The sequence below is a fragment of the Carassius auratus genome, chromosome 8 (genome assembly GCF_003368295.1).
Source record: "Carassius auratus strain Wakin chromosome 8, ASM336829v1, whole genome shotgun sequence".
Taxonomy (NCBI): domain Eukaryota; kingdom Metazoa; phylum Chordata; class Actinopteri; order Cypriniformes; family Cyprinidae; genus Carassius; species Carassius auratus.
This window is the reverse complement of record NC_039250.1, coordinates 14104073-14176161: the sequence shown is the minus strand read 5'-3', so window position 1 is coordinate 14176161 and position 72089 is coordinate 14104073. Positions and strand designations below refer to the sequence as shown.

Sequence of the window (72089 nt, the reverse complement as noted above, 5' to 3'; positions counted from 1 at the left end):
CTGCTCAAAGAAATCAAATCCAATGTAATGCACCATATGAACTGATCAAAGAGACAGCAGCCTTCAGCTCTTGTTGACCAAATAAAGATCATTTAAGAACGTGAGGGTCATCCACACATAAAAAATCATGGTGGCATTATATGTCACGCTACACTTCTTTTGTCACAAATCGGTCAGGCTCATCACCCAGCCAATCACAGCACACCCCTTCCCCTGATCAGTTCTAATCACCAGCACCTGTTGGTAATCCACTCACCCATTAACGACTACATATAAGCATTCACCTCAGTTCACAAGTTGTCTGATTTTGTAACTTCACAGTGGAATCCACTCAGATCTAGTTACTAGCTTTGATTCATTGACTTACCAGTCTACTTGCCTCCTCTCCAGCAAATCTCTCCTCTCCTCCTACAAATATCTCTGTGTCTCTCGCGAATATCTCCTCGGGTCTTCGTCCAAGTAGTCCTCCAGTGTCTACATTGAGGTGTGTGCCCCATTACTTATTTTGTCAGCCTGTTGAGTTGGATCTGCTCACCTTTCATCTCCCCTTCATTCACTCTCGACCTGTAGCTGGTGTGTAGGCAGCACACTGGCACCTTTGTCCTGTGGCTGCCATCACATCATCCAGGTGGATGCTACACAATGGTGGTTGAGGACACCCCCCCCCAAGCCCCCCCTCCCCCCACATGATTGTAAAGCACTTTGGGTGTACAACAATACACAAAGCACTATATAAATGCATCATTCATTCTCCTTAGCACAGGTAAGATGCCTCTATTGTCTGTGGTTCAGGAGTGGCTTAACAAGAGGAATATGACAACTGTAGCCAAATTCCTTGACACGTCTGTGTGTTGACCCCAGCCTCAGTCCATTCCTTGAAGTTCACTCAAATTCTTGAATCAATTTTGCTTGACAATCCTCATAAGGCTGCGGTTCTCTCGGTTGGTTTGTTCATCTTTTTCTTCCACACTTTACCATTTCACTCAACTTTCTGTTAACATGCTTGGATACAGCACTCTGAGAACAGCAAGCTTCTTTGGCAATGCATATTTGTGGCTTATCCTTCTTGTGAAGGATGTCAATGTTAGTCTTCTGCACAAATGTCAGTTCAGCAGTGTTCCTCATGATTGCTCAGGAAACCATATTCTAATTTGTTGAGATAGTGAATTGGTACAGTTTTGTTAAATGTGAGCCAAAATCCTCAATTAAAACAACCAAAGACTTAATTGAATATTAAATACCTGAGTTTCACAATTTGAGTTTAATTACTGAAATGAACTTTTCCACAACATTCTAATTTATTGAGATGCACCTGTATGTGTAATTAAATTTTACATGTAAAAAAATATTTCTCAATTTGTCAAATTATTACTGTCCCACAGTCATTTCCACTATTTTTTTTTTTATTGTTTGCAATTATTGTTTTAATTTAAGGGAATGGTTTACCAAGAAGACCATAGAGCCTGATTATATAAAAAAAACAAGGTTAATATAAATTTTAATGTTAATGCTTTTTCCAATCATACTGTAATAATGTCAGATTTTGCTAAATATAAATAAATAATATTCCGTTTTTTTTTTCCTTGTGTTTGTTCTATATAAATCAGTATACATTTTTGTTTTATTATTTTACTCCTCTCAGAGGAAATTGCATGTTTGAAACAATGGATATCTAAATTCACTCATATAATTTCAACTGCATTTGAAATCAAGCTGTACAATGTCAAAAAAAGTTTTAAAATATGTGTGAAAAAATTACATTCTGCAATGATGCATGTATGTCCTCCATTAGTGGACAAAATAGAGTATGAAAAGAATATTTTAAGAGCTTATTTCCTAAAGTTCATAGGACCATAACTGCATAAACACCAAGATAGTTCACAAAGAAAGAATATTGTCAATAATTACTTTGAACATGGTAGTTGCTGTCTATGCAGGGTAAGAAAGCTCTCAGATTTAAAAAAAAAAAATCTAAATTTATGTTCCAAAGGTGAACAAAGGTTTGGAAAGACCCGAGAGCGAGTAATTAGTAAACTTTCTTTTTTGGAGGGGGGGGGGGGGGTGGTGAACTAGCCATTTAAACTTAGTTTTTGCTTTAATACAGCTCTAATATATGGTACAGCTTGTGTGTATGTGTCACTGGAGTGTATCTTCACGTGAATTTCGTATGCACTTCAGTTCACTGAGTGCACAGCTTTTCAGCTCTTCATTCAACCTCTTACCCAACAGTCAGTGGCACAGTGATGTGTTGTAATGAAGGGCCTTTCCTATAAACTATGAATAAGAGGAATTAAGTACATAAACTACAGTGTTCCCTTTAAGTTGGTCACTCTTGACATCAAGCCAGATGACCGAATTGGGATATTGATTCGATAAAACAATGTACTTTGAGCGTAAACGAAACGAGCCAATGTACATTGGCATGCAATTATTGCATCCAGCTGCAGCTGATCACAGCGTGAGTATAAGGCAGCACCTGCAATGTATTCCAGGTTTTTGCCTCGGAGTCAAGCAACAACATCGTTCTGCTCAATCCAGTGTCTTCAAGTGGACTACGAGTTTAACACGCTCTTGGAAACCTCTGGTGTTGGCGGTATGGCGCTTCAGTGGTGGTCGTTCTGTGTCGAGCAGGTTGTGCACTTCAGGCTGCACTACACCCTGTTGTGCTACAAATGGCTAATTCCACTGTGGGCCCCAGCACTGAAAGAGCATTTCCCTGAAAGCAATTTTCTCTAAAAGAGTTTTTTTTTTTTTTCTCCTTTCAGTGGAGCGGTGGGTAGCGATGCATTTGTGTCCTAAGTCTGCCGCCTCCTGGCGGGGAGACCCACACTATGATGTTACTGTAGGTGCACCAGGGCACTGAAGGATCTACACAATGGTGGTTACAATCCGGAAGTTCTAAAAGGGCTTCAAACCAGCACTGACCTAGCCCTGCGAATCAAGATCATCACGAGTTCACTGGGTCTTACTATGTCCACGCTTGTGGCCGATGCTCCTGTCTTGCGGGCAGAGATCACAGTCCTACTGGCAAAGAACGTGATCGAGCCAGTCCCTCCAGTTTAAATTAGGACTGGGTTTTTTTTTACAGCCATTACTTCATTGTACCAAAGAATGGTGATTGGTTACGGTCAATCTTTTCCTGAACAGAGTCCTGAACCGGGCCCTTCATCGGTTACCGTTTAAGATGTTGACACAGAAATGCATCTTTAGGTGCATCCCCGAGATTGGTTTGCAGCTATTGACCTGAAGCATGCATTCATTCATGTCAATCCTTCCACACCACAGACCATTTCTGTGGTTTGCCTTCAAAGGATGGGCATATCAGTACAACGTCCTGCCCTTTGGGCTGTCCCTGTCTCCCTGTGTCTTCACAAACATCACAGAGGTGGCTCTTGTTCCCCTCCGAGAACAGGGTGTTTACATCCTCAACTATCTTGATGATTGGCCTATACTAGCCACTGTCTCGGGATCACTTGTGCGAGCACAGGGACTTGGTGCTCCGGCACCTCAGCCTGTTCGCTCTTTGGGTCAACTGAGAAAAGAGCAAACTCTCCCTGATGCAGAAACCCCCTTTAGGAAGGCTGGAGCTTCCGCAGTGTCCCTGTTCCAAGTGGAAATGGGTATGTTTTCCCAGTGTTAAAGTTAACATTTGTTTACCCGGTTTTATGAAAGGCAGAAACAAAGGAGCTTAACGTTATATTTTAAAAAATGCAGACGCGGTTTTCGCCTCAGACACTGGTCTTAACGGCCTAATTTACTGAACGGAAGAGGTACTTTTAATGTAACGTCCATGAATGTCTTATGTCATTTACATAAAATTTTACATTATCTGCACTTTTTGAAGTGTTAATAGACCGTTATGGTTACACTCATGTTAATTTATCTTATTTTTCGCGATTAAACTGAATGTACTGTATGTTAGTCTCCTAAAGGAAACGGCATTGTGTAATAAAGACTAGCATAATTATTTTGAGGCTGTTGAAGTGGTAATTGTTAAAAGTATGTTTTTGCATGTTATATTTCAGACTTGTCGAGCTTGTGTCTTCATTGTCCTCGCACCGAGAGTTAAAGACACAGAAGCTGTTTGTGTGAGGTGTCACAGATTGAGTGAGGAGGCGGCGATGTTCTTCAGAAGAGAGGGACAGAGGGGTTTTAAGGCGAGTAAACTTCAGAATTCCATTAATTTCTTTTTATTTTTACTAAGAGTAAAATGTTTTTTTTTTTTTTTTTTTGCAGATGTTGAAATCCAGAGACAAGATAAGTTAATTCTTTTGAGACTGAGTAATTATTATTAGTATTATTATTATTATTATTATTATTTATTTTTTTTGAATATATGTTTCTCTTGTCCTGCCTGTTTACTTCACATTTTCATGCAACAACAGTGTGATTATATGTTCATATTTTATTGAAACCATTGATGTCCCTCTTTGCAGAACTCAAACTAACTTTGGAGTTAAGGGCACAGAAGTCTGCTTGTGTTAGGAGGTGGTTTTCTCCACTTCTTCTGAAGAGAGGGAAAGATAGTTTAAGGCAAGTAAACTTCATAACTTCATGTTATCATTTATCGGTTGTAGTGTTTTTTTTTTTTCTTTTTTTTTTTCTTTTTTTTTTTTTTTTTACTGAGAGTAAAATGTTTTTGTAGATGTTAAAAGCCAGAGACATGGGAGAGCATCATTCTTTTGAGATTTTATGCAAGTTATTTTTCGAAAATAAATGTTTCTGCTGTCTCCTGCCTGTTTACTTCACATTTTGATGCAACAACCGTGTGATAACACTCTTAAAATCTGAAAATGGATAGAGTTTAATTGTTTTATTTTTTCAAATGTGTTTGTCTTTTTAGGCCACTGAAGAACGGGCGGTGACTAGATGAATGCTGGTCAAAGAAGAAAGTGTCCTTTCCCCTAAACTGATGCAGCAGTGGTTTTAAAGGAGGACGCTGCCCTGGATGATGTAGAAGATGCCACAGGCTGTGCTGATGGGGTTTCTCCATGACTACATCAAATATGCTAAAGAGATCATGAAAGTTGACATTGATGCATGATCTGTATTCATGGACTATGAAACAAACTGTAAGTGCATAATTTGTAAAAACAGTGTTAAATGCTGGTTCTGTGTTTAGTGGAAGAATTTACACGCTGTCATTCATACACGTGTTCACATTCTTTCACACACAAGTCTGTTAAATGTTATAATATCAATGTTAATGTTGTGGTTTATTTGTGTACTGTCATGCCAGAATAGTTCGTAAAGAACCTAACTAATTTTACATTTATTGTATAATAGTGTTTTCGTATATTTTGATACAATATATGAAACTGAACAAAGTCCAATTTGATCGTAAGTTATAATTAACAAATGTTCAATGCTTTATGAACTCTAGCTATTAATGCCATACTTTTCTGCATTTCTTCTTACATGTTACTTTTTGACTTTTCTCTGGTTTTTTATATTTATCTTTTGATAGTTATTATTTGTGTATAAAAGTGATTTTTAAAATGAACAAAACTTGTAGGTTTAATGCCTAGCTCAGTTTGGGTTCATTTTAGCCTAGCAATGCAGTGTTTCCCCACAGCCTTACACTCAATTTGTGGCGGCACTACGCAAGTTAATTTTCTGCCAGAAGTGTGGCCATTTTATTCACAGTCCTAAATCCTGTTTAGATTTGCACACATTTAAAACCCATTTGAAACTACTCATGAGCTGAAAGCAAACACAAAGCACACATAACCTATCAGCACTTATGGAGTGAACATATGCAAAGGGCCTCTATAGGCGTTTCCTCTTGGCAAGACTCAGGTGTGGAGGAACTTACAGTATCAGTACTCAAGGGCTTTTAACATGCAGAGAGGAACCATATGAAGCCACTCGAGAATTTATCAACGCACTTGAAATTTAGTCTCTCACGTTCTCACATTAGGTTTACAAAACAACACAAGCTCATCAGTGTGATTCTGGAAAAAATGGAAAAAGCAAAGTGCAAAAACTAGCATGTGTTTCCACTCTTTGCGTAATGACAGCGATTTCCCCTGCATACTGATAGTCACACTGCTCCAACCTGCGGAGTGTGTGCTAAACATTTGCTTTATGCTCTCATCCTTTCTTCAACAGACAAGAAGAAATGCTGGTGGGATTTCACAGGATGATTCCACCCTTTTTGTCTACATATCTTAAGGTTATTATTATTATTATTTTATTGGGTTACTGATTTTCTAAATGGTAACTCAGAGTTAAGAAATGGAGCCTAGCCTTTAAAACAATATAATCCTACATGCCATGAAAAAAAATGATGAAGAAAACATCTTTTAGCTCAGGAGACCCAACTGCTTAAGGCCGAAATGATCTAAAGTACACAGCAAGAACATGATCATAAAATTATGAAAGGCTCAACTGCAAAAAAGTATTTTCTTAAGCACACTGTATAAATGTAGTTCTTATTTTTTTACTATTTTCTTAAAACAACAACATGCACCCCATTAGAAAGTAGTATTTGATCATTTGTTTTAAGCATAAGCCTCTTTGGAAGATTTATGCTTGCAAAAACTGTTAAAAGGATAGTTCACCGAAATATTAAAATTCTGTCATTTACCATTCTTAAAGTAAAAACAAATAGCTAATGAATTTAGAAAAATACTAAAACTAATTCAACATATATTCTGAACATGTGTCTTGTTATACGGACATTGATGAAGTGATTTAAAGGTGGCTGATATTGTCATACCCTACGCAACCTTCAGTGTTTTTACAATTTTTATTGAGAAGACAGTGAAATGTGAGTGGAGAGAATGGGAATGGGATCAGGAAATGACATGAGCCAAGTTTGAATTCAGATTGTTTGCAAAAGTGTCGTCCAAGCACTCATGATCTGGCTAGTAGATGTCATAACTACACCATCTGGATGCAAAAAAAAAAAAAAAAAACTCTGTTCAGCTGCATTCTACTGGCTATATGTAATAATATTATAGCAGATGTTTTACCAGTTTCAGATTTTTTTGAGGCTCTTGAAAGATTGAAATGATGTCTTTGATGTCAAAGCAATGAAATTAGTGAAGTCTAGTCATTTCACTACAGCTCCAAAGTAATAATTCACATGGCATTTAGAGCTTAGGTGATTGGCTCAAAATAAGTGGTAAGTTGAACTCAACACCATGGCAGGTTTCAAATCACGTACCTTCAGGGTCCTGCACCAGCCAAACAACTGGCACTGACATGAATAGCAATCCAAACCAAGAGCTTTCTCCGGGTATCTTCAGGTATTTTTCTTGGTGCAGCTACATGTAGACCACATTTCCGTTAAAAACAAACAAACAAGCAAAAGCAATTCAAATATTTTGGATATGAACCCAAATGCACTTTCAGTGCACTCTTCTGTGAATTATTATTACATAATAGAAAGGACAACATCTCTGAACAATGGTTGGTTTTGCACTTTTCTCAATGTGTTTCCTTGTTTTTAGAAGAGAATGTTACTCTAGGTAAAATGACATAATGGTTTATACAGTTTAACTGTGGTCTTTTCTGAGGAGTGAACCACAAACTCATTTGACTCTGGTGTTGAAACAGCATTTTTCCTTGCTGTGTTGAAATGCACAGACAGATTGACCAACTGAGCTCCACAAATCATGTGGATTTTGACTTTAGCACGTCTCTGTGCAATTACTGGATAGATATGCTTGAGTGCTTATAGATAGTTTGGCCATCATTCCCAAAGCTCCATTATGCAATGAGGGGAGAGTTGCGCTCCTGAACTTTGATACATTGATTTGTTTCTTGCCAAGCTACAGTGGTTGGAACAGTCATTACAAAAACAAGAGTGAAACAAACTGTCTCATGATATCCTGTGGCGCACGTACATGTCCTTACTCTTATTTCAGTATGTCAACTGGACTTTGACTTCATGACTAAAGCATTTGTCCCTACATTTCAAACCATGGGTGTGCTTCTTCACATAGATGTTTTCTTTATGTGTTTTTTAATCGATTAAGAAATAATAAATATATTTTTCAACTTACTTTTAAATAAACACACTTTTAATTGATGTTTTAAATGATGGTTAATGTTACAAAAGATTTGTACATAAAATTTCCCTAAGATTTTCACATTCTGTTCTATTCATCAAAAAAACCTGAAGAATATGTTGAAAATTGTGTTTCATGGTTTCCACAAAGATTTTTATAAGAAATGTTATTTGAGCAGCATATCAGTATATTAGAATGATTTCTGAAGTATCATATGTAACTGAAGACTGAAGAAATTATGCTGAAAATTCAGCTTTGATCACAGGAATAAATTGTATTGTATTTTATTTTTTTAAGACAGCATTGCTGAGAATAAGAGTTATTTGCAAAAGCATAAAAAATCTTTATTATTATTATTATTGTTATTCACAAATTAGAATAGTAAAAAAAAACATTAAACAATTAAACAATTATTATTATTATTATTATTATTATTATTATTATTATTATTATTAAATATATTACAATAGAAAATAGTTATTTAAAATTGTAATAGAATTTCACAATATTACTGTCACGGTTCATGGGTTAGTGCGCTCATCTTGCGTCTCTGTCTGATTGTGTGCATCTGTTAACTAGCAGCAGCTGCGTTAATGAGCACCAGCTGCAGCTCATTTGCGCTGCCTTTAAGTTTGGCTGGTTTCCTGTTCGTGTTGTTGGTTCGTTGATTCTCGTCTGTCTTTCTTGTGTAGTTGTGCTCATGTCCATCCAGTTGGGATTCTCTGGACCTTATTCCTTGCCCACCTAGGATTCCTGTGCTTGGTTTGAGTTACTGCAGCTTGAGCGATTTGGACCTTATTCCTCGCCCGCCTAGGATCCCTGCGCTGGGTTTGAGCTACTGCTGCTTGAGTGGTCTGGACGTGATTCATCTGGAGTTATGCCATTGTCTTCCTACGTTCTCATTGCTAACTGTCAGAGTTACAAATAAAACATTTTTACCTCGCACTTGGATCTCATGACTCGATCACTGTGACAGAATGAACCAATCAAGATGAATCCAGCGAGCTCATCAGAATTACGAGACTTTTTAACCAGTCATAACTCTTGCATGGAACGCCAGGAGGATTAAATGATGGCCACGGGTTGTGTTGTCCAAGCCCTGGTCGTTCAGGTTTCGGAACTTACCAATCGGTTTCAGCGCTTCAAGTTAGAGACCATTTCTTCTCAGCAACCACCTGCGTCCAATCCACCAGCTGGCGTGGATCAAAGCAATTGTTCTCCTGAGCCTCATCTACCACCACCAGCCTTTTATTCCAGGGAGCCCAAGTTGTGTCGCTCATTTGTGGCTAAATCTTCCCTCTATATTTCTCTTCAACCGTCATCATTTCCCACCGAGGAATCTAAGGTAGCGTTCATTATAACGCTGCTCACTGAACGAGCGGCAAGCTGGGGAACCACCTTGTGGGAACAGAGATTCCGTGCTGCGCCTCCTTCCAATTGTTTTAGCAGGAGCTGAAGAAGATATTTAAATGCGCTGCTTATGGGAGAGAGGCAGCTAGACTTCTCCCGGAACTGCGACAAGGGAATCGCACTGTAGCCGATTATTCTATAGAATTTCGTACTTTAGCTGCGGAGTGTGGCTAGAATTCTGAGGCGCAGTTGGACCTGTTTCTTCACTGACTTTCGGACACCATTAAGGACAAAATGTATTCCTCGGATTTACCTGCGGGGTAGAAAAAGCTCATTGAGCTGGCTATGGAGACACTACGGAGAATACCTGACGTCACTCATCAGAGCAGCCTATCATCAGTCTCTGGTGAGAGTGAATTCTCTTTTCCAAATCCCGAGCCCATGCAGATGGGCAGATCTCACCTTTCACAGCAGGAGAAGCAGAGACACAGAGAGAGAGAGGTTTGTGCTTATACTGTGGAGCAGCCAGTCACGTCATTCTGCAATGTCCAGTAAAAGCCGGTGCCCACCAGTAGGTAAGAGGTTACAGACGGGTGGAGCAACTCTTAAATCCTATCTTTTTGTTACGTCGCTACCGGAAAGGCTGACTCTCCATTCTTTCTCTTTTGACTGTGAGGCTTTGTGGGGCAGAGGGTAATTTTTTAGACATTAATGTGGCTAAAAGACTTAAGATACCCATGGTGAAACTCTCTCAGCCAATCTCTGTGGGTGGCCCTAAATGGTCAGCCATTACCCTCCATCACACATTCTACAGTCTCCTATAAACTCATCTTCTCTGGACAACACACTGAGAACATTGACTTTCTGCTCACTGACACTCCTGCTGCTCCTGTGGTTTTGGGGCATCCCTGGCTATTGCTCCATAATCCCCACATAAACTGGGGAGAGAATTCTGTACTGTCCTGGAGCGAATATTGTCATGCATCATGTCTGTTGACAGCATGTTCTCCTATGTCTTGTTCTGTGTTTCAAGATGATCACACTGACCTGTCTAACGTGCCATGTGAGTACCTTGACCTGAAGAGAGTGTTCAGTAAGTCTCAGGCTGCTTCTCTAACTCTGCAACGTCCACATGACTGTGCTATAGAGTTATTGTCAGGTACGTCTCTGCCTAAAGGCAAATTATATTAGCTTTCCAATCCGGAGAGGGAAGTCATGGAGAAATATATTTCTGATTCTCTTGCAGCCAAGATCATCCACCCCTCTTCCTCTCCAGCGGGTGTGGGATTTTTTTTTTCATGAAATAGAAAGACGGCTCTCTTCGTCCATGTATTGATTATCGAGGGTTGAATGACTTCACGGTGAAGAATACTTATCCTTTGCCTTTGATGTCATCGGCTTTCGAGCGTCTGCAGGGGGCGTCCTTTTTCACCAAATTGGATCTCCGTAACGCTTATCATTTGGTTCGCATAAGAGAGGGGGATGAATGGAAGACTGCTTTTAATACCCCCAGGGGGCACTTTGAATATCTTGTTCTTCCTTTTGGACTTTGTAATGCCCCTGCGTTATTCCAAGCACTCGTCAACGATGTGTTGAGAGATATGGTAGATCAGTTCATTTATGTATACCTAGATGACATACTGATATTTTCTCATTCTCTCCGGGAACATGTTCAACACGTCAGGCGAGTGCTTGAGAGGCTGTCAGAGAATGGGCTTTTTGTCAAGGTGGAGAAATGTGTTTTCCATGCACAGTCTGTTCCTTTTTTGGGTTACATCGTCTCGGCCGAGGGGGTTCGCATGGATACCGACATGATTCAGGCTGTGGTAAATTGGTAAACCCCAGAGTCTCGTAAGGCCCTGCAGAGGTTTCTGGGCTTTGCCAAGTTCTACCGGTGGTTTATTTGCAATTTCAGCTAGCTAGCTGCCCCTTTGACTGCCTTAACCTCCATCAAGACTGCCTTCAGGTGGTCTAGTGCAGTGGAAGCTGCATTAACCAAACTAAAGAGCTGCTTCGTTTCAGCTCCCATTCTCATTGCCCCTGATCCTTTCCTGCAGTTTGTGGTGGAGGTTGATGTGTCAAAGGTGGGGGTTGGCGTGGTTCTATCCCAGCGTTTCCTCAAGGACGGTAAGGTGCATCCTTGCACGTATTTTTCTCACCGTTTGTCCCTCGCCGAACATAATTATGACATTGGTAACAGAGAGCTGTTGGCAGGCAAGCTCGCTTTGGAAGACTGGCGTCATTGGTTGGAAGGTTCGGGGGTTCCTTTTATTGTTTGGACCGTGTTTGGACCGTGAAATGAACAAATTGTACCTGAGAAAGTCTTTATTTCTGCAGTCACGTGGGGCATCGTAGTCGATGGTTCGCATAGCCTCGCAAGGGGTAACACCCCCGCCCGGATGCCCACCAGGTCGGTTGTTTTTGCCAGAGGCTTTAAGGTCCGAAGTCATCCAATGGGGTCATTATTCCAAGGTAGCTTGCCATCCTGGGGTTAATCGTACCATGTTTCTCATTAAACAGCGGTTTTGGTGGCCAGCCATGGCTCGTGACATTCGTCATTTTGTTTTGGCTTGCTCTGTCTGTGCTGTTTCGAAGTCTTCCAATCGACCCCCTGCTGGACTGCTTCAGCCGCTGTTAGTTCCTTCCAGACTCTGGTCCCACATTTCGCTAGATTTTATGTCAGGTCTCGCTGCTTCACAGGGAAACACGGTGGTTTTGACCGTGGTGGAACGGTTCTCGAAGGCAACTCATTTCATTCCTCTGCCTAAATTACCTTCTGCCAGAGAAACAGAGGTTGCTCTCATAGATCACGTTTATCGCTTACATGGCCTCCGGATGGATGTGGTCTCTGACAGGGGCCTCAGTTTGTTTCCAAATTTTGGAGAGAATTTAGTAAATTACTGGGTGCTACTATTAGTCTTTTCAGTTTAGATTAGGGTACCAGCCACCACTTTTTCCAGAAATGGAATCTGAAGTCGCGGTCCCCCCGATGCACCTGGACCAGGGCCAGATTGACCCTGCTCCAGGTGGGGGCACGCACCAAGGTTCAGGCCGATCGCCGCCGTATTATTTAGTATTATTTACAATTCAGAATAATAGTGAATTAAAACCAATTAAATAAAGCTGGAATTTCCATAGATATTTATTGGCTCATAATATTTTATATATATTATGTATTACGAATTAATAAATGTGCAAGTGTGACCAAACTTTCAACTTGTTACGTTTGCTTCAGAAAGTAAAATATTAAGTAATTAATTAAATAATTATTTAAAAAAACACACACTACAAATTCAAAATTCCTCCTAATTTGTTTATAAAGAGCCCCTGCACTGGCCAGATTTAGAAAAGTTTAATAAAGTATAAAATATTAATAATGATAATAATAATAAAGAAAAGTTACTGGAATAGCTGAGGTAGAGTGGGAGGCAAGCACTGTTTTGCTCTGAACGTTTCCTATTTCCTTCAGCGCTCTTGATTAGCCTCCCATGCTAATGGAGAATTTCCTGTGTTAAGAAAACGCCACTCAAACAAACCGAGACAGGGCAATACTAAATTACACACAAACAGGCTAGTCACGACATGCAGCCTAAAATATCAAAAAGAGAGAGAGATCAAAACAGCCTTCAACGTTGCAAGCCAACATTCTTTTGGACATACGGAAACATTGGCTTTAATAATTTCAGCTATCGAAGAAAAACGTTTTAATGTTTGACATGGATTAATACACATTATTTTTCTTGGTACTGTATCCAACTGATTTTAATAGGAGCAGCACATGGAAATATTAGTAAAGGTTTCATGCAAACAAACGCTTCAAAATCACCTGCTGCCGAGTTTCTTTTGATTCGAACTGGAGATGTAATTCTCCTGATAATTTAATATTTTTCTGTTCTGTTTGCTTTGTAATATGCAGCTCACTGGTTTTGAGCAATCACATGATTGACATATTTTAGTGAAATCTGACACCATTTCTGTTACTTTTGCCATATATGACCATAGTGTGTTCATTTTCATAGTGGATTCCTAGAGAAGCTAAATGCCAATCATGCCTGAGAGATCTTCAGAGCAACCTAGTTGCATATAATTTACAAAGCCCTTCTCTCATCTTTTTTTAACATGTTCCTTCAATTTAGCACATTTGCAGTTTCAACTCCATAGTACTTTTTTCTCGGATGTCCTCTAGTGACCAATACCACATGCCACACATTCAAGTTAAGCAATCTTGCTCTCTAAATTGCATTTGCACTTTCCTTTCATCCTTAATTCCACATTTCTCACTCTGCTTTTCCCCCTCAAGGAAAGGGATCACATCAATGTTCCACAAAGAGGGCCGTCTCTTATTTGATCCCGACGTGCGCAGACGTTTCCATGGCAATTAATAAAACAATCCCGAAACAAATTAGTGGCAGGTGTATGATAAACATGCAGACTAAGGCATTCTGACTGTGCTCATAACTTATGGCCGAGCTTGATAGCATCTAGCTAATTCAAGGAGGCCTGCTCTTTGTAAATGGCATTTCCACCCTTTGAAGGACAGAGCTACAGTCTTTTAAACTTCTTACAATCTGGCTAGGCTCTTCTAAGGCAATGCTGAGGGAGAGCGGAGGCGGACAGATGTGGGATGGGTCAAGGAAATGGAGCAAAACAAATTTACGAGGCATAGGGACTATGTGGATACTGAAGAGATTATAGATTTGAGTTTGCCTGCAGTGATTAAGAGCTTTTCCTGAGTCATTACTGGGACGATGTGAATGTTCTAGACGGGTGGTTCTCAAGTGCTTCTCGACTAATAATCAAGGCCCTTTTTGCTGGTGTTTCAATGTTGAATTACAACATTATTTCGTGGGAGCACCGTAATCAAGTGCAGCTCTTGAGGTTCCTTACATGACCACAAGAATGTGGACACCTGGACACCACACTGAAATAGACTTGCTGAACTTTTCATTTCTAAAGACCTGACATTAATATTTCATTCAAATTTTTTAAAGCATTGTACTGAAACAGTTAGTCCACCCTGTCATCCTTTACTCATCCTGCAGTTGTTTCAAACCTTTCATGCATATTCAAAACATAATTGAAGATATTTTTAATGAAACCTGAGATAATTCAGTGCCACCATTGGAATTCCATTTCATCAACACTTTCTGGCTTCAAAGACTAATCCAAATGAATTGAGTGTTCTAATCCAAGTCTTGTGATAAGACGCAATTGTTTTACATGATGAATAAATTTAATTTAGGCTTTTATTCACTTGTAAATATTGATCAACATGCATAAATAAAGACCATAAAACATGAAGTTCACCATATTTGCTTAATGTGCAAAAACAAACATGAAACTAAAAGCATTAAATTTTTGAAGGAGGGACAGAAATCTTTCAGGTTTAATTAAAATTATTTTATTTGTATTTGTATTTCAAAGATTAACAAAAATCCAATGGGTTTGGAACAAGTGCACAAGTACACTGGCAGGTTACATTGTTAAAAAATAAAGGTTCCAAAAGTGTCTTTTTGCAGTGATGCCATTAAATAACCATTCTGATTTCCTTTAAAGAACCTTGTGTGGATCAGAACGGATCCATGGATGCTAAAGGGATGGTTCACCCAAAAATGAAAATTCTGTCATTAATTACTCACCCTCATTTCGTTCCAAACCTGTAAGACCTTTGTTAATCTTCAGAACACAAATTATAATATTTTTTAAGACATATGTGAAGTTTCTCAACTCTGGAACTACCATGTTCAAGACCCAGAAAGTAGTAAGGACATCATTAAAATAGTCCATGTGTAAATTTATAAAGCTACGAAGAGGCTTTTTGTGTGCACAGCCAAATATATATATATATATATATATATATATATATATATATATATATATATATATATATATATATATATATATATATATATATATATACATGATTTAATGATTTCTTCTCTTCAGGGTCCATCTCTGGTGCCATTCACAACAGTACCCTGATACATTCTGATGTACTGTATATTTCAACAATGTGATTTCTGGGCCTTGAACTTGGTAGTTGTGTTGTTGTCTATGAAGGGTAAGAAAGCTCTCAGATTTCATCAAACATATCTTCAATTGTATTCTGAAGAGTGTACTAGATGTTGGAACATGACTCTGAGGATTTTATCTTATTCAGTTTTATTGAGCCAATATTTGTCCCTTTCATTGTGATTATTGCTTTGACAATGAAACGTGAATGCAGTGGTGACATTCCTACCTTTAGACTTCTTGTCCATTGAATGATTGTAATCTCTATATAATAACATTTAGGATTTAATCATCAGATACTACACTATATGATCAAAGAACATCAGTGAGGTTGAGTGAAGGCTTGCTGTTAAAATTCATACCAACGTTGTATAATAAGGGTTCCTGTCTGGCTTTGGGGCAGATCAGTCAGATTCTTCCCTGAGTGAATATTTTCTTCCTGAACTTTGGTGTGCCCCTTTCCAGTATGTTTGATTTTATGCAATTGTTAGTCAAGGGTGTAGCTAAAACAGCCAAAATGGATATCTAAAAATAGGTGTTAACATGCTTTTGATCATGTAATAAAATATTTGATGATAAAAACTTGCGCCACTGCATACAAACTTCTATGTCAAAGTGATAAACACAATGTAAAAGAACAAATATTGGCTCAATAAAACAATTACCATGACCAATAAAGGGGAGGAATCTCACCGCTTTGCCAAAGTATTATCAGATGTTTGCACCAAATATATTCTGGTTTCCAAATATCACTGTGCTTATCAGTCATTGGCTCAGAAACCCAAACACAACCCAACTAATGGCTAGACTATTTTGGTCACTTTTATCCAATCAAGAACAAGTTGTGTCAGTCAGTACCTCAATGTATCCAAAAATTTAATTTAGCCGACTTGATCAAAGGCTCATTTGATCAATGGACAAAGACTAACTAAGTTAAAATGTAATTTTGCCAATATCTGTCAGGAGCCGTATATTGACTGTTATCTGACAAGCCAAGCATACCACTTTTAAAAGTTTATTTGGGCATGAAAGCAGTGAGGTGAACTTTCTAAAGGGCCACTGGACGTCAACACCTCAAGCTGTGCCAGTCTTCACCCCAGCCCTCTGGACTACTACCACAGCCAGCTATGGCACGTTCTCACGCACAGACTAATGACCACCTGCCAAGTCTGTCAGCTCCGACACTTACTGCTGCAGTTCCCACTGACAACCCTAAAACATACACACAGAACAAGAAAACACTCAGATGCATGAGAACACAATTACAAATATGTGCTGTTTCTATATACGGCCAAAAAAACAATATGCCCTTTATTTGCAGTCTTAAAGGATATCCACTCAAAAGCTCCCATTGGAGAAATACTGTCCCTCCTCAGGGCTTTTCACTGTTTCCTTAAAAGGGAGTGTCCACCGTCCTCCAAAAAAGGGTGTAACGAGTGCTGACAGAAGCTTTCCAATTCAAATCATTTATTTTTTTCTAATTCTAATTCTAGTGTTCATTTCTGCCTGCACACTAAGCAGTGGACATCTACATCTGGTGACTTACTTCACTTATGTTCCAACATCAAACACTGCTACAGTAGTTCTGCAGATTAGTGAATATGAGTATAATGAAATTAAATGAAATTATTTTTTATATTTTCTAAATATTTTCTTTTTCACTTTCTTTTCTTTTCAAGAAAACCGAAGGTAAAAATTAAAGCAGCAAGCAGCGATAAAAGGGCAGTGGCTAGGTGGCCATAGGAAAATAGCGAACAGCAAGCGATATACTGTTAAAGTGTAAATATAAGAGGAATATGTTTATATGTGCCAAATGTCCTGCTGCCAACAGGTGGCACTATGATTATAACTAAATATTGGCGTGTAGATGTCTTCAGGCCAGGACTCTTATCAAACATGTGAAGTTTGGGGGAGATCGGACTGTGCATGTTTAAGTTGTTTTTCTAGCATGTTTAGCACACAATGGCATATTTTACTGTGTTGCTAATAGTGCATCACAGTGTTAAACATGTCACTTCCTTTTGCCAGTAGGTGGCGCTATAACTATAACAAAATATAAGCATGTAGATGTCTTCAGGCCAGGACCCTAATCAAACGTGAAGTTTGAGGCAGATTGGACATTGTATGTATGAGTTGCAACAACTTCCTGTTTGATTGCATTAATAGCATGCTTTAGCACATAGCTAAATGTTGCTAGCATGTTTGAGCGTGTTTCTAACATGTTTAGCACACAATGGCATTTTTTACCATGCTGCTTATTGTGCACCACATGTAAAACATGTCACTTTCTATTGACAGTGGGTGGCACTTTGACTGAACTTATCTTGAGATAGAGATGTTCAGGCCAGGACTCTCATCCAACATACTAAGTTTTGGGCATATTGGACACTGCATGCCTGAGTTATATCAACTTCCTGTTTCACTGCATTAATAGCATGCTTTAACACTTAGCTAAGTGTTGCCAGCCTATTTAACACTTGTTGGCGCTTTTTAATATGTTCCTAGGAGTCCATAACAGTGTTAACCATGACACTTCCTGTTGCCAGCAAGTGGCACTATGAGTATAACTGAATATGGGCATGGGTATGTGTTCAGGACAGATCACCTATCAAACGTGTGAAGTTTGGGGCAGATCGGACATGCTTGACTTCCTGTTTCATAGTGAAATATCTAATTTTGTCAGGCCACCAGGAATACGCCACTTGATAAAAACTCAGGATCTTCGCAATTGAATATCACAAAGGCATTATGATAACCCTCACCAAATTTGAAGAGGATCTGATTAAAACTAAAGAAGGCATTTGTCAAAGTACGATGCCCGGAAATGGCAAAAACTGCACAGAAGAGTAGAAGAAGAAGAAGAATCCATCCAGAAGGTTTTCTAAAAATCTTATTGCGGCAATACTTTCATGAGCATTTATGCTTTTATGTAATAAGGTACACATTTTAAAGACATATAATTTGTGGACAGAATAATTTTATTTTTGTATATTTTTTTATGTAAGTGACAGCAAGGATAAATAATTTATAATAAACACTGCATATTTGAAAAAAAAAAAAAAATGGAATAGTAATTTTTGATTTCATGGGGGGAAAAAAAGATGTCCAGACCCTTGATTACCTTTTTCATGTTTATTTTCTGTATATATGATTGCAGTTACGTATTTTAACAACCTTCGCAGTGCCAACATAACTGCTCCCTACAATTTGAAATCTCACTTAAGAGAAAAAAGTTGAACAAGAGAGAGACAGAGGAGAGGGGGCACCTGTGCATTGTCATCAATCAAAATAAGAGACTGCAGAAGAGCTTTTATTGCTCAAACCAATTAAGCCCTTAACAAGTTCAGATGAGCCTCTCACTAATGAGTCACTCCACTTCCACAGTACATTCATCACCCAGCTTGCTAATGGACTCAGAATCAGCAGTGACCACTCCAAACCACATGTCTTGTCCCACATTGTGAATACTGTATGAGAAAATTGCTATATGAATTATACAAGCTTTTTGTGTGTTCCTAGTTTTATGACCACATCATAAAGTTTATTATTAATTCTATACATTTCCTTGAGATGATTCAATATGCAAGCATATATCACTACTTCCGCACAATTAAAATGCATTTAGTACAAAATGAGTTCTTCCAATTCAGCAGACTGTCACTATACCAATTTAGAAAACCAAGGGCCAGTTTTACTAAATAGGGGAAATTAGTGCAAGAGCGCAATTACAAAACAGTGCCGATGGGAGGGGAAATTCCTGCGGGTGATTTACTAACAATGCACAAATTAAAGAACACATCTTATTTACATATATTGACCAACACAATATACCAAGCACAATGCAAATTAGCATAGTCACAAATAAAGAATAAAGAAAAAAAGAAGCCATAGTACATTGAAAAGACCTGGTATTGCGTGACACCTAGTTGAGGGTTTGTCTTTTATTTCCGGAAAACAAATAAAAATAACATGGCTTGGCAAACAATATGATATGCAAACGAAATGTGTTCTTCTGGCATTCAAAATAAATGAATACCTGTGGGGAAAAAAATCCTTTCCCTTCTATCATGTGCTCTCTGTTCTCTGCGGTGCCTCTTCCTAGCACAAATAATTGCAGCCATTTTAAGTGCAAAATAGTTTAAGACATTCTTTTTGGGGGGTGTAAAATAATGTCCCAAATGCCAGTGATTTGATGAGCGCAAACGTTAGTAACGCTTTGCCCGATACATTTGAATACTTTCTTCCCATAACTTTTGTGTCTGAAAGGGAAACTCCTACAAATGCATATTCAATAAGATCAGGCACAAAAATAACTGTCCACGGCATTTCAGTGCTAATTCAGCACTGCATGTCTTTAGTAAAACCTGACCGTACTATTTTAACACCAAAAGATGGTCTGCGCTAGCTGTTAGTAAAAATTGCAGGTTTTTTTATTAATTTTTTTTTTATATATTATATTAAAATTATATTATATAAAAAAAACTAAAAAATTTTGTATACTTATTAGTATAATTAGTATATTAGTTTTGAGATAAAATTTAGTACAATTTTATTTTTATTTTTTGTATTATATATATATTTTTTAACTAGGGTACTTCTTAATCTTAATCTTAAAAAAAAAAAAAAGGTTTGCTTTCCAACTCCCCCTATACCATTTTTGAATCCATTCTGCTGATCTCCCTGATCAGCTGAATGGATTCGAAAACTGTAAAACTCAACTGTTTAACTCTAGGGCAGTTGGAAAATTAGTCTATTAAAAAAAAATAATAATAATAATAATAAATAAAAATAAAATTCCTGTAATCTTATCTGGTCTCTTAAAGGGAGAGTTCACCTAAAAATGAAAAATTCTGTCATAATTTACTTGTCTCATGACATTCCAAAACTGTATGAGTATATATATATATATATATATATATATATATATATATATATATATATATATATATATATATTGTCACGGGGTGGAGAACCAGTCGACAAGAGGTACGTGAAATCAAAAGCCCCGAAGGGTGGGTTTATTGAAAAGTGAAGGGTGCCTGGTGAAGTGTCCTGATCGGCTTTCCGCTGGTTGGTGCTCCCCGTGTGCTCTCCGTGCTCCTCTGTGCCAATCAAGGGGAAAGTGGGTGTCCAGACGTGCTCCAAAGGGTGTGGGCTGTCGGTCACTCGCTGCTTTCTGTGGAGATAGGAGGAGAGGGGTTAGTCCAGCTTTGCGTTCTGGTTGAGAACCTCTTCTCAGTGCAACATGTGCTGCTTTTCAATGTGCTGGCTGATGGGGAGCAGCTGTGACCGATCAGCCGGTGACGAGGACGTGCAGGTGTTTTGGTTTGGTTTCCAGGGCGACGCTGATTCCTCTGGGAGTGCTCGTCACATCCCCCCCCCCCTAAGCGTCGTTCTGGTCCTGCGAAGACATGTAGAAAGTAGGGGTGAGATTAGGGGAGGGTGGGGAATGACCCCTGACAGACCTGCATAAGCTGTCCAGATCCGGGAGAGGCCATCGGCGTTCGCGTTGGCGGCCCCAGCTCGATGGCGGACTTCGAAGTGGAAGTCCTGGAGCGCTAGGAACCAGCGAGTCACCCTGGCGTTGGTGTCCTTGGCGCGGGCCATCCACTGTAGGGGCGCGTGGTCGGTTACCAGGGTGAACTTGCGGCCCAGGAGGTAGTACCGGAGCTCCAGGACTGCCCACCTGATGGCCAGGGCTTCCTTCTCCACAGCGGCGTATTTCTTCTCGGCGGGGGACAGCTTCCTGCTGATGTAGATGATCGGATGCTCCTCACCTTCCTGAATTTTGGGAGAGGACCGCTCCTAGCCCTGTGTCGGAAGCATCCGTCTGCAGCAGGAAGGGGCAGCTAAAGTCCGGGGCGCGGAGTACCGGCGAGGACGTGAGTGCTGCTTTCACCTGGGAGAAGGCTTCTTCCGCCGACGGGGTCCAGCATACTTTCTCCGGCTGCCCCTTCCTGGTCAGGTCTGTCAGGGGGGCGGCTAAAGAGGAGAAGTTGGGGATAAAACAACGATAATAACCCGCCAACCCCAAGAAGGCTCGTACCTGGGTCTTTGTCTCCGGTCTTGGTGCGGCGTGGATGGCCTCAACTTTCTTGTCTTGCGGCCGGATGAGTCCTCGGCCGACTTGATAGCCCAGGTACTTGGCCTCAGAGAGGGCTAGGTGGCATTTTCGGGGGTTGGCGGTAAGTCCAGCCCGCCGGAGCTCCGAGAGCACCCTCCGCAGACGATCCAGATGTTCGTCCCACGCCTCGGAGTGGACCACGCGTCATCCAGGTAGGCGGCCGCGTAAGCTTGGTGAGGCCGCAGGAGGATGTCCATCATCCGCTGGAACGTCGCGGGGGCCCCATGTAGGCCGAAGGGAAGGGTCCGGTACTGCCAGTGGCCACTGGGGGTAGAGAAGGCGGTTTTCGGCTTGGCGGCCTCGGAGAGTGGTACCTGCCAATAGCCCTTGGTTAGGTCTAGGGTGCTGATATACCGGGCCCTTCCTAGCCGGTCCAGCAGTTCGTCCACCCGAGGCATGGGGTACCCGTCGAATTCGGAGACATCGTTCAGGCGGCGGAAGTCGTTACAAAAGCGGAGGGTGCCATCCGGCTTTGGGACCATCACAATGGGGCTGGACCACGGACTCCGGGATGGTTCTATTACCCCCAACTTTAGCATCTGTTGGACCTCTTCCTCAATAGCCTGCCGACGAGCCTCCGGGACTCGGTAGGGCCGTTGCCTAACGACGACTCCGGGGGGCGTCCGGATATGGTGTTGAAGCACGTTGGTCTGCCCGGGCTGAGAGGAGAACACATCCTGGAACTGACTGACCAGGTGCTGCAGCTCCGTCTTCTGGGCAGCCGAAAGGTGGGGGTTGATATCCACAACCACGGGCTCGGTGAGGCTTAGGGCAGCTACTTGGTCCCGGGTCCCCACCCATTTCTTTAGGAGGTTGACGTGGTAGAGTTGCTCCGCCTGCCGTCGTCCCGGCTGTCTCAGGCGGTAAGTGACCAGTCCAACCCTCTCGACGACCGAGTAGGGCCCCTTCCAGGAGGCCAGAAATTTGCAGGCGGAGCTGGGGACCAGGACCATGACGCGGTCTCCCGGTTGGAACTCCCGTGGCTGGGCTGTCCGGTCATAATGACGTTGCTGCGCTTGTTGGGCCCTGGTGAGGTGTTCCCGGACTAACGGCATCACTCGGTCGATCCGTTCCCTCATTTGCCGGACATGTTCGATGACGGTACGATGCGGGGCCGGCTGCTGCTCCCACGCTTCCCGGGCCACGTCCAAGAGGCCCCGGGGTTGACGGCCAAACAGGAGCTCGAAGGGGGTGAAGCCAGTTGAGGCCTGGGGAACTTCGCGGATCCCGAAGAGCACGTAGGGGATCATGAGGTCCCAATCCCGCTTGTCCTCCGCCGCCACACGTCTGAGCATTTGCTTGAGGGTCTGGTTAAATCTCTCTACGAGGCCATCAGTCTGGGGGTGATAAACAGTGGTCCTCAACTGCTTCACCCGCAGCAGCCGGCAGAGGTCAGCCATTAGCCGGGACATAAAGGGGGTTCCCTGGTCAGTCAGGATCTCTGAGGGGAGGCCGACTCGGCTGGCCAGCAGAAACAGCTCCTGGGCGATGGACTTTGCGGTGGCCTTCCGCAGGGTGACTGCTTCTGGGTACCGGGTGGCATAGTCGACGATGACCAGGATGTGCTCATGCCCTCGGGCAGACTTCGGCAACGGCCCCACTATGTCCATTCCAATCCGCTCGAAGGGCACCTCGATGATAGGCAGCGGGATGAGCGGGCTGGGGGGAGGAGTCCGGGGCGACGTGGCCTGACAGGTCGGGCAGGCCTGGCAGAACCGCTTTACCTCGGCGTCCAGGCCCGGCCAATGGAAACGGTCGCGGATGCGTTGGGCAGTATTGGCTGCCGCGAGGTGTCCTGCCATGGGGTGGGAATGGGCCAGCTCCAGAATGGTCTCGGTCTTGGCACGAGGCACAACTAGTAACTTTTTCTCCTCCCCCCTACGCTGGGCGACACAATACAGCAGGCCATTCTCTACGACAAAATGTGGGAGAGGGTGGGGCCGGGGGAGGACGTCTTCTCCATCCACGACTCGCACCTGGCTCCAACAGTGCTTGAGTCGGTCATCCTCCCGCTGTTCCTTGGCGAAAGAGCCCCCTCCAGCGGCCTGTTGGTAGACATCATAAAACAGATTAGTAGATTGGGAGGGGGCCTCACCTTCTCTCCCACTGTCGGAGACGAGCAGGGCCGGTCGGCGGCTGGGTCCAGGCGGCCGCCTCGGTCTTCGACGGTTCCCCTTGGGGCTGGCAGGCTGGGTAGCGGCGGACAGCAGCTTCTCGAAGCCGGGCCAATCCCTTCCAAGCAGTACGGCCACCGGCAGGTCCTTCACTAGGCCTACCTCCACTGGCCAGGTGCCTTGGGGGGACGAAATGATCATTTCACGGGCCGGTACTTGACGAGTGTCTCCGTGCACACAGGTAATCGGTAGGAAGTTTTTCCGGCCGCTTCGCGGGGCGCACAGCCGCGCCTGGATGAGGGTGACCGCACTGCCTGAGTCCAGCAGGGCCCGGAACCGTCTTCCATCCACCTTCACATCTGCTTCGGGGGCTCCCGCCGGCACCCGTTGGTGAAGGATGCAGCCTGCCAGCCAGGCTCGCGGAGGCGACGGTGGTTCGGCACTTGTCATGGGCTCATCTCGCGATGGGGGAACCGTCGGCCTGCTGACGGGTCGCGCGGTGCCTTCGAGCGGGCGTCGCTCCTGGACCACCCTCCGGGGGAATGGCGGCAGCCGGTCCCCTGCCCCGCTGGGATGAACGGCATCCGCCAGCTCGATCGCCTCCACTAGTTCCCGGACGTCACGTGGGTCCCTCATGCCGACGGCCTGTCGGTGGGCGCGAGGTAGTGCGCGCAGGAGGCGATCGACCACCACTCGTTCCGCTACCTGTGTTGGTGTGGGGTTTCCTGCCAACAGCCAGTGCTGGGCGAGGCGGCTGAGTTCGGCTGCCTGGGCACGGGCTGGCACCCGGGGCTTGTATTCCCACTCGTGGAACTGCTGGGCGGCACTTACAGGGGAGAGGCCCAGCCTCGCCAGGATCTCTCGCTTCACTTCGACATAACTGTCGGCACTCGTCAGGGGGAGCGAGAAGTAAGCCCTCTGTGCTTCACCGGTGAGTAGGGGTGCCAGCGCACGTGCCCACTCGTCCTCTGGCCATCCCTCTCGGTGGGCAGTGCTTTCGAAGACCTGAAGGAAGGCTTCCACCTCGTCATCGGCCGTCATCTTGGGCAACAGACGGGTGGCTTGGGCCCGAGGCTCAGGTAGCGGAACGCGCTGGGCCGCGGCCGCCCGGACGGCGGCGAGTTCATCCTCCGTCCTGCCCAGGCGAGTGGCGAGGTGTTCCGCTATTTGCTGCTGGCGGATGCTAACCTCAGCGAGGCGTTGTAAGACGTCCTCCATCGCGGGGCCGCGCGTGCTGCCTTCCGTGGTACTGCTGACAGAAAGCAAAAAAAAATTAGGAGTTGGGGCTGTGACCTTGTCGGTGATTCCTCACTGTTCTGCCCGCATTCTCCACCACTGTCACGGGGTGAAGAACCACTCGACAAGAGGTACGTGAAATCAAAAGCCCCGGAGGGTGGGTTTATTGAAAAGTGAAGGGTGCCTGGTGAAGTGTCCTGATCGGCTTTCCGCTGGTTGGTGCTCCCCGTGTGCTCTCCGTGCTCCTCTGTGCCAATCAAGGGGAAAGTGGGTGTCCAGACGTGCTCCAAAGGGTGTGGGCTGTCGGTCACTCGCTGCTTTCTGTGGGGATAGGAGAGAGGGGTTAGTCCAGCTTTGCATTCTGGTTGAGAACCTCTTCTCAGTGCAACATGTGCTGCTTTTCAATGTGCTGGCTGATGGGGAGCAGCTGTGACCGATCAGCCGGTGACGAGGACGTGCAGGTGTTTTGGTTTGGTTTCCAGGGCGACGCTGATTCCTCTGGGAGTGCTCGTCACAATATATATATATATATATATATATTTATTTATTTATTTATGATGGACACAAAATAATATATTACGAAGAATGTGACTAACCAAACAATTGTTTGTAGACATTCACTTCCATAGTATGGAAAATATATATAATGTCACTGTTTTGCTTTAACACATTCTTCAACATATCTTCTTTTGTGTTCAAAAGGAAGAAATGAATGCAGATTTGGAACAACTTGAGGGTGAGTAAATGATGACAAAACTGTCTTGAAGTAAAATCGTTTCAATGAGAGAAATATACCCATAATGCAAACATACTGAATTAAACTGAGAATAGTTTTCCATCTCATGACTGAAGGTATGAATGATATAATATATCTGAGCATTAACCAAAATGTTTCAATTGAAGTCGACGCTAACATGAAGCACTAGATCTTCTGAGGACATCAGTGTTTAGCAGTTTATATGTAGCCTCAGTCCAAACTTATTTAGAATGGCATGAGGCTTGTGGGTCAGTGATCATTCTGAAATCTAATAAAATACTTAAATAACATCTGGGTTTACAGAAGAATTTCTCTGAAGATAATGAACACCGGCAAACTTTCATAGTGCTCAGATGGAGACACAATACACTTTTGAGTTCAGTCTGGTGTATACACCTTTAGCTGCATTTGATCACTTTGATATTTTCAAATACCTTCATTTCAATAAAATCTTTAAGAGAATTTATTAGATTTTCCATCCCACAATTTTCGCCAAGTACTTCATTGCTTAAATGTCCCAAGAGAACAACAAAAGCAATAAAAACTCACTTAACTGAAAAAAATAATGCTGTGAAGTCTTTATGGGGAAAGAGAGGAAATACAGTTTGTTTTTATCTGTGTTCATCTATATCCAGCACCGTGTGACCGGAACTAATTGTGAGCCTTGTTTTCAATATTAGACTGCTCTCTGCCAATTTCTTTGACAAAAGTTAATATAACGTGATTCAGTTAAGACAATCTTAGAGGAAATATTCTTGTCATATGAACGCATTTTTCAGAATCAAATATAATGTGATCTCTGGGTCTAAATATCCAATTATTCTATCTACATGTGTAATGCAACCACTTTCCAGGAACAAGCAGTTTGTCTGGCCACACTAAATTTGCAACAAAACACTAGTCAGTTGAAGACAGTTAATGTTTAAAACAGCCAATTAGATTTCTGTGAACCAATGAGATTTCACCTTGATGCCAGCTGTCACACCCACTTAGGAAAAAATCTCAGATTTATATGGAACATGTAGCTTTAAATGTCATTTTATAGCCTCACACCTACTTAAGACAACAGAGTTAGTCAACACTTCCCTTGTGAAAATAAGGTGTGCTTATTCTATTGAATGTTTACTTTAGTGTACTTAAAATTTAAAAAAAAAAAAAATAAAATAGAAAATTGACAATTAAAAAAACTGTAAAATTAAAGGCCAATTAAGTGTATTAAAAGAGTAATTGTGAAATAACTTATAATGATGTATTTAAGTGCTACTTATGTGAGTAAAAAACACTCTAAAATTATACTAAAATACTAAACTAAAATGAACTAAACTAAAAAAATATACTAAAATTATCCATTTAATATCAATTTAATCTTTCTTATATTTTCAATTAATTGCAGTTTACGTGCAATTAAATGTCCAAAATCATTGCATTCAGTGTGCACCAGTATATTATATTCAGTATATTATTTTAAAGTGAAACAGTGAGTAAATGTACTTCTTTGTCACAAGGGTTTGCAACCGAGAGCACACGCTAACGTATTGAGTGGTGTGAATAAAATACGATAATGCCAAGCAGAGAGGAGGAACAGAGACAGAGGAGGGAAGGAAGTACTTGATGACAAAGACCTTGGCGATTACTCTGCCCAGATTTTTGCAGCTGAATGGCATGCCAGGCATTTGTCTTGATTGTTCTTCCTGGTTGTGGCCGGGTTGGCGTGAGTCGCAGGCCAGATAAGCATCTATTATTTTTAGTGCTGAACAACAGCCCCAAGGGAGCTGGTATCCTGTTCATATCGCGAAACACTGCAACAGAGCACAGCAGAATGTGATCGTGGAAGATGCACCACAACGGGTCAGGATGTAACATGACAGACTTTGCAGCTGCCCTCGCAAAAATTACATTTGTGCTTTTGTTTAAAGTAATTAACTGAGCTAATGCAATAATTTTCTTGTAAAAAAATAAAAAATAAAAACATTCCCGAATGGTGATTTCATTATAATATTAATTATGGTATATAATGAATCTTAATCTATATATATATATATATATATATATATATATATATATATATATATATATATATATATATATATATATATATATATATATATATATATATATATATATATATATATTATAACATAACATTTATTTTAGGGGGTTACAAACGACTTCCAGTTAAAGCCAGACACTGTAGCAGTCCACAATAAGCAGACATGCACTATCAGCCATCAGTTTGACTCTAACTAATCTGAGCACAGAATGATTGACAGAGCCACAGATAGCCATGACTGAATTCTTGACATACAAACACATTTCTGACTTCCTTTGAACATGTAACACCAGGACAATACAGAAGGAGATGGGTATTAGCAGATAGCTCCGTCTGAACAGGCCTGTCTGGTTATGGCAGCTAGCCTTAGGGTGAGATGAAGACCAAGACATGGGACATTAAAAGGAAAATGGAAACATGGGATGATTATCGGAATCTCTTAGGAAATTATTACTTCCACGCCAAAATAAAAATTCATTTTGATATAAAGTGTCATGTCATGCATGATACTTATCTTTTTTGTGTGTTAATCCTCAAATTGGCACCTCTTTTTAGATTAAAAGTATATACAGGTAAAAATACATCACTAAATTTACATTCTTCTAAACTTTAGGATTAAAATCTGAATTGTTAATCATTTGACTCATAATTTATCACTTATTAGAATTAAACTGGTCAAAGACATTGTTCCAAAGGGAACGCACATGCTGATGAAATATATACACTAAGATGCATTGGAAAAATTGTAATGGTATGTACAGTACATCAGGAATAAATAACATCATAGTTCTCTGAGTACAGCAAAAAAAAAAAAAAAAAAAAAAAACTAAACATATAAACACACACACACACACACACACACACACACAAACACACATATACACATATAAATATTATATATATATATACTTTTTTTGTAAACAATGCTTAAGCTGAACAAATTTCATTAAAAAAATATCAATTACAATTAAAATGTTTACTGTAAGATTACTGTAAGGTTTCAATTGACAACAGACCCCAAACTTAAATTCAATTACTATTTATTTTTAACTATAATAATCAACACTCAAATTAAAAATGTGTATTCAAACATATAAATTGCACATAATGGCATTTTTAAGTCAACATCAAACTTATACAATTTCTATTATAGAATAATTTACACTGTGGCTATCATAACTTGTTTCATAAAAGATTTATTTAAACATATATTAAATAATTAAGACATCACTAACAGGAAAAGTTAAATTTAATAATGTATATAGTCTAATATTTCTTTCATAATGCTCTTCTCTAGACTTCATTTCTCTAGCAAATAACGAGCTGTAGACATTGCTGTCAATCGATTACAAAAATGTAATCTGAAGCTTCCTCGTCATCTTACTGTTTGAATGCTCATTGACTAGCGCCTGATGCTGATGTGGAGTGTGTGTCTGAAAAGTCTCCCGTTTTATGTGGTCATAAAGATGTTCTGTGTCTAAATAAACCAAATTCTTGTTAAGAAAAAAAAAGAAGAAAATGCAGCAGTTGTGAGTGGGGTGGCCAACCATAGCTCTGTCCCTGCATTAAATGTGTTAAATATATTTTATGTCTTAAAATGGAAAAATTAATCTGTTGCATTAACATAAAAACAAATAAATAAATAAAAAAACACCAATTTATATACATACATTTAAAATGTGTTCCTTTAATGTTAATTTATTAATCAAACTAAATAATACTACATAAAAAAATATTCAAGTTAAAAACTTGATCAATATTTTAAAGACTTCTTGGTAGGTTCACATTACTGACAGCCTAATTATTATTATTATTATTATTATTATTATTATTATTATTATTATTATTTAATTTAGCTACATTTGTTTAAGGTTCTTTACTGGCATCTATGTTTCCATAAAAACTTTAACATCCATTCCACAAATGGTTCTTTAAAGTGAAAATTCCTTTGAGTATTAATGTTCTTCAATAACAAAAAAAAAAAAAAAAAAAGGTCCTTTTATAAGCAGTTCTTCAGGGGACTCAGAAATGCTTCTTCTGCTGTGAATCCCCTTCTTCTGGAACCTTTATTTTTATTCTGCAAAAAAAAAAAAATGGCATGTCTAATTCAATGTGTTATTTGCTATTTCTTTGTAAATATTTGTGAAATATACTATCAATTTATTGTTAGACTGAGGTACTTCCCTTTAGACATTAATATATTTTGGTGTATATATTATTGCATGTATGTCTATTTCTGATGCTTAACAGACAAGATAGGAATGTTTTATGTTTGCTGATTGTGTACTTGTTGGATAGAGAGACAGAGAGGGGGTGTTGTTTTTGTGTGAGGCACTCTTTACAACTCCACCCCCCGGGTGAAATGTGACTGCAACTATAGCATGCTGAATGCTCAACTCAAAAAGAGAGAGAGAGAGAGAGAGAGCGTGTTTTACCACTTTTGACTGTCGGCAGTGTCACTGCTCCTTTGAGCTTTTGGCAGTAGAGGCAACTCCACTCGCTCGCTCCACACACGCGGTGGTAACACGCTGACTGAACCTTCTCCACTTCAGCTCAAACTCCACTCCACGGACTACTTCAACAGGACGGCTGCTAATCTGCCTTTTCTCTGGTGGTTTTAAGAGCTTTTCAAAAAGTTCAAATGCTTTTTCCCTCATCTCTCATGGACTTTTTCCCTCCTACATCTGCAGTTCAGATGTGTGGAAAATGACAGATATGTTTGCTTCAAATGCTGCAGGACGCGGGATGTGAATGACTTTCAGGATGATTGAAGGAGAGGTGAAACAGAATTGATGCTGTTGTTCAAGATTTGGAGATACGGTGGTATAAAATGCAAGATTAAACGGAACATCATCATGGTATCACAATTGCTTTAGACATATCCAGCACCTATCTACGTCTCTTTGCTGCTGCTGGTTTCTGATATTCAGTCTGAAAAATTGCATGCCTTGATCTCCGAATACTGAAACATGGAAACTCTGATAAGCACTACTCTACCATCCAATGTGAGCAGCAGTCTATCAAACAATACGACATCTCCAGGGATTGAAGGAGATGGGTTGAAGTCCTTGGTGCTGTTCATCATGGTGATCATCGTCACCATTATCGTCGTAGGTAACCTTTTGGTCATCATCGCTATCACACGCACCTCCCAGCTGCAGACCACGACAAATATCTTCATCATGTCTCTGGCATGTGCTGACTTAATAATGGGAGTGCTGGTGGTGCCACCGGGTGCCACAATAGTTGTAACAGGGGAATGGCAACTCAGTAAGACTGTGTGTGAGTTATGGACATCGGTTGATGTTTTATGCGTAACCGCCAGCATAGAGACCCTTTGCATCATTGCAGTGGATCGTTATATTGCAATCACGCGGCCTCTGCGGTATAAACTGCTTCTGAATAAGTGCAGGGCTCGAATTATTGTTTGTGTCATTTGGCTGGTCTCAGCTCTAATCTCCTTCGTCCCTATTATGAATCAGTACTATCGTATGGAGGATGACGCGAAAGCAAAGAAATGTTATGAAGACCCCAAGTGCTGTGATTTAGAAATAAACATTCTCTTTGCTATCATTTCGTCAGTGGTTTCGTTCTACATCCCACTACTCATCATGATTTTCATCTACGCACGTGTCTTTCTCATTGCCACACGACAAGTGCAGCTCATCGTCAAGAACCGCTTGAGATTCCAAAACGAGTGCAAGGGAAATCAGGCACTGCCGACGCTCCAAGGTAACAACAACTTACCTTCGACGTGCAATAACGTCGGAGGAATGATGGCGAGGCGGAAAAGTTCCCAGAGGCGACCGTCGAGATTAACCGTCGTCAAGGAGCACAAGGCCCTCAAGACGCTGGGCATCATCATGGGTGTCTTCACACTCTGCTGGTTGCCTTTCTTCATGGTGAATGTAATTATGGGGATCAAACGAGAGGTGTCGAACCAGGAAGTTTTACGTCTCTTAAACTGGTTAGGCTACATCAATTCCGGCCTCAACCCCATCATCTATTGCCGAAGCCCAGAGTTTCGTGCAGCCTTCAAGAACCTTCTTGGCTGTCCCTGGATACCCTCTCTGAAAATGAACTTCCTTTACAAGGGGCTTCAGAATCGATGCCCCTGCTTGTTAGGGTCTGCTGAGCCAGGAATGCCTGGATCGTTCCAGAAGCCCCCCAAATCACAAGAGACACTGCCTGAGGACGGGAGCAGCCAGAGCAGCTACAGGAGCGAGGAGCCATCGCCGGGACAGCCGCACTCCAACGGAAGCACCTTCTTCAGTGAATTCTCCGAAGCCGAGGCATAGTTGTAAGTTTCCATCTCTTCTTACTTCATTGCTTTTAGAGTTTTCATAGAGTTTTACACTTACCTTGCCAAGATTTATTTTAGTACTCTCACAATATGTCTGATCAATTTTCCAAGATGTTCAGAAGAACAAAAGTTTATTTCTTGATAATGCATGTAAGGTCTGCACTGCTGAACAAAGAATCAGTGCCATGACGGTAAGGTCAGCTCGCTCTGTATCACATGTCAGGTGAATTTCAAACCTGCTGTAGTCATATGACCAAAAGTTGTGAATGCGTGTGCTTGTGGCCACTTTTCTCATGGGGGATGAAGACCTGTGAGAAGTGCGTCAAGGTTGAGCTGGGCAGTTCTGAAGTTGTCTCGGATTACAGAGCAATTGGACGTGTACAACATTTCACACAAAAATGAATGACTTGTTATGGTACTGCTTACGGTGGAATGTGAAACAGCCAGGTGAAGTTTGTGCAAGGGGAAAAAATACAAGGCTTAGGCTCACAATTGCTCGTGTTTATAGCTGGAATACACAGAAACAAACGAGCCAGTCAAACCTAATGCAGATAAAGCTTTCTTGGGGGAGCTACAACTTTTAATGTTCTTAAGGGAAACTGGCATGAGGAAGAATTTTTGCTTTGGTTTGAACATTTTGTCATTATCTTTAAAAGAACGTGTGTCAGGAGAAAAGTATGAGGAATGGAACAAGACACACGCTCTTATATGAAAGAGAAACCATGTGCTCTAAATCTGCCCTTTTCTCTTAAATGCTCAAGAGAAGTGACCATCTTAAAAGAAGCACATTTGCCCTTTTGTTAATTTTTGTTGGAATTTAAATAGATAAGATAATAGTGAAGTAAATTATTTAATTCTTAAATTTTTAATAAAAAAAAAGTATATATATTTTACTTCACAGAGAAATATATGAAAAGTGAAAACTGATATAAAAAATGTACTGTATAGCACATGGATATACAGATATCCATATTAAAATTAGCCATGAGACCAGAGTACACAGTCTGCACATTTAACTATATTTTCAGTGTCACTTCAACGGAAAGCAGCAAAAATCATAAGGGGGAAAAAAGGCACAATGTCAAATAATGTTCGCTTTTTTTATTACAGAGTACAGACCTAAATTTCTTCATCCAGACCAAAATTATAATTAATCCAACATTGTCCGCAGGAACAAATACTATTGTTTTGTTTCATAGTGCATTTGCACTATTCAGATTTACAATGCAAATAGCGATCCAATAATTTTGGGTTTTTATCTAGAAATTATGGTAGTTATTTTAATGACCCACTGCAGCAGGCCAGTTGTACAGTAGGTGTTTTTTTTTTTTTTTTTTTTTTTTTTTCAAATGTATAAACTCTGCTTCTGCAACACAGGAACTTAATATTTAAACTACACTACATATTTCCAAACCTAAAAAAATAAATAAATAAATAAATAAATAAATAAATAAAAATTGGTGTCAAAATACATGTTTGGTAAAAATCTCACAGATAATAATAACAAAAATTAACATAGGATTTTGAATTCATAAAAAATATTAAAACTAGATACTGTTTTTGCTCTGTTTACAATGGCTTTTCAGGAAAGGTTTTTCCTAGAAGAGGGGAGACACACTTGACTATCACAGTACTGGTTTTACAGCAGCTGTTAGGGGTCTGGGTGGGCAAGCCCTGGAGACATTTCCTAGCCACAATGAATGTGGAAACAATGCACACGCATATGCATTTCACATCCAAACACAGTCATGTGCGCCAGACACTACAGCAGAGACCTTTTTATTTAAAAAAAATATTGTGTTTTTAGGAAATATTAAAAAGAGCACAGTGCTTTCTCTCTTTCAAAAAATGACCAACAATTGGTAATTTTTTTGTTGTTGTTGTTGATTCAGTACATCCAAAAATAAATAGACAACACAGCAGACTTCATATAAGGAACAACATTTTGCGTTTGAAAACCGAAAGGGAAAAGCGGAGAGAAAGGAACAACTCAGAATCCAGTTATTCTGCGCGACTTCAATCTCACGGGTTCACGGGTGTCAGGTAGCCCATTTTAACAAACAAATCACATTAATCAGTGTTTAGCTCACCAAATTACGAGTACATTGAGTAAAATTTGATCAGCCCTGTGATGTCTAAAGGCCTTTTACGTAAACTGTGTACTTTGGTTTTCGTACAATGTGACCAGGTCTCCAGTGAGATTCATTAAACACCAGGCAGCTCGAACATTATGTCTAGCACAATATAATAAGACAAAATGAGCATTTCAAGTATTTTTAGTGCAGCATATTATGAAAGTTGCTCTTGTAGACATACAGTAATTCAAATAATGAGAGATGGGAGATAATGGCTGCGTTTTGTTTAACGGGAAGTCAACATTTTGCTGCTCCATGCTGCTGATGGGTATATATTTTGTGTTTGTGCCGGCAGAAACATGTATGTGAAGCCACATTTGGTTTGTGTTTCAGAGTACACTGGGGTTGAAATGCTGTGTAAGTGTATTGATTAACCCTCCATGAGAAAGATCATTTGTTGCATTTGTTTTCTGTAAACAAGCATGCATTTTTCATGCAATATGAATTTTTGAAGTGGGACATCAACTGTTGTCTGTTAATTTGTTGCTACCACTGAATTAACTTGTATGTGTGAGAATGAGGTTTCTGTAGTGTTTTGGCAAGTTTTAGGGCCCCTCTGTTGCTTCTCTGACACCCCTAGGAGCTGATAAACTTTATCACTGAAACGCAACACTTCCGCCTTTGAGGAGAAGCTGTTTACGACCTAAACAGAGCAAGCGCAGTGAATGCTCAAAGCGAAGGCAAGATAGTAAGCAAACTCTTGACACGAAACCTCAATTTCTGCTTGGAAATGAGAGAAAATTTTTAGTTCCATGTCAGGAATGTGAAGACTACAAAAAAAATAATTTAAAAAAATAAAATAAACTATCAAAAGTTTACGGAGCCTGAAAAAAAAAAAAAAAAATATATGTATATATATATATATATATTTTTTTTTTTTATTAATCTGTAAATAGAGTCTAAAATATAATTCTTATTTTAAATCCCACATCTAAAAAAGAAAAAAAAGAAAAGAAAAGACTCATGGTTCAGTGAGGGATTCAGCCGTAAACGATTCACTGATTCAACAAAGTTCCATAAATCTTGACTGAATCATTGAAAATGACTAGTTCATATGAGTTTCTTAATTTTGAATCAGAAATACTGGTGTAAAAATTAATGAAACCTTTCATAAAGGTATTTACTTGACTGTTTTCCCTACTCTCACCAGTGGTGACTACATATTAAATTATTATTGCAAATTTGGCACATTTGCAACTATTTTAGTCAAAGTCTGGAGCGCTTTCTGATTGATTTGGACTGTATTCGTTGCTTTTGCATCATAGTGTTGGTTTGTGCCTGATCTTGACATATCATCTGCAAGGTCAGTAAACACCGTAAATGCAGAAATTACTTCTCCAAAACATTTGCATACTAAAGTCGAAGTCTGTTTTGATTGGAGCACGTCCAGTTGTTCTCCTGCTGATGATTGGCCAAAATAAATAAACTGCGTTCACCTATCCATGCAAACCTCACGTTAGATGGACACTTCAAAAGTAAAGTTTTGTCGGGATAATAATCAAATGAGTCAATTGAGACTAGAAGATCATCTGCACAGCAGAGCATTCTGTCTGCATTACTCCATAGGATTACAATGTTCAAACTCTTAAAATGAACAGTTGATTTATGGAAAATTGAACCGCTTTAAATCAGGATATTATTTCAATATGAGCAAGCCTGGAAATTTCCATTTGCCGCGTTAAAAATGCACATAATGTCGTATGATATTGTACAAATTAAGATGTCGGTTCCATCTGACCGTGCCTGCACTGATTTAAAAACCATTTGCGAAGCAGGCTGTTACTGTACGGCTGTCTGACAAATGTGTGTGTATTTTCCTGGAGCCTGACTTTGCAAACAGGTGCATAATCACTGAATAGGTTTATGAGGAAGAGCACAATACAGCTGACAAGCTGAGGCTGGTATAATGGCTTATCTGTCCCCATCGCCTTCGTTGCTGTAACAGTGGGGCGCCATGTTTCCACAGATCACAGGTTTATCGCCACCATCAGCTACTGGTATCGCTCTCTGGCTACTGTTGATCTTTACAAGAAAGGAGAGCTAAGATTGGCTCTTGATTGATAAATAACAGAGTGGCATGACAGGTTTCGGTTTGAGATCTTAAATCAAGGAGCGGCAGAATAGTGGGAGCTATACACCTTTATTTTCCCCTCGTCCCATTTAAGTGTTTAAAAACACACTTTAAAAGCCACAAAAAGTGTTGGTTTGGGAGGTGGGGGATTGTTAAATTCAAAAGGAGAAATTTTGATGATGGTATTGGTTGATCTTTTCCATGTTATACAATCAGGAGACTGAAGCATTCAAGACTCACCTAGGATTCAAAACAGCTAAATAGATTATGGAAGTAGTCCATGGAACTATACACAACATTTCATTAAGAAATATAAAGCTGTGAATGATTTGTGAACATTTTAAGTAAAAATAAATAAAAAAAATAAATTAAAAAAAAAAGATTAAATTTACAAATCAGACTGATTTGATTCTCAGGTTCAGCTCACTGGAGCAGAACATCAGTTTTATCCATTATAATTTTAGTGTTTCTGCATCCAAAAAACATACAGTATGAGTAATGAACAATTATACTGAATTATAACTCTACAAAATGTACATTTTTGAATGAACTGTTTCTTTCAAGTTGATTTCGAGTAGCAAAATTACAAATAACAAAATTGTAATGACCATTAATATTTAAACAATGAATATGCCCCTATTGCCTTCGGTTTCATAATAATGCTCTGATGTTGGCCTTCGGAACATGTGCATTGAGCCATATGTTGTGCATCAGCACAAGCATGCCTTCAAATGATTGCTCTATCATTCTCGGTGAAAAAAGAGGGAGAGCTGGAGAAAAAGAAAGAATGACCAAAAAAGTGCAGACAGAATAAGCAATGAGGTAATTCTCTGCAACAGGATATGAACTCAATATGGAAAAGAGCTCTTTCTAGCCATCCCTATCTGCCTGCTATGAGATGACCTCAGCGTTATTCTCATTGCAGGAGATCATCTCTTACTGAGGCCACCTGAGTCTAAGCTTACAGTGGTTTATCAGAAGAAGATGCAGCATCAGTTCAGTTTATGGAGTAAAACTTTCATTTTTGGGCATTTAAGATTCTTGTTTTTGTTACCCCAGTGATGTATCTCTAAATAATAATAATAATAATTGTAATGTTGAGTTCAACCTTTTATTTTTGCCGTGAAAGACTTATATAATAATATAATATAATATAAAAAATACTGCAGTGGTTTGCTTCCTTCTGTATGCATCTGTTGTCCTTAAACATCCATTCTGCAAACTATATCTTCACATTCTAAAACTATTCTATTATATGGCATCACTACTAAACTGCTCTTTTGGGACCTTTATTCTCAGGGTCACATTGGCTCCAGCATAAACCCATTGTAGAAAAATATAATAAAACAAATCCAATTAAAACACTAGTAGGAGTCTCTCATCATCAGTGAGATAAATGTATATGCATTTTATATCATAATTATATATATATTAAACTATTAAAATGGCTTTGGTGTTTCTCCTTGAATGGATAATTGGAGCATTATGTTGACAAAAGACTTTAATAATAATAATTCCATATTTGCATAACAATTGTATGAATACTACCACTCAAATCGTGATAAATAATCTTTATTATGACCATATGTTGCAGACACAGCAGAGTGGAAATATAATAAGCTGTAAAAATATATACTGAATGGATTAAGATAAGCATTCCAATGTAAAAGTTCAAAATAAAGTAAAAACAGCATTTATAACATTACAACATTTTAATATATATATATATATATATATATATATATATATATATATATATATATATATATATATATATATATATATATATATATATATATATTCTCTGTTCTCTGTTGAACTTTCTATTCAAAGAATTCTTAGGGGAATAAAGTCATCCACATCTAATGATTACAGCCGTGAGTCTACAGCCAAATCACAACCATTTGGACAACAGCACTCTTGCTTGCGTGATGTTTCTTCAAAACATCTTAAAAAAACCTTGCGTCATCTATATGCATCAGACTCCGTTGACATGCAGAACGTGTTTAATGATGCACTGGCTCGTCCATAATATGAACCTCTTGATTTTGGAAAGCAAACATAGAGTTTTGCTTCAGCATTGAACTCTGTGAACTCTACAAGTAGCAGACGAGTGAACTGGAGATCACATTATAGATCCATTAAAGCTTATTACATACGAAGTATCACGGCAGCTTGTTCTGAAAAACCATCGGAAACTTTGCGCACCACCTCGGCGAACAATAATTTTTGCTGCAATTGGAGGACAAAAATGATGATATCTGAGCGAACGAGCTAGAGAATAAAAAAACGAAGGATGTCACAGGGTTAATAAAGGATAAGGAAACAAGATTTGCAGGGTGTCAGAAAGATGCGGTTTCTCTTGTTTTGGATGTCGTGCTGAGATCAGAGTTCTCCTCATGCAGGAGAGATGGAGAGGGCTTTCAAACAGCAGGAGAATAATAACTCAGGCAGCCGCCAATGTCACATTCTGTTATTGAAACGAATACACGGTACTTTCAGCCCCTCAGGAACAAAAGAGTGTAAAAGCTGTGTCTGAGAGCGTTTGAGACTTGAGAGGTTTTTCTTTCCGAAGAAGATCTAGGAATGGCACAGTACCCACATCAACACCTTGAGACGCTTTGCAAGCCTATCACGTATACAGCAGGCGAGGGGAATGGGGGCAATGAAAAAAAAAATGTTTCTCATGGTTCATTTGCAACAAATAAAGCTCTTTTTCTAGCCTCAAAAAGATTTCTTGACAGCTGAAAGGAAATTCCACCAATTTTTCAAAATGTCCTCAGTATGTTGGTGTGTGGACGCAGACAAGGCCACTGTCTATTATTACAGGCATCTCATTAATCGCTGGTCATTCAATAACAGCTTTGGAAAACACAGTAATAGAAAATAAATATATAACGCATAAGATATGAAGGACGTGTCACATTAACTGAGCTCCTTCAGTGGAGGGCCTATTTACTCTAAACCAGAAAAAAAATATGTATTTTATGAAGGCAATAAATAAAGCCAGCTGTGAAACCTTCTGATCCACCTTCTGGCTTTACTGCATTTAAACTCTTAATACATTTGAAGACGGCAGCCTGAAGGCTAGATAAAACAATTAAACACATGTACATCTGTCGCCAGGGGAGTTGATAATATGTGGAGGATTGTGGGTAATATATTTTGTTTAATTCTTAATTCCTAATAACTTCTCTGCCCTCAATACATGGCTTTATACATCTGTTTATGCAGCCAGAAAAAAAGTATTTCTTGTTTAAATATAAATACACAATATAACATATATTATATAACTGTATTATAACATAATTATACATATACTATGTAGTTTATACTAGTACTGTATATTTAGATTTTACATTTATTAGTTATATATTCTTTGATTTATTTGATTTATAGAATACATTGCATTTAAACTTTATGTTTCTTATTTAAAGTATAATATATTGTTATTATATTTTTTTTTTTCTATGGAAATTATGATTTTTAGAGATTCAGTGTTATTAATAGCCATAATGACATAACTTCAAATTAAATTTGATTAACCTCAACTAATAACTGGATACTAATAATGTTTTGTAATATTTTAATATTTTAATAATAATAATAATAATAATAAATTATTGTGATTACTGATTCATTTTCTTATCAATAAATTGTTAATGTAAATGATACACTTTGGACAAATATTTCTATGAGCAACAGCATCAGTACTGAAATATTGCCAGATCGATTCTCCCACCCTGAATTCAAGATAAATTCTTTAAAAACAAGTTGCCTTATCCTTAACAAATGAAGCAAATCTGTTTTTTAAGGATTATTCTATTATTTAGTTTAGTATTATTTATATTATTTAACAGAATGAGACAAATGCTGCAGAAAAGAGCAGCTAATGTGTACATCTACTGATCTGGATCACATTTTGTAGTGGGTCTTGTACAAAGTCTAAAGCATGGAAATATTGTCCAAGAGAGCGAAACTCAATCTCCTGCGGGATTGCAAATAAACTCACCAAAATGTGTTTAAGCTGTCATTGGCTCAGAGTTTAATTCAATCTTTGGTGACATGATTTGCATAGTCAGTCGTGGATGAGCTTTCTGTTCCTTTCTCAGCTGTGCTTGGCTCCCTCATTCTGCCAAAACAGCTGCGTAATATAGTCAATATCTCTGCATTTCCAAATTTCTCATGAGAAGGAAGAGTCAAGTTGCTTTCACATCAAAGGTAGAGAGAAGCAGCTGCTCCCATATCACAGAAAGCTTTGCCAAAATTTGCACGCGATTATGATACAGTGCAGTTTTTCAGTAATTGGCCAGCAGCAGCGGTGGGCCATTTATAAGGTGATGACATTCACACCGAAGCCTTGTTCACACTGACCTAGATTTAATTGCTGGAGGTCACCAAATGTCTGAATTATTGGTGGCCAATAGTATATTCTGCCACTGGGAGACCTAATGTTAGGCATAACTTTTGTACAATACTTAATATGATTTGGTAAAAAAAAAAAAAAAAAAATACACACATTTGAGCCTTAATGACATGAGAGTTCAAAAAAGGATTGTAAACACTGCCTGTGGTATGTTTTTAAAGCAAACATTGAGCACTCTGTAATTCGCTATTCAACACCAATCGGTTATTTTTGTGTTTGTACTCTTCAGAGCCGAAAATCAGTGTATGAGAACCTCGATGTTCTGCCCTATGAGGCTTTCAGGCTGTTTTTAAAGTTTGGCCTGGTTTGAATGTCTCCGAGGCATATTGTATATCAAATCAGTTAAGTCTCATTCGGTTCAGAAAAAGAGAGTCAGGGGGAAAAAATGCAGAATGCCTCTGTAGGGTAAAGCACTGGATGTCAAAGGGCAGCTCTGTGGTTCAGTTCATGCTATAGAGTAAAAATGCAGTAAACACCATAGAAACTGAACTGGCAGATGGGACGGGGGGAAATACTTGTTCAAACCATTGTCATTCAGCTACCGATGTTGAAACAGTTTTGTGTTCGCTCTAGCAGAATATTAAATAACATTTGACAGGGTTGGAATAGGATTACTAAGCGCCACTTTTAGAAATATTTATTCAGAACAAACTTAAAACGATAGTTCACCCAACATCTTAATTTTGTTATCATTGCCCGTATGACTTACTTTCATTCTGAGGAAAACAAAGCAATTTATTCTGAAGAATGTTTAACTTTGGTTCATATAATGAAAGTCAGGGGATCCAAAAGTACTGGACCAATTTTAATTTAATCACGTGGACAAAAAAAAAAAATATATATATATATATATAAGTGTTCCTCAGAACAAGGTCAAACAGGTTCAGCATGGCATAAAGGAGAGACATCATGACAGAATTGAGATTTTAGATCAATTATACATAAAATAATTATTGCAAAAGTAGATTCTACCAGAATACTTAATATTTGACAGGGATGAAATATGAATACTAAGGACTTCTTTTTTAAATATTTATTCAAACAAGATTTCCATTATTCCCTTCTTTCTGAGGAACATAAAATAAGTTATTCTGAAGAATGTGGTTTGGTTCACAAAATGCAAGTTAATGTGGTCCAAAACGTATGGACATTTTTTTTTTTTGTTCAATAGATATATTTTTGTATGTGTTCCTTAGAAAAAAGTCAAACAGGTTAAGAATGGCATGAAGGTGGGTTAATGATGATAGTTATGTTTGGTGAACTGACTCTTTTGATGATCAAAATAAAAAATAAATAAAAATAAAAAATAATAAAAAATAATAGCTGACTTTCTTAGTCAACAAACTCTCTCTATATTTGTTCAAGCCATTCTTGTAGAGGCCTGTAATAGATTAAGTGTAACACTTGTGAGAACATTTGTTGATTGTGAAGTCACTTCCTCAACCATGCCAATACTGCGGTTTGACTAAGTGGCTGAAATTATATCAGCGTTCTGAACTCTAACCTCAAGGCTTTACAGTTAATTTACAGTTAAACTGTGCAAATTAGATGGACAACAGGCACATTACGATGCTGCTGGATCTATGGGACCTTTGGTTCATATAACTGTTTGGTACAGCTGGTACTGGAGCATGAAATCAGCCTTGGAAGAGCACCATTTTACTGAATGATAGGACAGAACTACATCCATGGAAGCACATAATCCAAATATGACATCTTATTACTCAAAATGACTGCACAAACATTTATGTACACATATAATGACATCAAATTTCCTTGCCAAAAGAGATTGATGTGTCTGTGACAAAAAGCAAACAAACGCGGGCTGGATTGCCATGAATTTAGCTGATGAAGAGATGATTGGGCTGAACTAGAGCCAGCTCGCTGAGATTGGATCATGTAGGGTTTTTTTGGAATGGCCGAATCTGGTTGGAATGCTAAAGAAATGTGTCACCCCGTCCTGTCAAGATTTAGTTCCCACTTCCTTCTTTGATATTTGTCGAAAGCCTTTTCCTCCGATACTGGACAATGTCTCTCGTCAATGCTTGTCAGCAAACACGGGCGTTTTTCTCACGAGAAACCAAATGGTGAAAAAAAAAAAAAAATTATAAATGGAAGTTGTTGTTTCTTTCACTTGTATGCAGCATCTATAAGAAGAATTCCATGTACGATACATGAAAGGCCTTCTGGACATCCGAAGGCATATTTGATAAATGAGCTAAAGCTAAACAGGAAACTGATTTTCCACCCACAGTACAAGCTAAACCTTTCTATTTAGCCTGATATAAATCATGCTTTCCACTCCTGGTTTACATTTTATTACAATGGCGACCTCACTTTCCCTCAGGCACTATGACAGGTATTGTGCTATACAAATGGCTGTGATTCATCTAAAATGGAAACACTACGGCCAGTGAGGGCTAAGTACAGTAAATCAAGGTGGAAGAGAGCAAGATATGAGAGTGTATATGTGACTGCGTTATTTTTTATAAACTATTTATTTTTATAGGTGTGGTCAGAGGGGCTATTTTTAGTATGTTTTCATGTTCAGTATGAACATAACAGTTGGAACAGTATGAGTCTTTGCTTGTAACCATGTTGGATTGGAAAAACAAGGTTTTCTAGATTTCAAATCTTGCTATCAAATTTTTTTTTTTTATACTGTATGAGTGACTTTAAAACAAAAGGAAATACTTTTAGAATTCTAAGGTCCTTGTTCAGACAGGCAGAAAAAAATGTTTGCCTGTCCAACTTAGATCTGTGTCTTTTTTCAGTTATTTGGAATAGGGAAAACAACGTATTAAAAGTGAATTTTCACAATAACCTTTTTAGACGGTTTTAAATCTGTTTAAAATCAGTTGTGTTTCTGAGTGATCAGATCAGATTTCATGTGGTATTTTTGTCATTCATTAACCAGCAGGTTGTTTCATCACATTCCTACCAGCATATTAAATTTCAACTGAAATCAAGTAAAGTTTCTGTCCTAACATTACTTAATGAATGAAGTGTTATGAACTAACTATAACAACTCTGCATGGATGGATAGATGAATGAACATTTGGTCACAGTTTACAGCAAGGTTCCATTTGTTTAACATTAACATGAACTAACAATGAAAATTATTCCAAATCATTTATTAATCTTGGTTATTGTATATTTCAACATTGACAAGACATTATTAAAACCAGTTTTGTATCCGTTAAATATTTTTTAATCGACCTGAGCTAATGTGAACAATGAACTGTTGTATTTTTTTTATTAACTAGCATTAATTATTGTGAATACTGTCACAAATGTATTGCTCATTGTAAGTTAATAATGATATCTAATTTGACCTTAAAAAGTACCTTCAATATAATAGTCAACACATTTTTAAGTATGACAAAAGATAATTAAATAATCATTTAAAATGTACTTTTAGGTAAAACCGTAGTCTTTGGTAAAACTTAATTTGACAATATTACAAAGTGCACTTAAGTTAAAAGAAAGTTAAAAGAAAAACTTTTAGATTACTTGTGTTACGTAATTTTAATAACATTAAGTACAAAATTCAATACACATTTAACACAATTAGACACACTTTTTCACAAGGGAAACCTTGAACCTAAAAAACAGTTTGAAAAGAGGGAAACTTGCAGGAAGATGATGAAGTTGATGATGATGTGGCTGTCTGAAGAACATTACATTTTAAACAAATGTACAATGGAAATGAAACTCCAGCTAAGACTCTGCGGCTTTCTTTTCATTGTCCTCACATGGATATGGATGGCGGCAGACAAAAAAGAAGCTGCACATTCTGTCAGCGCATCAGAAACCAAAGGTTAAAAATACCCCTCGTTCCTATGATTCTTTCTGATGTAATCAGAAATGAATCCATAACAGCGGCAGAGAGCTGAATGTGATGAATGATTGGGGTGCCACCATCAAACGATTCCAATAAGTGGACAAAGCCAGCGGGATATAATAATAGTGTGGATATGAATATTGAAATGGAAAAACGTACAGTAATGTCATGACACACATTCGATGATAAATTGGAATAATTACACTGGGAATAGTACACCCCCAATTTGAAATTATAACATAACAGACCCCTTTGACCCCTAAAGAGTCAGGTAACAAAAAGTTCTCAGTTTTAATGAACAGCTTTGTAAGAAAAATAGCAGTGGAAGCATGACAGGAGGGAACGGCTCGAGCTGAGTTAGCGAGATCACAAAACGAAGAAATTCAAAACGTGTTCCAGGTGGCCTTTCTGGGCATGGCAGCAAGGCCAGATGTGATTAAAATATTTTCAGGTCATCAATCATTGAAGTTGACCATGTTTTACATCTGACATTTCACTGGACCCCTTTCCCAAATAAAGCAGTGTCCAATATAGTGGCCAACATAACCATCTACCTTTACTCAGAAAGAGACATTTTAAACTAAATACACAGTATTTGAAAAGATGGGAAAATATCCCTATTTTTCACACTTAACAGCCTCTCGCAGACAAACCTGAAAGCACCGGCCAAATGTGAAACAGAAGCAAGACTGCACTGCCACTGACCTCCGCTGATAGGGGTGAAGTGGGCTTCCGGCTGATTTGGCTAACGGCGGCCAAGGACGGGGCTGTGTATTGTTTAATATAGCAAAATGGACAATTTATCATGGAGATTATTCCATTTTGGAGAACACTAGCAAGAGAACACTAGCCTTGGCTGAATGTCGATGCATACACCAATGTGGTGGATCGTGATATGATGTCAGTGTCAATCAAAGCAGATGGTGCGGTGTTGGTCAAGGTTAGAAAACAACACAGCAATAGTCAGATTCCCAAATGAAAACTAATAATAATAATAATAATAATATATATTTGTTATCTCTGTATATAGTTATATAAATATGTTTAAAATTATTGATTATACAAATAACAGCTTTTGTTCCTTAATTTTTTACATAATACATTTATTTAAAATAGAAATCTTTCACATTATTATAAATGAATGGCTTTACTGTTTACTGCTCTCAATTTAATGCATTCTTGCTTAGTAAAAAGGTTTATAAATATGTTTATAAATGTATATATAAATCCCAGGGAACACATGTTAGGAAAAATTGTTAGACTGAATGAAATGTAAGTCGCTTTGGATAAAAGCATCTGCTAAATACATATACTTATATGTGTGTGTGTTTTAATAAAATAGAAGAAAATTTTATATATATATATATATATATATATATATATATATATATATATATATATATATATATATATATATATATATATATATATTTATTTATTTATTTCAATTATTCAAATCTTACAAACCTGTATCCTGGTTTCCAAATTATTTCCTGAGGATCAAATCAGAATATAAGAATGATTTCTGAAGTATCATGTGACACTGAAGACTGGAGTAACGATTTTGAAAATTCAACTTTACATCAAAGGAATAAATTATATTTTAAGATATATACAAAGAGTTATTTTAAATTGTAATAATATCTTGCAATATTACAATTTTACTGTATTTTTTTATCAAATAAATGCAGCCTTTGTTAGCACAAGCGACTTCTTTCAAAGACATGTAAAAATCTTCTTTCAGAAACATTAAACTTACTGACTGGAAACCAATAAGAAAATCTAATATTTATGACAATGTACTGAAAAATTCATAGGAACTGCAATGTAGCTACTGCACCTTTTAATTAAGAGAGACAACTGTCATGCCTTTCTCTAAACAAAATGTCTTATACAGGGTTTTTTTTTTTTTTTTTTTTATGGCTGTTTATTAAACCTAGAACCTTTGAATGTGTCCGGTCATCTTATATTCCATCACGCTGCCCCCTGAGGATGGAGCGGTGGGCTGGGTACTCTCTGAACATTTCTCATTTTGTTTTTTCCTCTTCCCTCAGATAGCACATAAATGCTCTGTATTGTTTATGTGTTCCTGTGGAGACATGTACAGTAGCTGAGATAGGATCAAAATCTCAGGCATTTAAAGCAAAAGAAAATAGTGGAGAAGAAGAAGAGGTAGGACTCACAGCAGTGTGACGAGGTTAAGGAGAGGACGCTATGACATGAGGGATGCTTAACTGAGACTATAACTGTCACTCAGCTAGTCAGTCTTTAATAGAGAAACACTGACAGTGGAATGAGATTGAGGCATGTCGTAGATGGTCTAAAATTTGCTTTGGCCTTGTAAGAGATATAGACATTATAACTGCTGAATCCACAGATCCAACCGTCAAGTCAATTCTAATTAACAGAATGTCTACCATCTGCTAAGCTTCATGCAAATTTTTTTATGAGGGGGCACCAATTTGCACTCCTAACTCATTTGCTGCCCTATAGGCAAGATGAGACATGACCAAAGAAGAAGAAGAAGAAAAACACTTCAAGAAAACACTGGGTTCAAATTCTGACATGATATACAAATGTTTAAAAGTTTGGGGTCAGTGAGAATTTTTTTATGTTTTCGAAAGAAGTGTCCTATGCCTATTAAAGTTACAGGTTGTAGCACCTGCCACTAGAGGGCGCACTACCAAAACAATAACAATCGCGTGGTTTGATGACAGTAAGAAGGAGCGTGGAATGATGGGATTTGTCGTCTTCTACCCAACCGCTGACGGCCATCAATCAGACGGAAAGATAAATCATGGATTTAACGCAAGTTTAATGATTTGCGCTAGATTACGTACAAAGTCAAGGCAAAGACTCAATCAGACTATGGATCAGACACGATGCCCCGCATTTGGCGTGTATGCCCCATAATAATAATCTTGTTGATCGTTATAATAGCATAACGTTTTCTGTAAAGATACGAATCAAAACAACTCACCTGTTGAGTAAAATACAAGGGAGATTGGCATCTGTTTCTAGTTGAAGTTAGGGTTAGGGTTAGGGTTATGTGTGTGTGTGTGTGTGTGTGTGTGTATATCTATTTATATAAAAATTTGACAGACCAGCATGTTAGTGTGGAGTGGATTAACATTTAAGATTGATCCATTTTACTTTAAAAGCCTGTTCATTTTCAAAGCTAAATATACTGTATGTGTCCCTTCTGTTTAAATGGAAAGAATCTGCTATATCCAACATATTTTTAAGCTAAGACACCATGGATTTGGTAACTGGCCTGTGACAAGGGAAAGGGGCAGTACTAGTCCATCCAAATAGTATCTGACAAGTTAATGCCTTTTACAAGCCAGTGACAGACCGAGATTTGCATTTAGACATGCAGCCAGTGTTTTTGGCAATGTTTCCATTCATACTGGCTTTATTGGTGTGCACAGCTTTGACCACTTAAATAAATGTAATATCAGACGGCTACTTTTGAATTTCCAGACGTGGCAAGTTTTGTAACCCTTAAAGGTAAAGAGAGTTTTTCTCTATCAAACAGACAGACAGATTTCTCAAACATTGGTCAGAAACATATATAGTATAGTAACACCCTAATCTTGGTTTATGAACTCATGTTGTATCAGTGTTTAATAGCACCTACAAATGATTTACATATAGCTGTCTTTGCATATTAAAAGGATTTTTCACCCAAAATTGAAAATTCGGTCATCATAATCCAAAAAATTGCTAATCTCCATTGACTTCCATAGTATTTTCCCTATTAAAGTCAATGGGGACCACCAACATTCTTCGAAATATCTTCTGTTGTGTTCCACAGCAGAAAGAACAACTTTAGAGTGAGAAGTGATTGTAATTTTCTTTTCTTTTTTTTCTTTTTTGGGGTGTAATATCCCTTATAGCTGGAAAAATAAGTATTTTAATAAAAATTGGAAGAAAAAAAAACAATTCTTTAATCTGATATTTCAGAATTTTTTTTTTTTTTTTTTTTCAGCTGTAACCTACATGGGCAGGATGGCTGAAAGTCCCTAGCATGACTTAAAGAAAAGGACGCTGAGGAAGAAGCAGGCAAAAGGACTGACCTACATCACAGTTGGCTGGACTTCCCCAGCAGAGACCACAAGGGCCCAGGAAAACATCCATGAAGCCATCAGGGGAGCCTGCTCCAAAAATGAAAGACAAAAGAGTGCACAGATATAACCACAGGGAGACAAGTGCTGAGAGAAATTTCTCACAAACAGCCCGTCTTTGGAGAGAACGACTGAACTGGTACTGCTCATGGAGGAGTGTAGCACGGAGCGATCTGAAACTGCTTACGTTCTATCAAACCGCGGAGTTCTGGCGCGATCCACTTCAGCCCAGTTTGGTCCGGTTTGTTTGGCAAAAAGAGAATCAGACCTGTAGGTCCTCCAACATGTGTTTCAGTGCTATGTTCTGAGAATGGACTTCTTCAAATATATGGACACCACAATAACTCTGAATAGACTCTTTAAGCACAGTGTGTTTTTTAAATATAAAAAGTTTAGATTTTGTACAAAGTCCTATACTAAATTATTATTATTTATTTTAATCCCCACATTTTAGCTGTGAATGTGTAAAATGCTTGCAACAATAATATATCCATGTTGTACAGGTTAACACTTCAGCAGTCCACTGATTTTTTTTTTCCAGTCCAGCCAACTCAATATATAAGCTACAAGATTTCCCGCTCTAAAAACTGAGAATGTTGAGAGCATGTGGACAGCTTCACCAATTTGAACAGGAGCGTTCGAATTTGGTTGCTGTGCAGTTGAGTGTAAATTGTGTAAAATTGAAAACAGACAATGAGAGGAAGGCCAATTCTTCACTCAATCACTCACTCACTCAAAAAAAAAAAAAAAAAAAGGGGATGCACTGATATAAAAACTGTGGTCGTTACTAATAAACCAATAATTATTTCCATGGTACAGCTGATGACCAATGAATAGCTGATGTAGAAATTCTACTCTGTTTAGTTTTAATAAATACCTTTGCTAAATATTACAATTAATATGATTAATTACTACCATTTTCTCTCAATTAAAAAAATAAAGATATTAACACTTTTTTTGGGACCAATTCTCACTACTAATAACTAATAAACTGTTTATTATAAAGCACATATTCTGATCATATTCTCCCTCCCAAATCCTACCCAATACTTAAACTTAACAACTACCCTTCTAACTATTACTAAGCAGCAAATTAAGAGTTAAGCTAAAGAGAAGCTAAAGTTGTAGTTAATGGTTTGTTAATAGCAAGAATCGAACCTTAAAATAAAGTGTGACCATAAAGTTTGTATTGCAATTAACAGTGATTACGAAACTTGATTTAAATGTAATCAAGTATACACAATTACACAAAAAAAAGTGGTGCAGAAACAATTTTCACTCAAAAATTGCTAGAAAGTTGTTCATAAAGAAAAGGCAAATAACACATTGAATTAAAAATATTTTAATATTTTCTTATAAAACATATTCTAACCTGTTTAATTTTGAAATATCACTTTTTACATATCCAATATTGAGGGTTAACAATAAATAAAGAAGAATATTTCATATTATCAAATGACCTGTACTGTATCATGCATCCCTATTCAAAAATCATGTTATATGTATCTGTTTTGCTGGCTCATGTTAAATGCTGCTATTTTTAGTTTCTTGTACTCCTCCAACCATTGCAATGTACAGGACTCTACGCACAATATTGCTTTTATTATAGGCTTACAACACAAGAAGCACCTGAACCTCATATTTTAGAATATATTTTTGACATTGTGGGCCGAGAGGGAACACATTCACCAATTTGTTGTATAATATGACTTCCTATGCTTAATGTGATGCTTGCCAAAAAATGTAGTTTTGGAATTTTTCCTGTTTGCACTGATCACAATGCCATCTCATACCAAGTCGAAACAGACCACTTCCTCTTTCACTGAATTTCCTCTGTAACGGCTTGAATTACAGTCTATCAAAATGTCTTTTCTAGCAAGGACTGGACAGTTGTGGCAGGACAGAGAAGAGGATTTTAGGTACAGTACATTTGTTTTTTTCCGGGTTTTTCATCAGGTACAGTGGTAGATATAAATGTATTATTTAAGTGACAATGCAAAAGGAATCCAGAAGTGAAATTTCAGATGAATACCGATTGATATGAAATACATTTTAAGCAATCACAACTTTAAGAAGACTATCTTTGAAAATCTGTACATAAAACCCTCATAAGTGTATGTAATTATATGTATGTGGGGCAAAAGAATGTTTGAGCTGACAGAAATGCTCAAAACTACAAAATAAAATAATAATAAAACAATTCTGATGCTTTGAGTTTAAATACATCACATCTCAATGACAAAGCAATATGTTCATCACCAATTTAGATGTTTGAATAGTTTTTTAAATGTGCACTTAATAGTTTATCTCTCTTTACAATGTATTACACACAAAAATCACTTTTAAAATCTGTTTAAAATCATTTACACTTTTAAACAGACACGAAGATTCCAGTCATCCATATAGTGAAACTTAATGTGCACTAGTGTGCTTTAAATCTTAAAAGCTCATTAAAAAAAACTCTACTTAAAGATAATATAATATTAATGACAGAAATGGCCACTTTAAGTACACCTTCATGAATGTTTCTTAATACACTTTACTTTTTTCTAATGTAATGTGCTGTTTTTACATTTTACTTTTTTTTTCACAAATGCATAATTACAAATATTTGTATATACACAACATACATGGTTCAATAGAAACGACATTAAAGCATATTTTGGTTTACCATTAAGACTTGTCATTACATATGGCATATTTCAAAGAAAATAGAAGTTCAACTAATACCATTTCATATCATTTTAAACTGTAACAGATATTAATTTAATTGTAATCTAACATTCAGTTAATTGTCTGAATACTTTACATTCAGTTTCCACTTGCAGTACATTGTTTTAAAGTATATTTATAATATATATATTTTTTAATTATACTAAAGTGCTTTTGCCTAAAAAAAAAAAAGCAGTTTTCTTTTAACATTTAGTGACATGTTCAGATCACAAAACCAGCCAACCCACTTTATTTTGTCAAATCCAATCGATAACTTGAGCTATTGTGCATCCACACCACTAGATATCAGTATAAGTCTATATACTCAGCAAAAAATAAACAAACAATGACCGAGTGCATCATACATAAAATTATTTACAGCTCACCAGACAGACAAATAGAGTATGCGTGCATGAGCATTTGTTTACCAGCTCATTTGGTGAATGCAGTAAACCAGGATGTAACAACACCCTTATCTCTCCAGCTCGACTGGCTGGAAACAATTAAAGGAGAACCCTCATTCACAGTACAAGATGAGCTAACGACCAAAACATGTGGATACAGAGCAAGGCAAAACAATAACCTTGCAGCATTTACAAAAGGAAAAACGTCAGAACTGGCATTTAGACTGGCATCGGGTATTTGACGATACTTCAACACCGGCTCTGCATCTCCTCTCGGTCAATGACCTGCACTAAGTACAGAGAACAAAAATTCATCTCAGCAGATACTGATCTCCAAACCTCCCATGCCGCTCAAAGCCATAATAAACAGCATCATGTCAGGAGGGAAGATGAGTTTTCCTAAAGAGGTATATCAGATCATGACTGAAGAGGGACGGAGCGGCTCAGAATCTCTAAAACAAATAAACAGTGGAATGAAGGGGATTCGAGATTCAACTAAAGGTTATCAATGCAAACATCCAAACAGTTACAGATGTACTTTAACTTAAATGAAAGTACAGCACTATCTGAATTCTAATAAAGGTTTCAAAGTAGCATTAAGATATTTGTTCAAAGTACAGTAAAAAAGAAAAAAAAAGTTAATTTGAGTGGTTCTTTATAATAACCTTTTTTTAAAGAGATTTATAGTCACTATCAAAAATAAATGAATGATAATAATTTAATAATTTATTTTCAAATATATTCATTTATTTTCAAATATATTCATTTATTTTCAAATATATTCATTTATTTTCAAATATATTCATTTATTTTAAAATCATCTAAACATGTCTATGTGTTTTAATAGAAAAATGTAGATGGTGCAGGGAATTATAGAAGAAGAAGACCAAGAAGAAGACGAAAAAGAAGAAGACGACGAAAAAGAAAAAGAAGAAATGACTAATAAAAATTACATTATATTAGTATTTTTTTAAACATGATTTTAGATGGTGCACAGAATTAGGCCCATATAATAACAACAACAATAATAATAATAATAAAACATATTTCTACTAAAATTAAAGTAACATTAAAAACACACCTAAAAAATAACATTTTTAATATTTTTAAATATAACAAATTTAGATGATGCAGGGGATTATGTAAGACCGAAAGTTTGATGACTATGGAAATTGTAGATCCACACTGAAGGCATCAAAACTATGAATTAACACGTGAAATTATATATGGAATTATATACATAACAAAAAAGTGTGAAACAACTGAAAATATGTCATATTGTAGGTTCTTCAAAGTAGCCACCTTTTGCTTTGATTACTGCTTTGCACACTCTTGGCATTCTCTTGATGAGCTTCAAGTGGTAGTCACCTGAAATGGTCTTCCAACAGTCTTGAAGGAGTTCCCCGAGAGATGCTTAGCACTTGTTGGCCCTTTTTCCTTCAGTCTGCGGTCCATATCACCCCTAAACCACCCCTAAACATGTATATATACATGGGCGTAGGTTTAGGGGGGGACGCTAGGTACTAGTCCCTATCAATATTTTGAGATGACTAATTTGTCCCCACCAATATTTAGCAAGCTCCTTTGAACTGCTATTTGGATCTTTGCACTGTTATTTGGATCGATTATAACGGCCAGGATGACGACAGTACAAGAAACGCTGTAATTTGATTGACGGCGGGGTATTACTGTCTATGGGTATCTGACAGGCTACACGACCGGGCCGGGACTACTTTTGTGCTTGCACTAGCAGCGAGCGGGTGGTGTGTGTGTGTGTGCGCATGTTGACGACTCCGACGGTAAGTTAGGGCTGTCTCTCTGCCACATAAAAAAAAAGGCCAGAGTAAAAACATTTTAATATTCCGGGTTTTTTTGTCCCTTATTGTACTTTGTAGATGCCACCCAAGAAGAAGAAAGGGGACATATGAAGCTTTTTCATAAAGCAGAATCCGGGTGTAAGTAGGCAAATTAACTAGCTAGCCACACAAATAAACTAGCAGTAGTGACTGACCAGGCTGTCAAATGCAGATTCTGCTGTGGAAAATAGTATTAACTGGTGATAGTATGTGTTACCCAGGATGATAGAATACTACGTTGGCAAGTAACTGAATGTCAATAAGCCTGTACCTTAACTTAGAATCTTGCAGTCAACATAAACGTGAGTGTACTGGAAGGTAAATAGTGTTTATAATAGAAAAAGGTTATTATATTTATTTATTTAGATTTGTTTCCTTGTGACAGAGTATCTTTTTTTAGTGTAAATACTAATGTACATAATAATTGATGTTAATAAAACGTTTGGTTGTTCAGCATTACACAGTCTCAGGTTTTTATTTTTTTATTTTTTGAGAGTGCATTTTTGAGATTATACAGTTATACTAGCTCTTTAGGGACAGTATACAGGATGGTATATCAGGGTCAGGATACAATATAATGAGATGAAGTAGATTCACTTCTGTATTGTGATATTCTGTATTGCCAACAATCTGAAATAAAAAAAAGGAATTCACCATTAAATCACTGGTATCTTAAATTCTACAATACCTGAATATTTCACTTCATTGACTTAAAATAGTATCAACCCAGACAACTCCATTACACACGAGTATCTGAGCAACTTCATTCCTATTTCCTCCATAATTCTAAATAATGCTGTGCTTGTTTATGTGTTTGTGTGTTCCTCAAAATAAACTGCAGGTCTGGGCAGGGTGCCGATGCCAAGATTACAGGGGCACCGGAGATAACGAGGGTAACAGGAGTGTGAAGTAAGCGGGTCGCTCTTTTGAGACGTACTAAAAACAGAATGTGGAGAATTCCTCAGAAAAAAAGAGGTAAAAATGTCATAGAGCAGGACAGATTAGTCAGGCATCTGATAAGCAGCTCAGCCAACAGTCGGACTCACCTGCCAAAACAATGTGTACAAGAATTTCACCCTGCAACAACACTGAGGCACAATAAAAATCCCAATGGGTTAACTACAGTTCAGAAGTCTTTTTCCCCCTTCAGTGATTCACAATTATTCACACAGATCAGATAGTGAAAAGATAAAGTAAACCCCGATGACAAATCCATCCACACATTTTTCTAAAGAGATACACTACTGTTCAAAGTTTGGGGTAAGATTTATTATAATTTTTTATTATTAAATACTGTTATTCAGCAAATATTAATTAAATTATATTATATTATATATACTGTATATATGATGCTGACAAATCAGCTTTCCGTCACAAGAATAAACTATGCTAATATTTATTAATTTATTTACAACTGTTGTTAATAATAATATAATACCTAAATGACATGCTACTTTCTCTATTTTATCTAATAAATGAGCAAATAATTTGATTTTAATAATAATAAAAAAAAAGTTGTCTATGAAATACTGCCATAGTGAGCCAGTCTATACGAGTAAAGATCTAGCAGGTCACTGTGGAAAGACCAGGAGTGTTTACCTGCTTTAGACAGAAAGATAAAATACAGAAGGAAGAAAGTCAGTGCTTGACATGTGAATCAGAAGACAATAGTTTCATTTTAAAACACAAGTCGGTAATTTTTAGAGTGATAATAATCTTTCATTATGAATCACACCCTCTGACCCCTAGACTGATACTTGATCTGAAAGATTATGATTTAACCCTTGACCAAAACTAAATATACTAATGTCAACCTACAAACAGAAAGAGAGAGATTACTGGATTACAGAAAAAGTTATTGTTATAGTAGTTTATAAAATAAAATTTAAATAAAATCACATATTTTATCAGTATTTTAGCCTTCAAAGGCTGTATATTATTTATATACAGCACAAGCATATACGTGATTATAACTGACACGTGTAATGACATGCTGTTTTAGGCAAAATGTTAAAGCTTCAGGCAATATATAAATTCATATATAATATATTATTCAAGAATAACTTGAAAACAAAAAGAGTATGAACATAAGGCACATACCTGCCACCCCATTAATTAGTCCATTAAACACAGATATGATAAAAGCGTCAGACTTATTCATGAAATAAATACATCTCAACAATAAATAGCTAAACCAGCATATAAAAAAGTACATATAATAAAGTTATAAAAAAAAAAAAAAATGCCGTAGGATGAAGTTTTCTTTAGGCGCAAACGTCAGAAGTCTTGGCGCGCCCTCTGGTGTCTGAAGAAGCGCGTCACGCGCCGGAAAAACACCTGAAGTTCATTATCAACCTATCCAATTTATCAGCTATCTGCGTGCAGTGTTTTTCCTCGCTATTTACAGGTGTGTTTCCATGTGAATGACACAGTTTATATTACTGTTCAAACTTTGCTACAGGTGTCTGATACACTAATCTTGCCTGCACAGTGCTGATTATTATATCAGGCAAAGGATTATTAAGCGCCGCTTTGTAAACAAACATTTACGATTGTGGCCGAGCTGACTGGTTTGTGAAGAAAAGGTGCAGAACGATTCTCTTCTCACGCCGTTTTACCTCAGCAGCGTTCATGCTCTCTGAAATGACCAGCTGTTTCATCGAAGATGACTCCGTAGCTTCAATCAGTCTGTCTGAGTTCTCCAGCTCCTCATCTGTGTCTGACAGAGCATGTGTTCACTGGGGTAAGAACACTCCTGTCCTGTACAACGAGCGTTTTCAATTGCCTGAATTGTTTTAGTTACTTGCTCTTTCTTTCCTGAAAGGTTGTGTGCTCAGTGCCTCTGAGACCACAGCTGTCTTTCAGGCAGAAAATGACCTTCTGGAGAACCAGTTTTTCATCAAAACGGTAATTTAGGCCTTCATGGTCCATCGTGCTAATATTTACTTACCTTGATGTCGTTACAAAATGACTTTATTTTATATATATATATATATATATATATATATATATATATATATATATATATATATATATATATATATAATTTATTTATTTATTTTATTTTTTGACTGCATCGTTGATTTAATTATTCAAAATAGAGTACTGGACTTGTAAAGGAATCATTGTATCATTTGATTCATTTAATCAATCTCAGTCAATTCATTTCGTTCATGAAAGAACATCAACATGCAAAGGAAGCCATGTTTGTCATTTATTCAGTCGTCCATTTATTCAAGGCTTGAAATAATTTGCAGAAGTGGATAAAAACTGTAATGCATCAGAGTCTTATTATTTTATAGTTCACGTTCTCTCTTTATAAAAGACTGGCCAGGATATTTGTGGGGTTCACCTTTTCTGTTTATGGGTCGTTTACATTTTTGTTCATGAAGGCGAATAAATGACCTTTTTTTTTTTTTTTCTTTTTTTTTTTATTATTATTATTATTATTATTATTTTTTTTTATTATTAAACTTTTTGAATGATCTATTAGAAAGTCTATGAGTGAGCCTGATGACCTACACCCACATCCATAGTGTTCAACTGGTTTGTCATTACAGTAAAATGGCCTGATTTCTATTTTCACAGATATGTCTTAGTGAGGAGGCAGGAGACGAGATGCATATAGTGGCCGTCTGTGATGGTGTCGGAGCTTCCAAACCGTTGCCCATTGCCACCCTCCGCCACTGTATGCCAATGGTTAGTTATTATGGCTGATAGTTTGAAAGTTTTCTAAAACTGCTTCTCATATACAATACTGGATATGTTTTTCATGTGTTGCAGATCAGTTTTCCTGGTTTGGAGCTTATTCCCCCCGTCACCTTTAAACTGTGCTCGGGTAAAGGACCTGTGTTCATCTCTGCTCAGCATATAACATGTAAGAGCTTGCACTGGAAAACTTGGTTTGTGTTTTTTAGGGTTGGGCAAAACTCAATATTTTAGCTCCTTGCTAAGTGTGAAAATTCTGGGTGCTGACTGTAAATTTAAATTGCAATGACAGGAGTGTTTCTAGCCAGAGAGCTTCAATACCCCAACACAAGTATAGTCTTTTTCAGTTGATTGCATACATTTCTTTGAGGCTATAAAAACGAATAAAACGGGCACCAAGATTGATTTTCAGTTTGCTAAATGTCCACCTCAACACTGACAGATAATTAGAAATACTGACATAAATTGTTAACTTGGATATAATAATTTCCCAAAATTGTCCATGGCTCCCATGTATGTGAACATTTGGGATTTTAAAATGTAGAGAACGAATACAAATTCTATTTGTTTTTTTTTTGTTTTTTTAATTTAAATGGTGCTCAATCATGCTATTGCTAGACTTATTATTTATTTATTTTTGCAGTGAATCCCATTGAGCTGACTGAGGGGGAGGTGGATGATGATGATGATGATGATGAGGATGAAAGCTTATTTTGACCCTTTGAAACATATTGGGTCTGGGCGGTGATTGTGCCAGTATTTGTTACTAAAGCATTACAGTGTTAGTCAACATTAAAAAACTATCACTTAGTGTTTTAATGCTAATGGAAGACAGAGTAATAAAATATGAGTCTCAAAGTGTAAATAATACAACACAATTTTATCGGATGTAGCCTATTTTTCCTTATATGTAGACTGAGATGCATACCTATTTGTACACAAGATGTTTAATAAAACATGCATTTGACCTGAAGTGTGAAATAAAGTATATACAGTACTGTTGGTAAAGTATCTGTGAATCCTACTTTTGGCAGCATGATAATTATAGAATTCATTTTATTATTTCTTATTTTTATTTCTAGCTCAGTGGTATAACATCAACCTATGGCAGAGTTTATATGAGCTGTTGCTAGGAAACAGTCACGCATCTAAGCAACAGACAGTAAACAAACCCTCGAGGTTGTCATTGACCTAGAGCTGCAGAATGACTGCTGTTTACAGTGAGAAAAGAAGTCAATGCACCAGCACAAGGTGTCTGTTCTCTTTCTGTTTGATGACGCAGTGTTCATGTCATCTGAAATTGAGCTTCTAGAGGATTTCAAGTGAGACGCGCACCCCAATAAAGTGAATCTGGCAGGGAGGGGTGAGTGAATGAACTGCCTCTACCCACTGATCTATATATATATATATATATATATATATATATATATATATATATATATATATATAACTTCTATATTATAGATCAGTGCCTCTACCCCACACTTGACACGGACTATCGCCTGTAATGATGATGAAAAAAAAAACCTATAAAACAAAATTGAATTTTAGCTGGTTTGTTAGATTAAGTTAATTTAAATGCTAATGTACAAAATGTTAGAAATACTAGAACACACACCAAAAAGATTGATGATTCCATCTGCATGATTTGCCAAATACTGTACCAGTCTTTTTTTTTTTTTTTCTTTTTTTTTTTATACAAACAATAACTTTTCTTGCAAAATCCATTCTATTCTCCAGAAATACTAAACCATAAAAAAGACAGTCTATTTACACTAAAGGTTAAAAGTCTGGAATAATAATTAATTTGTATTTTTATTATTTATTTTTTAAAATCTAAATTTTTCCAAACCGTTGAATGTTAGTGTACATCAGTAAATGTTATTTGTTTTCAGTAAATGACATCACACTGTAGACCATCTTTCTATAAATTTATTCCCACAATTGTTGAAAGCTCAAATTAATCCCCAGCCCCGACTGTTATCCACAGCGACTCACAAGCTGAATACACTGATAGTGCATGAGAGGCTTAGTACATACCCACTGTGTGGTTTGTTTGCAGATGGTGTAAAGACGGTCGCCTTCAACTCTATCTGGAAATGTCAGTGCAAGCTGTAAACCACATTTAGCTTTTGATATTTGAACTACAGAGATAATGTGATGCAAATGGTTAAGTCACACACGTCAGTAATTAAAGATATTGCTGCTGAATAAAAACCAACCACCACTGATCACTTTACTGTTGTTATTAAACTGATTAAAGGCCTGTTCACAACACACGTTATCTTTATAGTTACTGTTAGTGTGAACTGGCCTTAACACTTAATTTTTAATAGTCCGGTTAAAACAATTAGCGGCCTGACACAAACCCCAGCCTTCACATTTCCTTCATACTTAAGCTTTTCAACCAGGTGGAATAATCATATCCACACAAATTAAACAAGCAATGATTTCCATGGGCCATATGTACCCCAGGGGGTACTTACGGTTGTTAAACCTATAAAACAGAAATTGTGACTCTCGGTTTCTTTTATAAATAAATGAGATATTTGGTCTTTGTCAGAGAGAGTTACTCTTTGATTGTCCCCCAGAGCTGTCAGAACTTGTGACAGACAAACAAGCTCAGGTACCTTATTATGGCAAGTCTGTCTTCTCATACAGATTGGGGGCATTTACAGTTCAGAGGAAATGTGCCCATGAGCTCAGACATTTGAGCAGAGTTTATTTTGAATGCAATTTATGAAGCAGTGTGTATCCGTTTCTAAAAAAATAATGCATGATTTGCACTAAATGTATGCATTTATCCAAAGCAACGTCGCGGTTACGTATGGTAACCCTCGTTCCCTGAAGGAGGGAACGGAGACGCCACGTCAGTGACCGCCACAAAATGGGATTTTGCTTTGATAGATCAGTCCACTTCGAGTGTAAACTTAATGAGCCAATGCACATTTGCATGCAATTATTTCATCCAGCTGCTGCTGATCACAGCGTGAGTATAAGAAAGCAGCAGGTGCAATGCATACCAGGTTTTCGCTGAGGAGCCGAGCCCTTCAGGGAACAAGGGTTACCATACATAACCGAAACGTTCCCTTTCAGTCGGTCACTCTCTACGCCACGTCGGTGAATACACATATTTGAGGTGATTAAAACCCTCTTGGGAAGGCAGAAGTCTGCCGGGGAAACATGGGCTCTAAGGCTATACCGTGGACTATACACATACGGTACCACTTAGGTCTCATGGATTCATCATGAATGTCTGGTGCCGGACTTTCTGCTGCGTCCAGCTACCTAGGGTGATGGAGGATCTCAACAGGGTCTACAGTACGGAGACTCTGGAGCAGTTTAAGCAAGCCATTACTAACTGGGGCCTCTCAGTGCCACTACCCGTTTGAGGTGAGAACACAGGAGGATACCGGCTCTACACGAAGGCTATAGAACCTAGCTAATGTGTTAGGGGTCGCCCAGCCCGCATCTCTACAAATATCTGTCAGCGGGGCACCTTGAGCCAGCACCCAGGAAGATGCAACATCTCTAGTTGAGTGAGCTCGCAACCTGAATGGGCAGGGAACACTCTGAGCCTGATAAGCCAGGGCTACAGCATCCACAATCCAGTGGGCCATCCTCTGCTTAAAGACGGCACTCCCCTTCTGCCGGCCTCCATAACAGACAAAGAGCTGGTCTGAGGTCCTGAAGCTTTGTGTCCGGTCTACGTAGCATCTCAATGCTCGGACGGGACAGAGCAAAGCCAGGGCTGGGTCTGCCTCCTCTAGGGACCACTTGCTCATTGAAGGGTTTAGTGGGAACCTTGGGCACATAGCCAGGCCGGGGCCTCAGAATTACCTGGGAGTAAGCCGACCCAAACTCTAGGCACGAATCCTAGACCAAGAATGCATGCAGATCCCCTACCATCTTGATGGAGGCCAGTGCAAGCAGGAGCAGAGTTTTCAATGAAAGAAACTTTAGCTCAACTGAATGCAAAGGCTCGAAGTGGCCCTGCTGTAGTGATTTAAGCACTAGAGTCAGGTCCAAGAGGGTATAGAGGGGGGTTGGGAAGGATTTAACCTCCTCGGGGTCATGGTATGCAGCAATAGCGGCAACCTGGACTTTGAGGGTGGAGGGAGACAGCCTTCGCTCCAGCCCTTGCTGCAGAAAGGAAAGCACGACCGCAATCGGGCATCTTCGGGGGTCTTCTCGGCGAGAATAACACCATTCAACAAACAGGTTCCACTTCAAGGCATATTTCTCGTAGACGGTTCTCTTGCTGAAGTGATGGTGTTCACTAACTCTTGGGGTAGATCACCTAGAACCTCCATGTACCATCCAGGGACCAGACATGGATTTTCTGAGTCTGAGTCTGAGTCAGCTTCCTCAGAGGAATTAACCAAGGAGGGGCTGTTGCGAGGAGCACTAGGGGAACCAGGTCCGATTGGGCCAATACGGCACCACTAGCAAGACTTGCTCCTCGTCCTCCCGGACTTTGCACAGTGTCTGTGCAAGAAGGCTCACTGGGGAAAAACGCATACTTTGTAGGACCCACGGCCAGTGCCGAGAGTTCCTTCGGTCAGCGGGTAGAACTACTGGCAGTGAGAGGTCTCTGGAGAAGCAAACAGGTCTACCGGTGCGGCTCCGAATCATCTCCAAGTCAGCTGGACCGTCAGGGGATGGAGTCGCCATTCTTCCGGGAGTATTGCTCGAGACAGCTCGTCAGCTGTACAGTTGAGCAGGCCCGGAATGTGAACGGCACAAAGTGACCTCAGAACTTCCGAGTTTAAAGGAGGAGGTGGCGGGCGAGTTGTGACATGCAACAGGAGCGCAGACCACCTTGCCGGTTGATGTACGCATCGGTCGCCGTGTTGTCCGTTCGGACCAGCACATGCTTGCCTCTTAAGAGACCTTTGAGATGATTCAAGGCAAGGTGAACTGCTAACAACTCTGGGCAATTGATGTGCCACTGCAACTGTGGGCCCGTCCAAACCCGAGACTGCATGCCCGTATCTGCATGAGATACGAAGGCTGGTGTAACTTGGACCCGGTGAGTGCCGCGCTTCCACGCCCACCTCGGGACTCGGCCATAAAGCCAGTGCTGGAGAGTTCTCATATGTAACAGGCTGAGCGGTGTAAGTGCCACCGCAGCCGCCATTTGCCCAAGGAGCCTCTGAAAAAGTTTCAGTGGGACCGCTGTCCTGCCATTGAACATATTCAAGCAGGCTAGCACCAACTGCACACGTTTCCATACCTGCCTCGGCAAGAGTTTGCTCTTTTCCCAGTTGACCCGAAGGCCCAACTGGCTCAGGTGCCGGAGTACCAAATCCCTGTGCTTTTACAACTGATCCCGAGATTGTGCTGGTATCACCCAATCGTCTAGATAGTTTAGAATGTGAACACCCAGCTCTCTGAGGGGAACAAGAGCTGCCTCTGTGATGACATGGGGAGACACAGCATTGTACTGTATACAAACATTGGCAGATGTAAACATGGTACTGTGGTCACAATTATTAATATGGTACTACTTGATATAAACTGCTTATATTTTATATGTATAATAAGCAGAGTAATTGCAACATAAAATGAAAGTAAGGATAGAAAGCATGAAGCTTGATCTATCAGAATGCCAGTCTGTCAGTCAAGTTCGAATGGAGTTCAATGGGACTTGCGACCATAGTTAGCTGATAATGTTTTTTGGAAACACATTCCAGATCTGCTACGCACACTGCTGCTGTAGAGCAAATACTTGCTACTGACTAGATACACAGACTTGCTGTTAACTTGCTGCTGTTAGTAAATCATGCTGATAATAGTTGCTTTCGTCAATGAAAATTATGACTAAATGTTGTCAACGAACCTTTATCACATGGTGAAAACGAAACGAGACGCAACGTAAATGCTGGTCATGTGACGAGGACTATAATTAAATGTATAATGCAATACTGTTGATGAATAAATATGGACTAAACATGGTTTACGAAATCAAAACCTATGCTAAAATATCAAAACGAGATGAAACGAAATGTAACATTATTTCGTCTGGTTTAGTCACATTATTATTATTATTATTATTATTTTACAGTATTTCTGTTTCCTGTGTCTCACTTCAGGTTGCACTGCGCAGATGCAGGTGATCTTGAGTCACTTCCTCAAGCCACACTCATGGCATTATTTAGAAGAGGACAACAAACAAAGTTAAGTCTGACACAGAGAAAGGAACCGATGTGTGTACTTCTAACATGTTTGGTTGGTAAAATAAAAGTTGTAAATTCAAATCAGAGCATACAAAATATACAATTTTCATTGGCTAAAACTTCAGTCTAAATGTCATCTGTTTTTGTCGACTAAAACTAGACGAAAATAGTAATTGATAGTTCTGACTAAAATAAGACTACAATGCTCAGACTTTTAGTTGACTGAAACTTGACTAGACTAAAAAAAAGTATGAACGTGACTAAAACTAATAAAAACTAAAATTACTGCTTCACACAACTTAAATTAAAACAGGCCGCCAAAAACAACACTAGTTGATAGGCAGGAGGAGCTGGAGGAAGTGAGGGGTTTTAGTTCAAACTGCACTGCAGCTTACAGCGACCACTGAAAAGCACCTGCATTCTAGAGTTTTATGCCTGAACTAGATATTCCGACTTAAACAGCATGTTTTTGTGTGTATTTCAAAAACTTTGGCTCACATATTAGAAGGCCTTAAAAACAAATTGTGCTGCCGATCAAGTACAAAGTTAGTTACAAACTAGCAAGTAGTTAATGGGCCTGTAATGTGGACTTTATATTCCAATTTAAGTACTTATGAAGAGCTGTTGCAACCCTTGCTAGTAATTTTAGACCAAACCTAAATATAAACCACACAAACATTAGATTTTGGAATATGAAGTCATAACACAATCATTTACACATGATAATCTTGCCATTTACATTTTAAGAGAGTGAACATTACTGTATGTGAACAAATTTACTAGCCACTAATTTTAGACCAAATCTGAATATGAAACAAACATTTGATTTGGAAAATTCTCCAGAACAATGTGTGGTGGTTCTGTTTGCTTCAGGCCACCATCCCACTGGTGCTGAACTTTCTCAGGAGGATTGGAAACGTGTGGCTGAGGTCATGGTGGTAAAATCTCACAAACATGAAATTGATCTTAAAAACTCTCCCAACTGGCTAGAGTTAGAGAGTTCTATAATTTATAGCGATCGTTATCAGGTGTGTAAATCCAGTTAGACCCTTCAGGGTAAGATCAATTATATTTCAGCTTCACTAAACATCACACTTTCTTTCATGGTTTCCTATCCATAATTCATAGTCTCTATGCACTTAAAACAAGTAGACTAATAGGTATGGTTAATAAAGCAGATGTACTGGGTACAACGGTGCTAAAGGCACACACCTTAAGAAAGACATGTGTTTTTATTGAACATTTATGAATCAACACATTTTGTTAGAAGATAAATCATATATTTTATTTTTCTGTATGAGATGGTGAGGGGGCAAAAGGCAGTACTGATGCAAACACTTGTGTCAGGCTGAAGTATTTTTTAAAGTATCTAAGTTAATACTTCAATGAGTATTACAATCAGCAAAGTTTCAAATATAGTGTTATTAAAATATGTTCTGAAAACAAACAAAAAAAGGTTTTACAGTAGAAACAATATTTTGTATCATATAACAAATATTATTTATTATGTAAGTTATTGTGCCTAAAGGGAGACCTTTTACCCAAATAAAATACTTTCACACATTCTTCATGTATTTAAAAATAATGAATTAATCAGTAAATTAATTAATAATCATAATAATAATCACCTTGAACAAAATAGAGAATAATGAACTTTTTTTCTCAAAACAGATTTGATAATTGTTTTGATTCTCATTTGCTACATAACAAAACAGTAAATATTAGATCAAATTATAGCACAGTCCTGTTCCTTGTGTATATACTATGTACCTATTATAGTAATTACAATAACTATGTAATAACTAAGTGCTAACCCTGAACCTAACCCTAAACCTAACCCTGCCCCATGTAGTTACCCTGTATTACCAGAACTTTCTTAGATAAATATAGTGTAAGTACACTATAAGTACATGTAAGTACACTACTGTAAAATAAAGTGTAACCGAATCTACTTTGCATTGCTGCCCACAAGCATCAAGGGTCACAAGCTCCTAGGACCAGCCAAAAACGCATGTTTACGAAAGTGCTGCATGTTTTTGTGCCCTCTAATGGTTAAGAGGAGAATTAAAATCAATTTTGCTTATTACCCTGGTGTGCTTTTAGCCCTGTTGAACCCTAACAGATTGACTATTAATGGCTTTGATCTCATCATGATTAGTTTGTAGCAGTGATTCTCAACTGGTGGGTCGAGACCCAAAAGTGGGTCGCACACCTGTTTTGGGTGGGTCTCCATCCCACGTCACTTTAGCAGTCAAATCGATCTTACCATTCAGCACAACCTATTTGTGTGAAAGTGGCTTCTCTACCTTGGTCCAGCTCAAGTCAAAGCAGAGAAACAGGTTGGACACTGAGCATGATCTGAGAGTAGCTCTGTCTACTGTCACCCCAGACTTTGAAACTCTTATCAAGAGTAAAGCACATCCCCAATTGTCTCATTAACTTCCACAAATGACCTGGTTAGGTGAAAACTTTATTTTGAGTGATTTTGACATTGATTTTATTCACTTTTGTACACGCAGTTGTCATGGTCCTCCTTAGTTTCTTATTAATTTGTTCTGAATAGAGTAAAAATATCTTGTTATGTGGCCTTATTTATTTAATTAACTTTTGTACATGCGGTTGTCAGGGTCCAGTTACTTATTAAGCTCTGAGATGCACGTTGTATGGGATAATATATGTACATATGTAGGGTTATGTTTTTGAAAAGATGATATATGAGTGTTTTCAACAGTTATTTTTGAATAAATACATTTTATTGGTTTAATTCTAAAAAAGTGGGTCGCGACTTAATGACCATGGGAAAATGTGGGTCCCAGGGTGGGACCAGTTGAGAACTCCTGGTTTATAGCATAGTTCGAGCTTTTACCAGTATGAGCCACAGAGTGGTTGAGGAGCATTTGATACATAATGGTTCCTTTAAATGAAGCACCTGTTAAGCATAAATCACTCTTTCAATCCCATTCCATCTCTTTCTCTTGATTAGAAGTGGCAGTTATTTCCATTCTTCTTAATGGGTGCCCAAGGCTTGTGTAGTAGTTATCTTGATCAAGATGCCTGGCCTGTTCACCACTGTGTGTCTTCAGGGCTTGAACTCCTCTGCGCTCAATCTTTTTTCAAAATATTTGCCTTCATGGTGTATTTACCATTTGTATTTGGACTAAAGTTTAGAGTAAAGATTTTACTCCAGACACATTTCTAAATGTGATTAACATGCTGAGCTACTAGAATTATATTGGATATTCATGTTGACAGGTGAGAGAGTGGGGCATCTTCTCTGCATGTTAAAGCAGTACCTGCCGGCTGTACGATCTCCAGCTGAGAAACTTGTTCAGAAGCTTTGGTGGTTGCCACCATATTAAGTAATCCTGCCCATCTAGTTGAGTGGTGAGAGTAAATGCTTTCATTTATCATTTTTGACATGATTCAAATGCTAATCTAATGTCTGTACTGTATGGTCTTTGCATTTCATGCTCCTAGTCCAGCATTCTAATAAACCTGGCATTGTCATAAACCTTTTAATTGAGAATTGTATTTATTAATTTCATTAAAAATCTCTGTACTTAATATAGTGACCACACAATGTATTTAGATGCCTAATTCACACAAACAGTACGTACAAAGCATCAAACTAAGTGGCCTTTGCAAAAAATTAACTTGAATTTTCTAGCTCCTAAATACATAAATCCAATTATAATTTTTTTTAAGCATTTTATAGTATTTGAATCTCAAAAAGGTTTTGGAAGCTTAATATGATGAATAATGTAATGTAATGGAAACCTGTTTTCACTACTTGATAAAAAAATAAAAAATAAAAATAAAAAAAAAAGGTGAATGCAAACTATATTTTGCAATTCATACTTTTTTCCTAATAATTTTGAGGAAAAAAACTGAAATGTAAGTTATGAATCTCAAATTGCAAGACATAAACTTGTAATTCAGAGAAGATGAGTCGGAATGTTAGATCAAAATTCACAATTGTGAGAAAAAAGTTTCCATTTTGAGATTAGAAGTCATATTTAATGGCAGAAAAAAGGACTATGAGATGTTAACAGAGAGTTCAGATAAAATGCATTTGAATTGTGAGAATAATGAGATAAAAAGCATGGAGAGAGAGATAGAGAGAGTACATTTTAATTACTTTTTATATGACTACAGTTTATGATTGCATGATTACATAAATTACATTACATTATAAACATTAAAATACACAAGTTCGTGTTATTATAGGGCTATGTATAGGGATTCCTTTTTTTGTCAGCTGAACCTCTGTCACCTAATATTTACTTAAAATACATGTAATGTATATGTAATCAGTTAATAATTAACACATTTGCATGTTTATTGTTCTTTGACTTTGGTTAATGATCACATGACATGCAGGTAAACAAATATTTTATCTTTTGAGTAAGTGTTTATTTTAATGTTAAAATTATTTTTTTTATTTTATGATTTCCATTTATTAGCTTTTCAAAAAAAAAAAAAAAAAAAAAAAAAAAAACATTGCCCCAAACCGCCTGCAGTTCCTTCACAAACCCCAGTTTGGGAAACATTGACACAATGTATTATTTAATGTACTTCATAGTGTACTTCTTTCTCTTTATATTTTTATATAAATATGGTACCCTGTTTAAATCAATGTGATGCAGAGTTACTGTAGGTCAAAAGTAATCTAAAAGTATTCAAAGAGTAGTCTGATTTTATTACCTAAATGTGTAATGTAACAGATTATGTTACTACTTTTGTCATGTAATTTGAAATCAGTAATAAACTACAATTTGTAAGTAATTTGTGTGTGTGTGTGTGTGTTTGTGTGTTTGTATGTGTGTTTTAAGATAATATGATATGCTTTCAGAAGAAAGTAAGTTGTACAGATTTGGAATGATGTGAAGATGTAAAAAAGATGACAGAATTTTAATTCTTGGTAGAACTATCCCTTTTACTAAGTTTACAATGCAGTTCTAAATTTAGTTAATATCTGTAGTTAGATGCAAGATATCACAGCAGGCATCATCATTCTGATTCCTCCTCCTGTCAGTAGGAGTTTGAAGGGCTACAAAAAAAAAAAAAAAAGCGCTTACAGTTAAGTTAACAGTACCATTTTCATTCATGCATAATAAAAAATGCACAGGATGCTACTAAAAGTGTCTAGTCCACAGTGTACAAATAGTTAATATGTTATTTCTTATTATTGTTCTCTAATATTGAAAACAACATGGCCACAGCACAAGAAAGCTGTTTCAGTGGCTATATCTAGGTGACAAATCATGACAGAACAAGATGACTTCCACATTTAAAGTGACACACAATCTATTGTACTCTAACACAAAACTGCAATTGATCAAAACAATTCCAACTGGGACAAACACAGCCCTTTACTTACACTTACCCCTTATGGATTTCAAGACATTTAACATTAATCCAAAGACATTACCTGAGCTTTAAGATAGCAATAAACCTGTGTGCCTTCTTACAACCCATTAGTCAGGTCTAATAGTCTTACGTTTCATGGTCTCGTGTTTGTTCTCCATTGATTATTTACTGCATTCAATGAAAGTGACAGCAAGGACAGCAGCAGCAAGCCACCCACACAGGGACAGTTCAATACAATTCAAATACTGTACATCTGAAGCCCAACAATCACTGCAGTTCTGACAGCCATTTCCTCCACATAAGCTTTACTTTCCTCGGCTGATGACTCTTGATCTTTTTTTCTCATTAACCATATCATTAGCATTCGAAATCAAGTGTGAGGAACATAAGTGGTTTGGTTTCCTGAACCAAAAACACTTTTGTTCTAATATTTCACCTTATATTATAGTATATTATGATCTTTAATGTTTCAGTTGGCTGAATGGTGCTTCAGGAGTTTTACAGTTCAGCAGCTCTGGGACTTTGAGGCGAGTGATTTGTTCTCTGAGTGAACTGAAGTAAATTGAGCTTAGTCTGGGTAGACCCCATCTTGAATTTTAAGTCTTTACAATGCCATACACTGGGTAAAGACTACAGCTGCTAGACTACTAGCTGTTTTGTGGAGTTCTTGTGTAGATACTGAAAGTGTTTTGGAAAGATGTTTTGTTAGCTAAATAACTGGATGAATGGATGAACAACTGGCTGTTAAGCAACAGAACAGTCCATTGAACACAGTGAACTTCTGTCCCTCACAGCCACATTTTTACTACTATCAGAAATTAAAAACTACTCCACCTACGCAGTCCAGTTTGTTCTCTATCATCTCTCTATCATCTCAAAACTTTAATGTTTTATTTATACGTTAATGTTATATTTAATTTGATTACATTAATGTTTAAGTTAAGATTTACAAGAAATGTTAACTGCTACTAACTTTTAACTGCTGTAAAAAAAGCACTTTATTTGTTTAAAGTTTTGACAAACTAAATTTTATTGCACTTTTGTTCATACAGAAGAACTTTGAATGAATAAAATTACACAATACACTACTTTTGATTTCATTATTGAATTTTGCGCATCATGCGATTAATCACGATTAAAATATTTAATCGTTGCCCAGCACTAATTATTAATAATTCTCTTTCGACAGGGACAGACCCAGCTTGCTTTAAAATCGCCACTGTGACCCCAATTATCAAAAAAAAAAAAAAAAAAAAAAAAAAACTCACTTGATGCAGTCAATAATGCAAACTATAGACCCATCTCCAATTTGCCATTTTTATCCCAAATTCTTAAAAATTATTTGCAAAGCAACTCCATCTCTGACATCTGGCTTTAAAACAGTGTACAGCAATGAGTCTGCACTCTTGAATTTCCTTTATTATGTTTTATTGACCACGGACATTGGTGATACCATGACTTTAGTGTTGTTAGACTTGAGGTCAGCCATTGACTTTATGGACCATAGGTTTATTTTATCCCGACTTGAATGTTCGATCATTATATCTGGCACATTTTTTAAATGGTTGCAATCCTTCCTGTCAAATAGAAATAGTCAAATAGTTTTTCTGTTAAACAAGGTGCTTTTTCATCCTCGGTGGCTCAACTTAATTGTGGTGTACCCCAGGGATCAATTTTAGCACCAATACTATTTTTGCTGTATATGCGACCTTTGGGATCTATTATTAGTAAATTTTGGATATTGTACCACTGCTATGCAGATGATACACAACCTTACATACCCATAAAACATAATGATAACTCTGCACTCAAAAGACTGGAAGCCTGTTTGCAAGAAATCACAGTGTGGCTCACTAATAATTGTATGTTACTTAACAACGATAAAACCCAAATCATTCACTTTGGACAAAAAGAACATTCAGGTGGACACTACTTCAACCTCGGTGCACTTTCTCCTCATCCTACTTCAGATGTCAAGGATCTTAGTTTCCACCTTGATAGTAGCATCAAATTAGACAAACAAATTAATACAATAGTTAGTACCAGCTTTTATCAACTTCATCGGTTAGCCAAAGTCAAACCTCTCCTAACAAGCAAAGGTTTCAAAACCACTATTCACGCTTTTATTTCTACAAGACTTGACTATTGTAACTCTTTGTATGTTAGGTTACCTCTCTCTTCCATCTCTCATCTTCAAATGGTCCAAAATGCTGCTACCTGCCTACTCATGAGTGGTCACAAACGAGACCATATCACACCAATTTTTGTACATTGCACTGGCACAGTCCAGTATCAAAATTGATTTTAAAATTCTTCTATTTGTCTACAAAGCTCTTAACAACTTAGCCCCTCTAGTATCTCTCCGATTTACTCACCATTTACAATCCGGCTAGGTCACCCAGATCCCAAGATGGCCATCTTCTGTGAATACCACGGTCATGCCTGCAATGCAGGGGAGACAGAGCCTACGCAGGTGGTAAAGCCTGCCACTACTTGTCCGAACCACCTCCACGTTAGCCGAATTCAAATCCAGGTTAAAAACGCATCTTTTTTCTAATGCTTTTAATTCTCCATAATGTGTACATGTTTAACTTGCCTTATTTTATTTTATTTTTCTACTTTGTACAGCACTTTGGGCAAAAAAGTTTGAATTTAAATGTGCTTTAGAAAGAAAATTGAATGGAAATTGAATTAAATCAAACTAAAACTTAATAAATAATTAAGTAAAATGTAGTTATTATTATTTAGTAAATAATAATAATAATACAAATGACAAAAACATTAAAATGTATATGCATAATATAAAATAAAAAAATATATAAAATAAGAATCAGATAAAATATTATCATCACGCAATCATACGACACAATATGAATGGATATTAAATCGATAAGATGGTCAACAAAATGAAAGTGATGAGATATGTCTGAGATATGAGTTCAGAGTGACACGGTCAGGTGCTTAAAAGATCAGAGAAACACTCTACTATCATGGAAGTGTACTAGAATATAAATAAAACTAAATACTGGTTTCCAGACAACACACATAAAAAAGGTTAATAAAGTCAGTTGATTAAGTTTTTATGAAAGCAGTCTTTATAAACTTTTTTTTAAGCATCAAAGTTTTTAATACATGGACTGTCAGTGGAGGGACAGAAATCTGTCTCTTTATTTATTTAAAATATCTTCATTTGTGTTTCAAAAATGGGCAAAAGTTTAGAATGACATGAGTGTGAGTAAATTATGACAGAATTTACATTTTGGGGTGCTATCCCTTTAACAATTTTTATTTTA

The 72089-nt window shown here is 38.0% G+C and overlaps 2 protein-coding genes across 4 annotated transcripts; both read left to right on the top strand.

The window, feature by feature from the left end:
• The first annotated feature begins 30018 nt into the window (after positions 1 to 30018).
• LOC113107369 (beta-4C adrenergic receptor-like) lies at positions 30019 to 50765 on the top strand. The gene is made up of 2 exons (XM_026269822.1): positions 30019 to 31961; positions 48432 to 50765. The coding sequence occupies exon 1, from the start codon at positions 30631 to 30633 to the stop codon at positions 31957 to 31959; it is 1329 nt and encodes a 442-aa protein (XP_026125607.1). The 5' UTR covers positions 30019 to 30630; the 3' UTR covers positions 31960 to 31961; positions 48432 to 50765.
• A 5046-nt stretch (positions 50766 to 55811) lies between these two features.
• npm2a (nucleophosmin/nucleoplasmin, 2a) lies at positions 55812 to 58047 on the top strand. Of its 3 annotated transcripts, none has more exons than XM_026268781.1 (6): positions 55812 to 55946; positions 56166 to 56282; positions 56364 to 56446; positions 57128 to 57238; positions 57323 to 57416; positions 57891 to 58047. In XM_026268781.1, exons 2-6 carry the CDS (start codon positions 56171 to 56173, stop codon positions 57962 to 57964), a joined length of 474 nt encoding a protein of 157 aa, XP_026124566.1. In that variant the 5' UTR covers positions 55812 to 55946; positions 56166 to 56170; the 3' UTR covers positions 57965 to 58047. The 3 variants fall into 3 exon arrangements, with proteins under 3 accessions (XP_026124566.1, XP_026124565.1, XP_026124564.1); XM_026268780.1 differs by having other exon boundaries at positions 56163 to 56282; XM_026268779.1 differs by having other exon boundaries at positions 55815 to 55946; positions 56031 to 56282.
• The last annotated feature ends 14042 nt before the right edge of the window (positions 58048 to 72089 follow it).

Coding starts and splice junctions, on each gene's coding strand:
- LOC113107369 (XM_026269822.1), top strand. CDS start 30,631: ATGGAAACTCTGATAAGCACTACTCTACCATCCAATGTGAGCAGCAGT.
- npm2a (XM_026268781.1), top strand. CDS start 56,171: ATGCTCTCTGAAATGACCAGCTGTTTCATCGAAGATGACTCCGTAGCT. Junction 56,283..56,363: donor CAGAGCATGTGTTCACTGGG/GTAAGAACACTC, acceptor CTTTCCTGAAAG/GTTGTGTGCTCAGTGCCTCT. Junction 57,239..57,322: donor TCCGCCACTGTATGCCAATG/GTTAGTTATTAT, acceptor CATGTGTTGCAG/ATCAGTTTTCCTGGTTTGGA.